The 72,089-nt window shown below is 38.2% G+C and overlaps 3 protein-coding genes and 1 non-coding gene across 4 annotated transcripts in view; all 4 read left to right on the forward strand.

Moving 5' to 3' along the window:
* The first annotated feature begins 2,811 nt into the window (after positions 1-2,811).
* On the forward strand, positions 2,812-35,765 carry LOC143848119 (uncharacterized). Its single transcript, XM_077356946.1, has 24 exons — positions 2,812-2,996; positions 3,671-4,314; positions 4,407-4,531; positions 4,644-4,738; positions 5,172-5,408; positions 6,342-6,435; positions 8,039-8,090; positions 9,381-9,535; positions 20,698-20,768; positions 20,945-21,139; positions 21,365-21,403; positions 24,916-25,023; positions 28,032-28,121; positions 28,303-28,378; positions 29,844-29,940; positions 30,020-30,089; positions 30,180-30,356; positions 30,566-30,688; positions 32,795-32,878; positions 33,033-33,217; positions 33,486-33,624; positions 33,689-33,748; positions 33,929-34,000; positions 35,438-35,765. Exons 2-24 carry the CDS (start codon positions 3,740-3,742, stop codon positions 35,549-35,551), a joined length of 3,033 nt encoding a protein of 1,010 aa, XP_077213061.1. The 5' UTR covers positions 2,812-2,996; positions 3,671-3,739; the 3' UTR covers positions 35,552-35,765.
* LOC143849216 (U6 spliceosomal RNA) lies at positions 32,414-32,517 on the forward strand. The gene has a single exon (XR_013235594.1). It is a non-coding gene; the product is annotated as a U6 spliceosomal RNA (small nuclear RNA).
* A 3,339-nt stretch (positions 35,766-39,104) lies between the features above and the next one.
* On the forward strand, positions 39,105-42,860 carry LOC143849050 (uncharacterized). The gene is made up of 3 exons (XM_077358099.1): positions 39,105-39,262; positions 40,374-40,592; positions 42,706-42,860. The coding sequence occupies exons 1-3, from the start codon at positions 39,245-39,247 to the stop codon at positions 42,751-42,753; spliced, it is 285 nt and encodes a 94-aa protein (XP_077214214.1). The 5' UTR covers positions 39,105-39,244; the 3' UTR covers positions 42,754-42,860.
* Positions 42,861-67,563: 24,703 nt separating this feature from the next.
* LOC143847833 (beta-xylosidase/alpha-L-arabinofuranosidase 2-like) overlaps positions 67,564-72,089 on the forward strand; it is a 9,681-nt gene continuing 5,155 nt past the window's right edge. Inside the window, exons 1-2 of the mRNA XM_077356620.1 lie at positions 67,564-68,167; positions 70,601-70,888. Of these exons, the coding sequence (XP_077212735.1) occupies positions 67,742-68,167; positions 70,601-70,888 (714 nt within the window). The 5' untranslated portion in view covers positions 67,564-67,741. The remainder of the gene's footprint in view (positions 68,168-70,600; positions 70,889-72,089) is intronic.

Below are 72,089 nucleotides of genomic sequence, written 5' to 3' on the forward strand. Positions count from 1 at the left end.
TTTTTAAACAAAGATTCACACATACGCATCACATGTCAATAGTCTTAAGAGATGGAGACTAAGTTCACATTCACATAATGCCACAGAGTCCTGCAGAACCTTGAGGTTCCCTTAGACGTGCTGCATTATTAGCCGGCGGTCGGCGGCTCCACAAGTTCTTGACGAAAAGGCCAACATATTAAACCCCATTGGCAGGATTCACACTATATAGTTTAGTCTCCGATTCAAGGTTTTGAAGTTCACATAGTCGAAAGCATGGAAGAATATGTACAAAAAATGGAGTTGGCAGGAACACATTCTAAGACTTTCACATGAAGAATTTCTTAGTCACACAGAGGACCAAAATCACAATCACTTAGGGTAATTCAACAATGTATGGAAGCATAGCTAGAGCAAAGTTTGAAGGACTAAGTTCAATCAAGTTTCCAAGATGCAAGAGTCAAACAATTTGCATGGCATGGTTCCACCATTAAAGTTTAGGAAACAATACAAATCTAGATCGAATCGAAGGAAATCCATTAATGCCATATTACTTTGTTCAAAAGTCTGAAATTTTCCCAACGTCTAAGCCGATTGGTTGTCGTCCAATCTCCTGATTTGTCAAAGGGTGACTCTGTACACAAAGGCTTAGGTCTTTTAGGGGGCATTGAAATTTGTTAGGTGATCCAGTTTTATACGAACCAAAGTTCATAAACACGTGCGCGCCGAGCCGTGGTCGATGGTCCGAGGTCCGAGCCCTAAAAAATATTTTTTGGGTCAAAATTGGTTTTTACTTTCCATATAAATTAGTGTATTTATATTGGTCAATCTGTGAACATTTTTTTTAATTGCTCCATTAATTTTGTTACCATTTTTTGAACCATTTCATCTTCTCCAAACAGCCACAAGAAGTGACTATTGGAGAGAGCCATTTTTCTATCCATGGGTTGTGTTCTGTCTATCAAAACAAATTGTTCTCCGCACAAAATACATAGAAGGTTACACAATGTTTTACAGATTTCTCTCCTTGAGTTTTTTGCTCCTTCGTCCTCTGTTCCGTTCCGTGTTTGAGCACAGTTTTAAGGTGATTCAAAAGTGGACCAGTAAGCAAGTGTACGTCTGTTGGAGCCTGCTAGGGCTATTTTATCTTGGAACGTCGGTTTGCGGATCTCGATGACCAAAGGGGGAAAATACGATTATTAAGTAGATTGATTGTTGCATGAGTCAGCGATCTTCCTTCCTCTTCAACAATTTGATTTGCAAAAGGGTTAGTCAAAACGATAAGTGCAATCTGCCTTAGCCTAATCTAAATATTAAAGCTATCCAATGATTTTATCATTTTTAAGCAAGTTTATTGAAAAAGGGAAAAATATAAGTTGCAATTGATTTGAAAGGAATCATTACATAGATCATGACTCATTAACATAGAGAAAGAGAATTGAAGTGATTTTTCTGACCTATAACTTCTGCAAGTAGTCTTCCTACTTGATGCCTTCGAAGATTCCTTAAGTAGACTCCAACTGGGAGAGGCGTCGCCGGAAATAGTCTGTTATAATTTCCGGTGGTCTGGCCAGGGCCGTATGGCGTGATGGTGGCAGTGAATGAAGGCGGCTCCGGAGCTGCTTCTAATAGTCTGGTGTCTGTCTTCTCGTCATAGATTGACAGTCGCTGGCAAGGATTGAGGCGAAGGGGATAATGTCCGTATAGAAGATAGTATAGATGGGGGATGTACCTCCATCGCGACTGTCGGTCACCGAAATATCAACCTTCCGCTTCTTTGTGAAGGGCTGAGATTAAAATACATGCCTTTTAGGAAGATTCATCTAATCCGGTTAGCCGGTACAATGTTTGGCAGCATATAGTTACCTTGTAGATTAGTGGTATAAGTAGTCAGATAGGAAGGAAACAAATATTTGATCTACCATGAATTTACCTCGTGTAAAATAGTGATAAGTGGTGTTTGGTTGCCAATCTCATAGAGTAGTGTGAGGGGCATTACCAATAAAAAGAGGAGAGGGTAGAGTGGTGGGACGGGGTGCCATTTCCATTACCAATATAAAAAGAGAAGAGAAAGGGACAAGGAGAAAGAGAAAAAGCGTCATTCTAGATTTGGCTTGGAAGGTACAGGGAGGGGATACGGATGCCACATCACCAAACATGTAATAATTACCTATAAAACTTGTCTGATTGTCTAAAGGGATTCCACAAGAGATTGTGTTGATGTGGCACCCGAATGCAAAGAAAAACCCAAACCACACTGGCTTTGTGCAACCAAACCCACCCAAAAATGGCAAAAGCTATTATTATGGGGCTTCCGACCCATTTTATCAAGACAATGAAATAAATCATATTTTACCCTAATAAACATGATTAATTCGTTTTTTTATGTGAATTATTATATGGGCCAAAAAGCAAAATTTGCCAAAAAGTGAGCCTATGTGGCTGTCCTTCCCTGAAAAAGTTAGCTGCAAAATGAAATGGCTTTCAGCTAAATTGCCTAGCAAGTAGCAACTCCCTGAGCCCCTGATATAGCAATCGCAATACAAGAACCCCCTGTACTACGCATGCGCTCCCTTACAACGTGATTTGGCGTGAACAGTGGGGCAACTTTAACGCTTTTTGACGTTTAAAAGGGGGGCGCATGCGTACAGCAGTGGGGGTGAAAATATCATCGCCCTACTAAAAATAGAAACCAACAGGCTTTTGTTACTATCCAATAAGCCACGTCAAATCTAACTAGATGAATGGTTCAGATCATTTGAATGTCGTGTAGGGCCCGTCACACAGCTTCCAAGTTCTAACTTCTAAGTACATCACATCTAAGCACCTTCTTACATTAGCATTCCCCTTATTTTGCCCTGAAAAAATTCGATGGGAGTTTAAGGGCTTCAGTTCCCACTATATAAATCACCGCCCCGGTCCGCGAAAGCCAGAACCAGGAGGGCGAAAACCATAACAAAGGCAAAACTTCAAATATCTCTCTGTCTTTCGATAGAACTGCTCCAAACCCTAGAAAGGTCAGTCCTTTACTTATACTCCTTCCTGTTCTTAATTTTTATTCTTCGTTTATGGCTAGGGTTACGTTTTCTTCTCTAGCTTTCCCATGCCTTTTAGATTATTCTCATCTTAGAAGTTTCAATTTTAATTGCTTTATTTCTTATGTCGATTTCGCAATGAATCCATATAGATTTTTGATGTCAGGATGTGTTCTTCAGTTTTTTTTTGGTTGTGCAAATCGGTATATTGTCTTTTTATTTTCTGATTTTGACGTTTAGGATTCGATCCTCAGTGTTCTGTAGCATGCAATGCTCCATTTTAACTATTCGTTTTTTTTTTCTGTCTGCTATGTTAGAATTTCATTGAAATTAGTTGTTTTTTCGTGCGATTTTGTATTTTACTTTGTGACGTGATATTTTGATTTGAATTGTGTTGAGCAGCTCTTTTCCATGATTGTTAATGTTGTCCGAAACTTTGATTGCGTTCTATGATTTTTCGGATTTGTCCATTTTAGATGTTCTTTGCATCGGTTTAGAAATTTCAATGCACTTTCAGATTGCAGTGTTAAGTTCACATAATGAAAATTTTGTTGAATTATTTATTTATTTTTTAATGCTCAGAATTATTCAAAATTCCCGTACTTAGTTATTTATAATCAATGTTACTAGTTAGTGTTACCAATCTGAAATTTCAGGTAATTTATGTCACTGGGAGCACGGCCAGTAATGCCCTAAAATTTTACAGTTCCGAGTAGGAAGTTGCAATGTATGCAAGGAGACTGAAGTGTAGAAGTCAGAAATGGGATACTGTGTTTCAACCTTCATACTGTTTGATTAGGTCTAATAGGAGGGAGTTTTCACATTCTCAATCTTATATCAGCAGCATTTTCTCTAGAGATCACCACTCACATTCGAATGTAATAAGAAATTTACAGTCAGATCGGCTTTTTTCACCTGGCATCGGAAATAGTTATATAAGGTCTGATGGTAGATACAGTCGCTGTGCACATGGTACATTAAGATTCTATAGCTCAGAAGGCGACGGGAGGAATGCAAGTGAGGATAAGCATGAACCAGTAAAAGATGCCACTGACTTCGATAAGGTAAAAACTCGGCGAGAGAAAGTTAGAGCAGATGTGAAGCATTGCGATGAGCATGCCTGGCTTGGGAAGCATGATCAGCAGGAGTGGATCAATAATGAGAAGTTGTCTTTTGAGAATAAAAAGAAGGAATCACCTTTTTTATCGAGACGGGAGATGTTCAAAAACGAGTTCTTGCGAAGGGTGGTTCCTTGGGATAAAATCACTGTTTCATGGGAAACATTTCCTTATTACATAAAGTAATTACTATTGTCTTACTGTTTCTTTCCACTTTTTTTCATCCATTATTTTATTGACTTCATTATGATTATAATTTTAATATTCCTTTTAGCGAACACTTGAAAAACCTTTTAGTAGAATGCGCTGCATCTCATTTGAAGCATACAAAGTTTGCTGCATCTTATGGTGATCGTTTGACCTCTTCGAGCGGGCGAATATTACTTCAGAGTGTTCCAGGTTCTATATTGGCTGCCACCTATCCTTTACACCCCTTTATTTTTTTTCCTATATTCTATTCAATTCCATTTCACACTAGTATTGATGGCATGTTCATGAATGTTCTTTACAGGAACCGAGCTTTACCGAGAAAGATTAGTGAGAGCACTTGCAGAGGATCTACGAGTCCCCTTACTGGTTCTAGACAGCAGTGTCCTTGCTCCACATGTAAGCTAGAAAGTCCACTTAGGGCGTGTTCGGCAACCATTTTTAAGTGGTTTCCCCTATTTTCTAGGCTCTGAGAATGAGATACACAACAAAATCAAAGAAAATCTCGTCTGGCAAACCGGCCCACCAAGCCCGTTTCTATCCTTCCCTATTTTTAGCCACTAAATGATGAGATTTTGGGGAGCCACGCGGAATCGCTTCCCTAGATTCTCATCTACCCGTTTCCACTCGATCTACGGGAGAAAATGAGAATGGTTGCCGAACATGCCCTTAGGAAATAGCCCTTGAGTTCATATTTATTGTCCAGAATATTGTTTTCAGTTGGTGAATGATTCGATTGAAAATTAATTAAACGAGCAGCTTCCGAAACTGTATCACCAACAACTCCGGGGGTGAAATATTAAGATTGATATCTAATGTTGTTCTGGTGCAGGATTTTGGTCGAGAATGTGCCTCAGAAAGTGAGACAGATGACGAGCGCACAGAGTCAGGGGAAGAATGTACATCCGAGTCGGAGGTGGATGATGACAATGATGCAAGCAATGAAGAAGAGGAGACAAGCAGCAGTGAAGTGAAATCAGATAGCAGTGACAAAGATGAGGTCGATCTACATGCATCTGTTGAAGCCCTAAAGAAGATTATTCCTTATAGCCTCGAAGACTTTGAGAATGTGAGGAATAACATGAAATTTTAGTTTAACCTTCAAATTATTTTTATTTTTATCGGAAGAACAGTCAGTAAACAATGCTTCATTAAAGAATGTTTTCTAGTAGCTATGAACGCGGAATATGCATGTTTCCGCTCGTTGCATATGATTTTATCAAGGTTCTTAGATTAGTTATGACTTATGACACTGTTCCAAACTTCTTTGCGGCTTAACACTTATTGTTTCTATGTATTCTCCACCTCCTTAACTAATCCTTCCTAGTTTCACGATCTATTTGAACGGTTTTTTTTTTGAATAAATAGAATCAAAGTTAGTACTAGCTGGTTTTGCCACCTATGAGTTTAGGCATTTCCACCTATTATTTCAGTTTGTCCTATGTGATGTACCTTTTCTCATATGGGAGGAATTGACATGGTAATGGTTGAGTGACTAATTTCATGGGTGCAATGCCATTCCATTAATAAAGTCTAGAAAATTAAAATTATATTTTCTATTAGCTTGTTTATTCTACATTCTCCATGCATTTGTATGTGAAATCTTTAGGTCTACGAGAAGATGAAAATTGAAAATGTACAATGAGGGGCAAGCAGTGAAGAATTCGATTACATTTACTTGAAGTAATCTTAGCCCACAATGTGGGAAGGAAGTCTTGGATGTGTCAGTCGAACCCGTAGCTTTAACCTCAGTTGTTTTTATCCTTTTTTGAAGCGACAAAAATAGTGGCATTGATGCACTTCTTATAACTTGCCTCGAGATGATCATTGCCACATGATGAATTAGAAATTTTATATTATCTATCACAATTAGGCGGGCTTCTAAAATTGAGTGATATTCTCTCTCTAATATGGTGGATCTTATAAAGCATGATTTCTCTATCACGATGTGTTGGCTTTTAAAGAATTCTATTTTCTCATGATGGAGTGGCATTTTATGTAGAGAGTTTCTGGAGAACCTGAAAGCACCTCGGAAACTGTGAAGTCTGATGCGGCTGCTGATTCTCCACAACAGTCCAAACGACCACTTAAAAAGGGTAACCTTCTCTGGTTCCCTGTTGCTTCCTTCTTTGACAATTTTAACACCGTGGCTTGCACTTTGCGCAACGCTTGTTGTTCCTTATTCTAGTTACTGTACTTGTCTGGAATCGATTGCTTTTTAAAATTTGGTAATATAACATTCCCATTAGGAAATATAAGTTTTTTAGTTTTGTTTATGTTCTTAAGGTTTTTTCTACTGTAAGCCATTTCATAGGAGCTGTTACTAATTGTGTATAAATATATAAGACATACACAATATATAAGACATACACAATATCTCCATCTCTGGTAGTTGCAATCATAGAAGTGGTTTTGATATAATTTTTTATTAAAAAAAAAAAAAGTCTAAAAAAAAACTAACCTCTCTTGAACTGTGATAAGGGGAAAACTTTGAGACTTTTTCATGCTATTGTTTTGTAAGTCAACTTGTCTTAAGTTCAAGATAAATTTATTTTAATCATTTTTTAAAACCTTCCCCTCTTAAATTGAGATTGAGATCATTATCCTAAAAAAGTCCATATTGTCTTTATTTGAGATCAAGAGAAGCTGATTTGACGGAGCAGATAGTTATTTACAGAGATTATAATTTTAGAAAATATCCTCACAAATTTAAACACCCTTTCTTCAAACTACTTTTAGCCGAAGAAAGGGACGAGAAGAGAATGAATTGGGAAGCTAATAAGGTGGTAGGCATCCGCCTAGTGGAAGAAATGATTGCTGAAAGAAAAAACCCTTGCCGCCTGGATCGGATTCTGGAGGAACTTCTCATCGAAATGCCGGATTTCCAAATTCAGCACATCTTAGCGGAGTTGGAGAAGTACTTGAGATAGGTGAGCCGTTTAAAGATGAGACGCTGTTGTAGTTTTTCTGTACAGAGGGAGGCCCCTATAGCTTTTGGGACATTGTTAGAAGTTTAGGTTTCGGGGGACTGAAATATAAATGTGGAGGTTTGGAGGAAGTTTTAGTGGTATTCAGGTTCATAGCATAGGGTAGCCTTTGTTCTAGATGCTTTTAATGGCCTAGGAATATAATCCTGGCCAGTCTCAATTGATTCTATGTAATGTAAGTCGGGACCTCTGGTCCCTAATGTATCTTTCGTAGTATCAATAAAATTGTCAACTTTAAAAAAGAAAGAAGAAGAAGCTGATTTGACTTTTTTTTCCCAGAAACCAACTCTTCGTCATCTGAGATTGAGACTCATTCGCTTAATTTAACAAAGGAAAAACCTTGGATGATTTAACTTTTTTTTTTCTTTTTACAGAAATCATCTCTTCTTGATCTGAGATTGAAACACATTAGCTTAATTTAATGAAAGAAATCATTGTAATAGTAGGTCAAACCATCATTTGCCCATCAGTAAATGTCAGCTGCCTTTGTAGAACATGGTCGTGGGCCAATCATATAAATAGTTTAAAGTGGGAGATATCCATATAGTTTTCATGAACCATTGTGTGGAAATCCCTATTTGAAATTGGGTTCTTGCGCCTTTTCTTTTGGTAGGAGCTTTCCATTTAGTTTTCAGGTTCTACATATACTTGCTTGCTTTTACCCATTTTTTTGAATGGTTTTTTACCCATTTATTTTGTTTTGCCATTTTAGGGGACCGGGTAAAATATGTTGGGGCTTCTGTACAGATTGAAGTTGAAAACAGGTATTTCAATTTCCTCTCTTAATTCTATGTGAAGTTGATATGAATGATGCTTATGTTGTTTATACTTAATAATTTATGGTGCCGAGGCTCTAAAAGACAAAAGCTTGCATCTTATATTTGTTGTTCAACTTGGTTCAACATTTGTTTTATTCCATCTATTGAAAGTTAATTCTCTATTTTGATCTACTTCATTTGTCTTGATGTATATGGAGGAGTATCGGTTATTCTTGGGATTCATTTTATGATGTGTGCCCATGTGTTTTTGGTTGATTTAGTTGCAAGAGTGAATCCCTAACGATTGAGGTATATTCTGTGTATTATTAGTTGTATTTGATCTAGTTCCAAATAAAGGATATTCAACTACTCCCTATCTTCTTTCCACATTTTCTCTTTTCTAAACCTCTCATTTCTTGCCTTTGCTACTTGCATCCTTTCCCACTCTGGCAACTACGGTTTTCAGCCCTTCGTAATCGTAAGTTGAAGAAGGAAAAAGCGAAAAACTAGGGTTTTGTTGTTAATGGAGGGTGAAAAAGAATTGAAGTAAATGGTAGGAATTCTAGATTTCTAGGCAAGGAAAATTCAAGGGAAGAATGGAAGGGAAAAGGAGTACCTTGATCGTGGTAAAGGTCCTTGGATCTTGGTCTTCAAGATCTTGATGCTTTGATACAATGTAAAAAATCTTTTAAAGATGATTACTCATTAAAATATGGAAAAGAGAAGAGGAGAAGAGAATGGAGTTGAAACGCAGTTCAATGCTTCATTAATTCAAAAATACTGGTTACAATGGTATTTATACAGCATGTGATCAAATGACCGAAATACCGATTTTCTCATAATTCAACCATCTTCAACATAACATGTCCAAGAACTTGAAGTGGTAGTTTCTGAAAACACTATATTGGCACAGGTAAAGGAAACACTCAAATTATTCTAAAATTTGTTTGAAATGTTCCTCAAAGACTGTTTTCGACTTATATGATTTCCATTCTTCTTATTTTTATAAATGCAAACCCTATTTTAGTTGAATTGGGATGTGTTTGTGTTGAGCAAAGTCTATAATGTTGTGGGCTTGACAATTATTTTCATTCTGTTCCCCTTATTTACTGCCCACGTTTCTCTAATGTGATTGGTTGAATTTCTTCACCTTGTTTCCATCTCTTTCATATGACCATTTTCTTTATAGATGATTGGTCTCACCCAGTTACACATGCTTGTGATATTACTTTAGGCGTGAAATTCCTGAACAGTTGGCTGTTACACATTTTCTTACCAACATTTGATAATTTACAGGTTCTTGTCAAGCGGTCAACGTGGGGAGGTATATGAGGTTAATGGGAATCAAGTAGCTGTCATTCTTGACAGAAATGATAATAAAACGAAGGATTTAGAGAAGGATGATAAAATTACAGAACAAGCTGCAAAGCCATCTATTTACTGGATAGACAGTATGCCTCTATCTCACGTTAGTGAAGATTACTTCATAGACAGTCTTGTTTTCTAGTCATTACGTCTTCTTGGGAGCTAATGTGGGAACTTATGTTTGAATATTCATAGATCTTTATAGTGCAATGAATACCTGTTTTTGGTACATTGATTTTATGGTAAATAATGCTGATATAACTCCCATGACATCTTTCATGCCAACAAACTGGATGCATTCTATTGTCACAAATATTGTTCTCAGGAATTTCTCAGCAAGGGAAAATCTCGGGATATATTAAATTTTTTAATTTTGGGGGGTTTATATCGGTAAAAAATGATAAAAATACAATAATTTAAAAAATATATAAATATATAAAATTTAATATATCGTAAAAATATCGGGTTTATATGATAAAAATGGAAATATCGTTATATTTTTAAAATCTCGTGATTATTTCGGGATTTTGTCGTTTCATCAAAATGTCGCGATAAAAACGCGATATTTTGAAAATATTGGAGATATTTGTGACATAGGATGTATTGGGTTTTTGACTTCTGGAATGCTAAATGAAACTGTGTTAATAGATTGTCTAAACTGGATCTCACTGGAAAACATATGCTTAGTACTTGATCTGATGAAGTACATTGCAAAGTTCATGATGGTCGGGACGTGTTGCGACTTCTGTAATTGTTATTTTATTTCAAAAGTAGTTGCTCCATAACTTTGGTAGGGCTTTTTTTTTTTGAGTAAAGGGTTTATGTGCTCGAGTGCAGATAAGCTTATCTGCGCTCGAGTGCAAAAACAGGGGTGGGCCCACACTGTTGGGGGGATCCAAAGCATTCATTTGATGGGCCCTTTCATGGATAGGGTGTCCACCAAAAATCAGCTCCATTGGATCATATTAGGGTGTCCATTTGTGGGGTGAACAAATGGGCAGATTAGTGAACAAACAGTCTCTGTCCGTTTTCACCCATTTGCCCCATCCATGATGGAGCCTTTCAAATGAATGCTTAGGATCACCCCAACAATGTGGCCCCACCCTTGTTTCCTGCACTCGAGCGCATATAAGCTATCTGCGCTCGAGCACAGGAACCCTTTTCTCTTTTTTTTGTTATATTTTTTTGAAAAATAACTACAATTTATTGAAGAAATAAGACAAAAATGGCAGGGGACAAGATGATCCCACAACAATCTAAAAAATAGAAAGGAAGGCAAAGCAACAAAATACACAAAATTGCAATAAATAAAACAAAGCAAGGCCAGGAGGATGGTAAAATTACAGAACAAGCTGCAAAGCCATCTATTTACTTGATGCCTCTTCCACATTAGTAAAGATTAGTTCATTAGATCAAAATCAGCTGAAAATTACCACTTTTGTTTTGATTTATTCTTGTTTCCTATGAAGATTACTTTATTAGATTAAAATCAGGTCAACATTGCTATGATTGTTTTGATTTATTCTTGTTTTCTATTCATGATGTCTTCTTGGGAGCTAACCTGGAAGCTAATTTTGCAGTGATTTTTTTAATTTATTCTTGTTTCCTATTCATAATATCTTATTGGGAGCTGACGTGGATGCTAATGCAATCAATAGCCTTTTTTAGTGCAGTGATTGATTTTTCTACTGCAATGATTTTATGTTAACTCATATTGGTAAAACTCCCAGTTGTAGCTTCTTTTCCGGAATGGAACAACGGAATCGCCAAAAGACTATTACGTTCTGTTACAGTGAGTGAAATGAAATGCCCCCTGGAATAAACTTAATAACTATGCTTGTGGGTGATAGGCCATATCTACTTAATATAATAACTACTAAGTCCCGTGATAGGGCCACTGATAATACAAATAACTAATGAACATAATGAAATAACTATTGAAGCCCTCGATAGGGCCCATGATAATACTCCCCCTGATCGGCTCTTGAACTCTAATGTTTTTTTTTTGAATGGTACTCTTGAACTCTAATGTTCATACAACAAACATATACCCACAAAAGCTCGCACACCTCTTGTGCCACAGACCTCTACTCTGCCTCTGCACTCAATCTGGAAATTACTGGCCACTTCTTACTCCTTCAGTTGACCAAATTACCCCAAACTAATGAACATTATCCATAAATAGACGTGTGATCTGTGACTAAACTTGCCCAATCTGTATCAATATATGCCTCAACCTTTTTGTGACGATGGTTGCCAAATTGTACCCCCTTACTAGGGGAGGCATTCAGGTACTTGAGAATCCTATATGCAGCTTCTAAATGAGTAATCTGAGGAGAATGCTTGAATTGAATGATTAGATTGAATGCATATGCAATGTTTCTCCTATTGAGAGAGGTAAATCAGCGCTCCAACCAGTCCCTGAAAAATATTTCAAGGGACTCAGATTCTTCACCTCAAATTTGTTGCCAGATACTTCAAGTGATGTACTTCCTCAATATCGTTACACAAAACTACTATATCATACACATATACAATGATAGCATTTATTTTGTCTAGCTCTCACTTGATAAACTGTGTGGTCAGCTTGCCTCTGGATGTACCCAACTGAGGGCTCCACGAAATCTCTAAAACCAAGCTTGTCGAGACTATTTCAACCTTTAAAGAGCCTTTTTAGCTTATATACTTCCCTTCACTATCGGAAAAGCTGATTCTAGGTGACATCACCATATTGGCCTCCTCATGTAAGTCTCCATGAACGAAAGCATTCTTTACATCCAGTTGGTGCAACAACCACGATTGATTGGTTGAAGGAGAGAGAACTCAAATTAACTTTATTTTTGAAACTGGTACAAATGTCTTATGCTATTCAATCCGATGTGTTTTCATAAAGCCTTTGGAAACCAGACAAATGAAGCCGTCTGCCTTGCTTCAATGTAGACTGGAGACCCATTTACACCGTACACGCCTCTTTCCTCTTGGCAATATCACAAGATCATATGTACCATTCTTGTCTAGGGCTTTCATTTCTTCACATAGCTTCCCTCCTATGTGGTTGAGTAAGAGCATCTGTAACACTAGAGGACGAAGAAACTGTGGATCAAGAGGTTGCAAATGCACGATGAGATGAAGACAACAAATAATGTGAAACGAGGTTAGAGATCGGATTTTGAGTACAAAATTCGATACCCTTATGAACAACAATATAAAAGTAGAGATCATCAACAACTGGTCTAAATATCATAAGAAACAATAGGAGTAATAAGAAGGTCATCATTACCTGAACCTGGGGAGACTATTTGATGTTCGGTCGCAACAGTGTTGGATTTCTTTCTTATGGTATACACTTTCATCTCCTTTCCCCGTGTGACTACACTATCATCTTGTAATGTAGAAGCAGTGTCAGAGTCAAATGCAAAAAGAGGTTCACTTTTAGAAACAAGAATAGGTTGAGGAATTGAAGGGGACCCTCCAAGATTCAAAGAGAAAAGGGTCATTCCGGGCACCTTCGAAGTTGAGTGAGGCCCATGCCAACACTAGAACGCCACTTGCGCAAATGGAGATAACCCATTATTATGGTTTATGAAGATGAAATGGGCCCCCACTTAGTATGGTCAAAGGTTTTTAAAGAGTGGAGTTTTATTTGGGAATATCTTTTGAAGTCCATCTAAAAAGGGTGATTGAAGGCTGTTTCCTTTTTTCAATCACTCAAGTTGTGAGTCCTTATGTTATGAGTTTCTATTTTAATTGTTATGAGTCAAGTCTTAGTATTAGTTTCCTCTTTATAAGTGTTATGTTTAGCTAGTTACTTTTTTATTTCTTTGTCCATGTAGGCTTCGAGGTATGAATGGCAACACCTAGTCATGAGAGTGCTTTTGTTTCCCAACTGGTAGGGAAACTTCACGCAGGGGTGGAACCTTCTATAAAACATGTAGCCCTATGACCGTATTTCATAATTAATGAATGAAATAAACGAACCCCCTTTGCCTATGAACTGGATTGAGTGAGTCTCCAAGCTTCGATCATTGGTTTGATGCATTTGATCAACCCCTTAGTATGATGCCTTGTGCCTGCTAGTGGTGTGATTACCTCACGAGTTTTCTATCTGTATCCATTTACTTTCTTATTTGATCTTCATTTTCTTCTCTCCAACCATTATTTTCTATCTTCGTTCTCAAACTTTTCTTTCTACTATTTTATTTTTAATGGATTCGATTTAATCTAGACCATAGGATTTTATCAAGATCCAAACCCTATATTTTGATCATCGAATTGTTTTCTCATCCCAATAAAATTCCTCTCGATTAGATCTCCCCCTCACCCCCCACTGCCACCTCCACGCCACTCCACTCATGGCATGCAAAAAAAAAATAAAAAATTGTATGTAGCCTACTTATGGCAATGGGGCTGGGCGTGCCCAGATGTTGCATTCTTTGTCATCTTCCCCGCCCCCTCCTCAAGGAAAATTCCCTGTCCATGCCCCGTCCCCACTTTGTAGATGGTGGGGAATCCCCATCCCCGCCCCACATGGAAAATCTAATCCCTGTCCCCGCTCCGTCCCTCCCTGTAAGGATGGTAATTAAACCTGCAAAAACGGGGATCCACCCCGCGAGGCGGGGATTCCCCAATTTAAGCGAGGACGAGTACGGGGGTTAAAAAAATTCCATGAAGCGTGGATGTGGCGGGGATGGGGATTGCTCTGGCCCAGCCCCGTCCTCGAAGCAGGGACATTGCGCCCCTCTCACGTAAGTTGACCTTGGAAGCTGGTTCGGGTCCTCCCAATATTACATCCGAACCCGATGATATACCTCATGATGTGCCTCCACCTCCTAATGAAGCTCTTGGGAGGCATACATCAGTTGTATGGCAACACTTCAAGAAAGTAAAAGTTGATGGGAATGATAAAGCGAAGTGTAACTATTGTGATAAAAAGCTTGTTGGTGGGGTGCTAAGAATGGGACAAGGCATTTGCATAATCAGTATAAAATTTGTCCAAGGCGAAAGTATCATGATATAGGGCAAAAGCTATTTGCTGAAACCCAGAAGAATGATGATAGCAAAATGACATTGACTACTTACCATTTTGATCAAGAGGTGGGGAGGAAGGATCTTGCAACTGTGATTATTTGGATTAATATCCTCTTATCATGGTTGATCATTATGAGTTTTGAAGATTTTACAATTCCCTTCAATCTTTGCTCAAGGTTGTTTCTAGAAACACTGTTAAGGACATTTTGGAGATTTATGACATTGAGAAGGAGAAGAAAATGAAAAAAAAAATGAAACTGTTAAACAATAATTGGGGTAGAATTGCCTTCACTTGTGATACGTGGACTGCAAATAATCAAAACAAATGATATATGACTATTACAACACACTTCATCGATAACTTTTGGGTGTTCCAAAGTCAAATCATAAGGTATTATTTTATTAAAAATTCTTACTTTTTATAATTATTATTTCTCTAATTATTTATCTTTTAGTTATATTATGCTATATATTATTAGATATTACTCGTTGTTACTCATAAGGTATTATATTAGATGTATTATTTGTTAGATATTTTTCTATTTATAATGATATAATTCTTACTACTCATAATATAACATTATTTATAATGTTATATTTTAGGGTTGCATATGTGCCTTTGCCCACATACTAAGGAAGTGCTTTCTGCGGTGTTAGTGGATTGTTTTATGAGTAGAATATTGATAGAAAATTATCAACTGTTACTGTTGATAACTGTAGTACTAATGATGTAATCATTGATGATCTCTTGGTCAAGTTTCCAAGGAGTAGGATTATATTACAATGTACATTGTTTCATATGTGTTGTTGTGCCTATATTTTGAATTTAATTGTCCAAGATAATTTATCAATGATCGGAGAAACAATTGAGAAAATTCGTAAAAGTGTTAGTTATTAGAGTGCATCACCCAAAAGAGTGCAAAAATTTGAAGAAGCGGCGTGCCAATTTTGCATTTCAAGTACTAAGAAGTTGGCTCTTAATTGTAAGACTTGCTGGAACTCAACTTATTAGATGTTTGAAATTACTTTGATTTATAAAGAAGTATTCTATCGTTTAAAGCATCATGAGGCACAATTTAAATGTTTGCCACAGGAGGAAGAATGGGAGTTGGCACAAGAAATTTGTGGAAAGTTAGAATTTTTTAATCTCCAACTCTTTTATTCTCCTGAGCAAATTATCCCACATCAAATATTTTTTTTCCAATAATTTGTAAGCTAAAAGTTGAGTTGTCTAAGTGGCTCATATGTAGAAATGATGTGATAGAGAAGATGTTAAAAAATGTCTGATAAATTCAATAAGTATTGGAGTGTGATTCATGGTGTTATGGGAGTGACAATCGTTTTAGATTCAAGATATAAGATGGGATTGTTAAATTTTTCTTTCCTAAGATCAATGGAGATGATGAAGATGAAATTAGGAGAATTTGAAAAATTTGTTATAATCTGTTCTGTAAGTATCAATCTACGGACATTATTAAGCGCATCCATCTTATAGTTCATCTTCTTCTTAGTCCAATGTTCACAACCCTTCGGATTATCTTGAGGAATATGCTATATTTATGGAACATGAAGTAATACTGAAGGAAAGTCAGAATTGGATCATTATTTAGAGAAAACAGTTTTGCATAGAACTCCTGATTTTCATGTGTTGGCTTGATGGAAATCAAATGGAACAAATTTCCTACTCTACAGATGATTGCTAGCGATATTCTTGCTATTCCTATATCTACAGTTGGTTCCGAGTCTACTTCAATTGCTTCTCCGATCACTGATAAACCATCTTGGACAATTAAATTCAAAATATGCGTACACCAACACATATGAAACAATGTAACCTGCAACATAAGCCAGCTCATTGGAAGCTTGACCAAGAGATCAGTAATGATTGAATTATTAGTACTCCAATTATCAACCGTTACAATTGATAACTTTCTATGAATATTTCACTCATAAAGTAATCCACCAACACCATAGAAAGCACTTAGTATGTGGACAAGGCACATTTGCAAACCTAAAATATAACATTATAAAAGAATTATAACATTATTTTTTTTGAAAATTGACAAATATATTCATACTAGCAAAAGTTACAATGGGGACCAGTAGTCCCACCAGATTTACATAGTATGAATTGCCCATGAGCATTCTCCTTGGCCCAAAGGAAACGCCCATTACCCCTTACATTACCTAATAACCTCAATTGTATCGAATCCAACTAAAAAGTGCCATATTTTGGAGCTCACCAAGTTAAGATCATGACCTGCCACGTCACACAGACTTCTCCACCAAATTCCGAATTCGATTTTCAAAAATCCCGCTCAATAAGTAGAGAGTTATCTGACAAATAATGCATCTAATATAATACCTTATGAGTAGCAAAGAGTTATATATGATAATATGTAACATAATATAACCTAAAAGATAAATAATTAGAGAAACAAGAATTATAAAAAGTAAATTTTTTTTAATAAGATATTACCTTATGATTCGACTTTGCAACACCTAAAAGTTATTAATGAAGTGTAATGTAATAATCATATATCCTTTGTTTTGATTCTTCGCAGTCTACGTATCACAAGTGATGTCAATTCTACCCTGATTTTCTTTTAATAGTTTCATTATCTTCTCCTTCTCAATGTCATAAATATTCAGTGTGTCATTCTTAATAGTGTTCCTACAAACAACCGTGAGTAAATGTTGTAGAGAACTGCAAAATCTTCTAAACCCATAATGATCAACCATGCTAAGAGGATATTCATGCAACATAGTCATAGTTGCAAGGTCCTTCCTCCTCACCTCTAGATCAAAATGGGAAGTAGTAGTCAGTTCGGTCGTTGCTTGTAGGCGAAACTCTCGTCCTAGTTTGACGACCTGGGACAAACACTTTTTGTTATCTAAAGGCGAAGACTCTGGGTGGGGCTCCTTGGTATTCTTATCTAGGCTGCTTTCTCCTCTAACCAGAAACTATTAACCCCTCACGAGCAAAGGTTAGAATTGGTGAATCTCAAACTACTTAGTGATTTGTTCCCAATCTCATTTCATTATATCTCTTCTAAGATCGTTCTATTAAACTGATACCTCATAGAGATAAATGATAGGGATACAATAACAGTATAGAATAAATTCCTTTCTTCTGTACTAACAAAGCTATTAAAAGAGAAGTAGCCAATGGCATTTTACTATCATCATTCTTCTAGGTTCCAGCAAGTCGCTTTTGCCCTACATCCTTATACTTTATACTTTCGCCTTGTACAAATTTTATAATGATCATGCAATTGCCTTGTCCCATTCTTAACACCACCGACATGCTTTGTACCACAATAGTTACACATCGCTTTATCCTTCCCATCAACTTTTACTTTCTTAAAGTTCTACCATACAACTGATGTATGCCTCCCAAGAGCTTCAGTAAGAGGTGGAGCCACATCATGAGGTATATCACCGGGTCCGGGTGTAATATTGGAAGGACTTGAACAAGGGGTATCATCATCTCTACCGCTCCGTCTCCGTGACCATCCCCATCCCCGTCCCATCTCCACTTCAGGGAATTTTTTTAATCCCCGTCCCCGCTTAAATATGGGAATCCCCACCCCTTGTGGGGCAGCGCAGGGCGGATTCCTGTTTTCGTGGGTTTAATTGCCATCCCTACAATGTAGCCTACCCATATGCACTAGTTTTATCCGTCCTAATATTAAGTTTTTCCCGTGGGCTTAAAACATTACATTTGTCCCGACCTACCCATATGCACTAGTTTTATCCATCATAATACTAGTTTTACAATTGATTAAAACATGTTGCCGACTCCACTCATATTTGTTTTCAACTTTGGGTTTGTAGGGTTTGACACTCATACCCGTGTTGGATTTCGATCCTCAGTACTCGAACCCAAGCAACACATATTGTTTTGGTAATATTATTTGTTGGAAGAAGACTGTGTATCTTTGTAAATAGGATTTCATTTCCATAATAATTCAATTGGAATTGGAAAAGCATTAGTAGGCATCTATTGTGAATGCATTAGAAAGTCTGTGCAAAGGGACCTCTTTACAAATAATGTTGCATGTTACTCATCTTGATCTAAGTTGACAAGTAATAGTTACGATTCACATTGGGTGCAACACATGTCTGAATGTCCACGAGGTAATTACAATAATATCTGCCATTTTCAATGTTTAATCATAACAGAAAAATCATATATATATATATATATATATATATATATATATATAATAAAAGTCAGCAGGAAATATTGAATTAATCTAATCAGACATGAGTAATAGTTATAACAAAAGAAGTACTACAACATCCTATGATATTGATAAAAAGACAAATTATATGTCAAGTGAAATTAGTTTCTAATGTAGTTTTTTTAAAGGATAATGTTGCCTGCCTTGACCACTGGTCCACAACTAAAGTTGCAGCCCAACTGGTAAGGCTGATTTAGTCAAGGTTTCAAATTTCGGTTTCAGTCGGCACGGAAATGTAGACATTTCAGTTAGCGTGGGAATCTTGTAAAATCACGGAAACATATGGAAACATATGCAAATGGTGAAAATTTTATGATGAAACTTTGGGAATGCTAGAATACGCAAGGTTTCGAAAATCGGAATCGAATCGTAAATCGTAACAGGGTTCGAATTGTAAATCGGATCGTAAATCGTTAGATTTTTTTAGATTTATATATAAAAATAAGAAAATATTTTTTTGAATGGAAAAAATGAGAATATATTTTAAAAAATATAAAAGATAAAAAAAACAAGAATAAAATGAGTAATTATCTATTTTTCATTTAAAACCATTAAATTAAATTAAATATAAAATAAGGAGGAGAAGGGGTTTATAGGTTATGAGTTGGTACTAAGTAGGAAGAACAATGAGAAGAATGAAAGAAGAGGAGAAAAAGAAGAAAGGAGAAGAAGAATAGAGTTATGATTTTCTTTACTTGTTTTTAGCTTATAAGTTGGGGCGAGGGGTTTATATACGATTTATGTCTAATCGCAAGTGGTCCACTATAGAAAAACAATAAAAAAAGAATCGTAAAAATCGTAATTTTTTTTTCCAGAAAATGATTCTTCCGATTTGAAGCATTTTACCCATGATTGGATTTGAATCGATTTAAAGTGTACGATTTTAACTACATTGGGAATACACACAAATACGGGCTTGGAAACCAATCAAACCATCGCATAATCAAGAAAGCCATCCATAATGGCGTAATCACATCAAACACCTAGTGACACGTGTGGTTGCACATGTCTGGAATAGTAAAGTCAATAAAGAAGTACAATGTAATAAAGTATAAGAGAGTACAATGACCAGTCTCCTCTCCAAGGACCCCAACTCTATGTTAATACTATATAGAGTTACGAGGTATTATTGGTCCCATGCCGATCTGACATTCCATGCATAAGATACATTTACTTTGCTATGCAGTTCAATGATATTGCGGACAAAATATCATTCTCTTCATTAATGAAATGAAATGAAATGCAAAGCATAACGTTCCATTTTTTATCGGGAATTTCAGTCGAATTTCGAGAATTTTGGTCAAAATTTCAAGGAAATAATGGCATGGAAGGAATTCATTGAGATTTTTGTTTCGGTGGGGATGGAAACGGAAACATTTCGGTCCTTTTGGGGAAATTTAAAACCATTGATTTAGTCATTTGCTCATTGATGTAAGTCACTAGTGTAACATTTGTTGTCCTGGTAGGAACATTGCAACACAAAACCATATGAGAACTCAAAACCCAAATCTTTTTATTTTTCTTGAAAAGGAAGAAGTTCCTAATGCATAGTATCCTGAGCAAGAATAGAAGGATCTGGTATGGGTACTATGAACTGGGCCCTTCCAGAAAAAGTGAAAAATAGAGTATGACTTAGAAGTATCCATTGTGTACCCTTTACCTATATCTGAGTATATATATTTGGTACTAGGATAATCTATGCTTTTGAAGATTCCGAGTATCATGGGTTAGATGCTTTTGAACTGCTTAACATATATGGCACAACTGCTTTTACCATTAATATATCATGGCTGTTAGAATTGTACAATTCCTTTGAGCGCTTCCTTGTTTGTACGTGCTAGTGAAAATATTCTTTTTTTGAACATTAAATTGAATTTCATTCCATTTTTGTTATGGAATTGAACTTGCATTATACATGTTGTACGGGTTCTATGCCAGAAACATAGACTTATCCACTGTTGTTCATTTTTTAGTTGAGGACGTTGAGCATGATCTTGACACTCAGGGAGAAGATTGGTACGTTGCAATGGAGGCACTGTGTGAGGTGAAATGCTCACCTAACCTTATTAACGTGACTAGTTTACTGAAAATGGATTACATCTTACATCAAGTGTAGTGTCATATTTATATTCCTTTCAAACAGACGATAGATGGTTCCTGTTTCCATTATTCCTTTCTCATGTGTACTATACCGTGGACTTTGTTTTTCTTCATTTGTAGGTTTTGCCATCCTTGCAGCCAATTGTTGTCTACTTTCCAGATTCTTCTCAATGGTTATCAAGGGCAGTTCCTAAGTCAAACCGTAAAGAGTTTGTCTCTAAGGTGGAGGAAATGTTTGAACGACTGTCAGGGCCAGTTGTATTGATTTGTGGGCAGAATAAAGTGGAATCTGGTTCAAAGAAGAAAGAGAAATTTGTAAGCATCCAATGAGAAATGTTTAAAGTTTAGCATGTTGGTTTCTTTGTGTTTAAGTATAAAAGATTAAATAACACCTTCTCCAACAGCTTAAGCTTTTGGAGTAACTGGTCGTTTCACACTTTGATCTTGTAGTGTTTAATTGATACATTTTAAATATGGGTATGTTCTCTTGCCTATGCCTTGTTTTTTCTTTACTGATAGCAAATTTCTTTTGTATGGCAGACGATGTTACTACCTCATTTTGCACGTCTTGGTCGCTTGGTAATATTCTTTAATCATTTAGAAATATGCTTGTATTTGAGATTTTTTATCCTAATAACCAAATTTATTTGAGGAGATGGATGATCAATGTTATCGTTCAAAAAAAAAAAAGGATGATTAATGTTAGCAGAGTCTTTGGGTGTTGCGCACCCCTAGTGATAGAGGAATTGTTGCTTTTGACCATTCTTTGTCTTTTGGAGCTCGTCACCTCTCTTTTTGTGGGTTTGTGGTAGTTCTCTTACGGGTTTATGGATTGAAAGAAGAGGGATTTTTCTTTCCTTGTTTTCCTTTGGATTAGGTATTTTAAAACCATTTTAAATCGCTTAATCTAGATTTTAACTTCACTTTCATAGATTGACAAAGAGGGCGAGCCTTGGTGCAACGTTAAGGTTGCTTCATTGTGAGCTGGTGGTCACGGGTTCGACTCATGGAAACAGCCTCTCTGCAAAGCAGGGGTAAGGCGGCTGCGTACATCTAGACCTCCCCAGACCCCGCGATGGCGGGGGCCTCGTGCATTGGGCCTCTCTTTTTTTTTTCCATAGATTGACAAAAGGAATAAACATGGAAGAAGGAAAGGGTTACCAGTTAGCAAGGTTTTAAATTTAGGTTACGTATTCAATTTTGGTTGGCATGGAAACAAAAACGTTTCAGTTTCAGTTTGAAATTTTGTGGAAACCTTGTAAAAACCCGAAAACGTATGGAAACACATGCAAATAATGGACATTTAAGACGAGGCTTCAGGAAGTGCTAGAATAAGTACAAAATACACACACTAAATAACCATCACAGAAGCAAAAAAACCGCACATAATTTTTTTGTTGTTGTTTTGTTTTTTCTGTTTTTTGTTTTTGAATGGTAACCACTTATAATGGTTTAACAACATCAAACAGACAAGCATTGTCGGGCATGCCTGATAATTCAGTACATACCACATTTCACCTGTAATTTATATAAATATTTATACATAATACACACACCACATTTAACATCCAATTCATATAAATATAATTATGCTACACATGGGTTTTGAATACTACTAATACACTTACAGTTTTGATATATTTTCAATTTCGACATTGTTTCGGTGAGGATGGAAATTGAGACATTTTTGCCCTTTCGTGTCGCTTTTGGTGGAAATTTAAAAACTTGTCAGTTAGCAGCACAAAAGGGCACTGCCTCCTTCAATCCACTCCTTGCGCTGAGGTTTTTCCTTTGTTTTTTTTGAATGGTCTTGCACTGAGATTTTTCATTCTCCAAGGGATGCTCCGTGAAATTTACGGCTGGTGGCCTTTTTTAGTGTGGGCAGCCTCACATCACATATAGGCATAGGCATCCTAAGTTACAATTTTAGAGTGCGATCTTCTTAGGTTTCCAACTTTAAGGTGTGTAGTTTTTGAAGTCAAATCCAATTAATCTCTTTAAGCAACATGATTTGTATCACAAAAATCAATCCCTACAAATTAGCTCCCTTGTTGATAAAAGGTAGGACTGCACAATTTGAATTAAAGCCCACCACCATAATTATAAGAGGTATGCTAAACTCACAGGAGCCCTTGTAGAAGAGGACTACAAGGGCGGCACTATTGGAGCCACGTCATTGCTTATACGGTTATCAGTGCCGTTTTAAATGCACACAGGCTGATGTGGCTCCAATAGTGCCGCCCATATAGGCTTTTTCTACAAGGGCTCCTGTGAGTTTAGAATTCCTTTAATTATAATTAAATCCTTAGTTGAAAATTGAAAGTATGCCCCTTCCTGTAGAATTACCAGTCTCCCCATCCACCATCCAATATTCTCACGTGGAACATTGGGGCATGGGAATATATGTCGCTGTCTAGCCTTGGTTCACAAAATTAGTAAGGTCTCATCATCAATTGGATTCCCAAAACCATTTGTAAATCTCGTTCACAAAAGACACATAGGATCTAGAGTATATAGATTGACAATATCATTTTATAAAATAGTTCTTTTTATCAAATCAATGCTATTCTCAAATTTATGAGTCCAAAACTGATGTTGGGCCACCTTAAATAGTCTCCCCTACTATGGTAGTGGATTTTGTGTTAGTCATTCGCATTCTCCATGAGCTACACAATGGGCCCATAGGATAATATGGACCCTCAGGTCCAGGGCATATTTATATTCTGCAGCCAGAACAACTCCTGTAAAGGACAATGTGATCCACTGGGTATTCTATAAATATCAATCCTATGCGTGTTTAATCTCCGTTTACACATGTTTGCTTGGGTCTCCATCCTAGTGACTGAGATAGTTCAAAACTTACATGGTGGATGGATAACATATATCAGGTGTATCCGAACGAGGTGTCAAATTCCATTCCCACCTGAGAACAATTTTAGGTCATAAGGAATTAGAACACCAAATATCCTGCTTTGGATCTGATAATCGTCATCATGGTGACCACATATATGTGTGACCTGAATAAAGTAACCGTAATAATCAAGATAGTGTGTATCTATAGCTAATACAAGAAAGGATATAGGGTGAAAACCCAAATTTGGCTTCTGAAGGGATAAATTGACAACTCCCAATTTGGAAAAAAAAAACATAAATAATGAGTTTCTCTTGCATAATTTGCAGGAATTATACTAGGGATTCCTGCAAACATGGATAACATGGATTTGCAGGAAAAAAACATTTTTAGTAAACCACGTTAACCGATTGAAGCAATTGCTTACAGATATCGTCCCAAGTGCCATGGATGTTATACTTGGTTTCATTGCTCATGTAATGCTACTTCTTTGACCTTTGCCTTGGTGTTATTGTCCTTCATTGATGTCTCCTTGTTACAAGACTTAATTGCTATGATTTGGCCGACACCTTGAATTTATTGCCGACGCACGTGTCGTGACGTGTCCGACACGACACCCGTGTCCACACGTGTCGACACTCCTTTAGACACTTTTAAGTGTACTGCTAGAAGTGTCAATAACTTTATATGTATGCATGTGTATGAGTGTGACACTATTTCTAGATTTTTAGGGGTTGCCATGTTAGATACCTCATATCCACGTCGAAACTGGGCAAACGAATTCGTGTTTACAAATAATGATTATATGTACTTTCTATTTTAGGCGTGTCCCCGTTTCTAAATTTTGGGAGTTCGCCGTGTCCGACACTCCGTGTCCGTGTCGACATGCGACACTCGTGTCCGTGTCCACAAATCATAGCTTAATTGATATGTACGGTGTGCCAGCAAAGACGTAATTTTAATGTATACATATACATACTGATAATGTGCTTCACCTTTGCATCCTTTTTTCATTTCTAGTTCTTTGATATTTATGTTTAATGGTACTGATTACACTTTATTTTTATGTTTTTTTGTAGTATTTACTGCCTTATTTTTGTAGTAATTGTCGTCTGTGGTTTACCTTGACCCTTACTGTTGTTTAAGTGCGAGGATGTGGAATCAAATTAGTATGCTTTATTTTAATTAATGTTTGATTATTTCTTTCATTTCTCCAAAATCCTTATTTTTGTTTTTGCAGCCTGTTTCATTGAAACAGTTTACAGAAGGCTTTAAAGCAACTAAGGCATCGAAAGATGATGAGTTATATAAACTATTCACCAATGTTCTTTGCATTCATCTCCCAAAGGTATTACAAGTTTCTACCATATTTCTTGGAACAAAATACTACCTTTTTTTTAGAGTTTAAACCCATGTCCCTCGGTTTGACATGATAAATTCTTTCAGTTAGGTTAATTTCTGATATGGAGATTTATTTGTCATCTGGTAAAGCTTGAGTTTAGAAGCCACAGTTTCCACTGGCCGAATCCTTTTGGGTCATTGTGGCATTGCATTTTTTTAAGGAATCTTCTTAGTTTGTGCAGTTCCCATGGTTTCCATGCCATCTTGATGCCTGACTCATGATAAGTGATTACTTAAGATGTTTATTTCTTCTGTTATTATGACATATTTCACACTTTATTTCTTCTGTTATTATGATTTATGACATATTTCACACTATGGAGTTCACTTTTAGATTGCCGACCCCTTGGGTTGAGGATAAGTATAGGAAGCAGACTGTTGGTGACTGACATATTATGGTAGTCCAATACTCAATCCACCCTTCTTGGCATTGGCACGAATTGATTTTTCTTGTATTTGTGGTGTTATTTGGAACCATTTGGTAGTTGTGGAGTTCTCCGGTTTCACTAGGCATACTCTATTTCTTTGTCCAACAGAATATGATGTTCATATTCTGAAATTTCAGAGGATTGGGGTCTGAGGCGCAGGCGGTGGTCAAAGACTTAGTACAATACAAGAAATTAGATATTATAGCCATAATGGAGTCCAAGGCACCGAGGGAACCAGATATTATAGCCATAATGGATTCCAAGGCACCAAGAGTCGATGAAAATTTAATCAACAAAGTATGAGGGAGAATGAACAGAAGCTGGGCAGCATTAGAGACAAGAGGAAATGCGGGAGGAATCATAATTACAAAGCCTCAAGGCCCTCAACCATTGAGCTACAGGCGCAACCCCTGAATTTAAAGAAGTAATAGCTATGGCAGCTGGGTTTTACCCAGTTCCAAAAAAAAAGAAGTTATGGCAGCTGAGTAAAAGCACTCGAGGTCCAAATAATAAGTTGCTCTACTAGGAAAACAAGGTCATATGCACATTGCCATGAGAAAACAAGGCCATATATACATTGTCATGTTTGGATCATCATCATGTACAACTGTCAAACAATAGGATTATATGGGAAAAGAGTGTATCGACCCCGTTCTGTGAACTTATATATAAATGACATTGACTTATAAATATTATATTCCAAAATAGCCATAAAAATGTTCTACAATGCCAGTTACATATATCTTCACAAAATTTTTATAGCATCCTTGATGACTCCTGCTTCTGACACCACTTAAAGTTGGTGCATGAATTAAGGCATCAGCAATGACATGCTTTGTATTGGACAGTCTCTAGCTCTTTTGCAGTTCTTTTCCCCTTAAATAGTCCCTTTTTATAAAAGAATAAAAATTATTATTTTTTGAATTGGAATAAAGCATCTCAAAAAATAAGAATTTAGGGAAAATTACATATACACCCCCTGTGGTTGCACCATTTTCTGCTTTAAACCCTGTAGTTTGGAAGTTAACAACGACACCCCTTTAACTTTCTGTGGCTTTTTTTTAACGTGATGAGTGGACGGAAAGGGGAAAATGACTGTTATGCCCTCGTCTTCCCCAATTGAAATTAGGGTTTTCATACTTTAAAACTGAAAATTAGAGTTTGATTCAAACCCTTGTTTATTTATCACCATAAACCCTCGATTTAGGAGTTTAATTTGTCTTCATTCACATCATTATCATGATTTGCACGTAAACCCTAATATTTTAGGGATTTTTTTTTGTTTTTATCAATGTTTTTTTCTTCTTGAAATGTGGTTTGATGTAGCCATGGGGTGGGGTTTCATTGTATGTGGTGGAGGTGACGGCGGTGGCCAGAGACGGCGACGGTGGCGGCGGCCGGACGTGGCTGCGGGAAATGGCGTAACCCTAATCCCTTTGCAAATGGCTTAAAACCAGTGATAAAAGATATTTCTGTCCTCAAAATATTAACCACGGTTAGTTTTAGTCATTCCGTCAGGTTAAACTAACGGACCGTCAACGGAGGGGGTCTACTTAAAAATGTCAGCAAGTTGAGGGGGTGTCTTTGGTAACTTCCAAACCACAGGGTTTAAAGCGGAAAATGGCCAAACCACAAGGGGTCTATCTGTAATTTTCCCTAAAATTTATTAAGAAGTCCTTTTTAGCTGGCTGGAGATATCATGCCAGGTTGTCCAGCTGACTAGATCATGACATGTGTAAAATACACGACGTGTCTTTGTTGCCAAGGAGAACAATTATTCATTGACTAGATTGCATAGTTTCAAAACAACCCCCGTGCCATCACCGACTCGCACGAGTCAACTCCCTACAAAGTCAATCAAAACTCCTTTGAATCTCCTGAGTCATGATGGCATCAACCGAGTCGACCAGGATTTACGTTGGCCACATTTTGGCCTGCATTTGCATTTTAAAACACTGCTAGATTGTAGACACTCATCGCCTAAGAGGACACCATTTAAATGAGTAGAAGTCATGACCTAGCTTTGTTGCTGTAGGAATTGTGCTGTTGACTTTGTGGTGATGCTCACCTAAATAATGAGTGTACACTGTAGATTTGTTCGCAGACATAACTGACAACTTAATTTCTAGAATCCCACAAACCGGTACAAGCATGTTTTTATTCCTAGCCACCGAGAATACCTACAGAGACACATATGTGGTTTATTCTTAATCTATTTCTGGAATCAATTTTCCAAATAGATTGGTAAAGCATACATGAAATCAAATAATAACTATGCTCATACAGTTCCTCATAACTCTAAAGATATGTTAGAATTTTCACCTCTAGACTATATTTATGGACCCTGCCAATGTGGGAGGTATTCAGGTATCCCTGTCTTTCTATCCAACCCATGTAACCATCATGTATCACTAATAAGTGATTTCCACCATGTTTAAACTTAAGACATTTTGTCCCCTTGCAGTTGTTCTAGATGCTGATATGTTTTACATTTGAAATATGATGTAAGTGGTCCCTTTATTTGCAGGAAGAGGAGGTACTTAGAACATTCAATAAACAAATTGAAGAAGATAGAAAAATTGTGATTTCACGCAGTAATCTAAGTGAACTACATAAGGTAAGGAGGTAGTTTATTTGTCATCATCGTTAGTAATAGGTAGTTTTACTTTCAAATAACCAACTGCTTTTTGTAGAATCTTCCCAAGTCATGTCTGATGAAGAAATTTGTTGTTCTAATCTTTCTGTAACTGAACCTTTTTCACTCTTTGGATTTACTTTCTCCCAAATTTGTATCGTAGGTGCTAGAGGAGAATGACCTATCATGTATGGAGCTTTTGCATGTAAAAACTGATGATGTGATCTTGACAAAGCAGAGTAAGAAATTAAACTGCCCTTAGGTTTTGCACATTTCACTTTGAAATGTCCTTGCTTTCATGTTGAAGTAGGGTATGGAAACCCTTATGCCGTTTCTTCTTGAACATCATACTTTAGAAGTCTTATCTTTTGTGTTCAGAGCTTTACTTATTATCTTTATCAAACATATTTGGGTTACCACTTACCATTGAAAAAAAAACATATTTGTGTTAATTTCTTATTTTCTATCAAGCTAAAACAGAACTTTGATCGTAAATATGATCCACATCAACTTTGATCACTTTCCCATTGACATCCTGGAGATGTATCTAGTTATGGATTGTGATGTCTTCAAGTTGCAATTGGATTTTTATGTAACCCACCCACTCCAAATGAAATATACTTGCTTTCATGTTGAACTCGGGTATGAACAACGTTGTTTCTTAATGAACATAATACTTTCGAAGTCTATCTTTTGTGTTCAGAGCTTTTCCTTATTAACTAACCCTATCAAACATATTTGGGTTAATTTCTTAGTTTCTAGCAAAGCTAAAACAAAGCTTCGATCGTAAAGGGATATGATCCGCATCAACTTTGATCAGTTTCCCATTGTCTTCATGGGGTGTATTTGTTATGGATTGTGATGTCTTCAAGTTGCATTCAGAATTTTAGTAACCCCCCCCCCCCCCCCCCCCCCCCCCCCCCCCACCCCCAACACACACACACACACACACACACTCACCACCACCACAAACGCCCTCACACACACACACACACACACACACACACACTCACACTCACCACCACCACAAACGCCCTCACACACACACACAGAGAGAGAGAGAGAGAGAGAGAGAGAGAGAGAGAGAGAGAGAGAGAGAGAGAGAGAGAGAGGGAGGGAGGGAGGGAGGGAGGGACTTGCTTTCATATTGAACTCGGGTATGAACAACCTTATGGAATTTACTCTATCTTTTGTGTTCTGAGCTTTCTTTTGTGTTCTGAGCTTTCTTTTTTAACTGTATTGAACATATTTGGGTTATTGTATTAACCCCATCAAACATATTTCGGTTAATTTCTTACTTTCTAGCATGCCTTTGATCGTAAGGGGATATGATTCGCAGATTCGCATCAACATTGATCGCTTTCCCATTGACATCATGGGGTGTATTTAGTTATGGATTGTGACGTCTTCAAGTTTCAATTGGATTTTTAATGACCACCCCCACAAAATTATCTTAGTCATTGGATTTTTTTTAATACCCCCTGCATCATATTTTTCAGTACTCATTGTTTTTTTTAAAATACCCGCCTGCTTCGGATTTTTTATTACTCACCGAGAATTGGTGAGTTTGGTAGATGCAAGGTTAAAAAATCTGACTTTTCTATTGTGTGTTTCCAAATTATCTGAAAATCTGAAGGGGTTGGGTTGAATATATCTAATGTTAACTGTGTTACGTATCTTTTATCCTGTCACTTTTGGATGCAGAAGCTGAGAAAGTTGTTGGTTGGGCCAGAAATCATTATTTATCAGGCTGCATTCTTCCTTCTATAAAGGGTGAAAGGCTAACTGTGCCCCGTGAAAGGTAGTTTTGATACTGACATACTACTGCCACAGTTTTGCTCTATCTTGGGATGTTGACCTCTGCTCTATTTCATGTGAAGCCTGGAAATTGCATTATTGAGGCTAAGAGAACAGGAGATGATATCCAAAAATTCCTCGCAAACTTTGAAGGTACATACTTCCGTTTATTTAGAGGGTTAAAATGGGATGAGAGGTTGCATTTTTTGTAGTTTTTTAATAACATCATGTAAGTTATAGCAGATCCATGCCAAGGATGAGTATGAGAGCAACTTTGTTTCAGCAGTAGTCACTCCAGATGAAATTGGTGTGAAGTTTGAGGATATCGGTGCTCTTGAGGATGTGAAGAGGACATTAAATGAACTTGTCACTCTTCCAATGAGGAGGCCAGAGCTCTTCTCTCATGGAAATCTATTGCGGGTAAGTTTTCAGTCTGATTTTGCTTTAAGGTTTCAAATTATTTATTTATTGTATTTATTTTTATTTTTTTGAATGGTAGGTTTCAAATTATTTATTGCCTTTTCTGTTTTTTTTCTTTTTTTTTTCTGACTATTAGGCGTTCTTTTTTGCGATATTCCTATGTGATTAGCATTTTCATTTGACTTATAATTGTGTGAAACTGCCTCCAGCCTTGCAAAGGTATATTGCTTTTTGGCCCCCCAGGAACTGGAAAAACCCTTCTTGCTAAAGCACTTGCAACAGAAGCGGGAGCGAATTTTATCAGCATAACTGGTTCTACTTTGACATCTAAGGTACTTGACTAGATTTGGCATCTCCTGTTGACTTTAATTTTGAAGTCCTCCCATTTTATAGGCGGCAAGATTGAATTTGAAACCTTAAATAGGCAGGGATAAATATTATAGCCATGTAACCTCATTTGCAAAGTCTTCTTGTTTGCTCTTGAAGATTGTTCTTGCATTTGGTATTCATGGTTCATTTGTATTTGCACCCTAATTTTTAGTCATTTGATGTTTCTGGGGGAAAGTCCTAAGCAACTGAAAATGGAAATCTTTCGTTGTGGTTGAGGGCAAAATCCCAAGCCAATAAAGAATGGAAATCTGTCCGAGCAGTTATGTTTTCGTTATATTTGTTCTTAATTTAGGGCGATGATATTTTCACCCCCACTGCAGTACGCATTCACCCCCTTTATAACGTGAACAGGGGCAACTTTAACGCTTTTTGACGTCAAATCATGTTGAAAGGGGGGCGAATGTGTACTGCAAGGGTGGGGGGCGTGGGGTTGGGGGGGGGAGATATCATCGCTCTTAATTTATTATCAGTTACTAACTTGGTATCTGCATTTGGGACTTCGAAGTGTTCTTATATGCATAATTACTCATGATAACAACAACATATTTGTTTTTTCTTTCACATTAATTGCAACAATCTTTTGCACAAAAAATGAGTGTGGCGGTGATGATTGGGTGCACTTTTTTTGCATTGATATATGCATGTGTCACATACGAGCACACCACATTAGGCTTTCGAAGAGATAGAAGAAGAGAATAGAGATGTTTGAAGTTTATTGATACCATGGTTTTAAATTTCGACCGAAATCCGAAATTTCAGGTTTCGGTGGATACCGAAATCGAAATCAGTAAAATTCGGTGAAAATTTCATTTATCCCTACATTTCGTCCGAAATTTAAGGGATTTCACCCAAAAATCTCGATTTATGATAATTATTTAATATTATCCCGAATGAAAATTTCGGTAATTTCAGTCGAAATTCTGTACGATAGAAAATAGCTGTTATTTGATTTCGTCTGAAATTTCGAAATTCTGGTTTCAGTGAGGACCGAAACGTATTCTGAAACTGAAATTTGAAACCATGATTGATACATGGAAATATCTCTTCTTTATCGAGAGAAGAACTCCACTTGAATATTTGATCACCTTGGCTGTGTTTATGTTAAATTCACTGTTTCAGAAATAATGAATTGGTCCTAAATGTATCAACGTTTGTGCTCTCTTCTATCTCTGTGAGTGTTTTTGGGGATTTGGTCTGTCGAATTGTTTGACAACGCGTGATTCCATCAGAGCTATCTTCTGTAGATAATTTATGATTCGGCCGACTCTACCATTGTGGTACACTCCATTGTGTGGGTTTGCTTCAAACGAAACCTCTTTTGATTGTCACGAAACCTAACCCATTGGTTGGTCTTACTAGGTGTTATTACATTAATAAGTATTCGAGTAATTCCAAATAGCGATTTTGAGTACTAGAAATGGGTCCGAAATAGGATGACTCTTTCAAGACTTTTAACTCGATTTAAATAACTCGATTGTTTCTCATAAACTCTTGTGTAAGACTCATGTGGTTTGTATTTCACTGTTATAGTGATTACAACCCTAATCACTCACTTGTATAGTGCAGAAAATAAACTAATTACCGAGCTTCCAGAGAAGCTTGATTACAACCCTAATCACTCACTATTACTCACTTGTATAGTGCAGAAAATAAACTCATGTGGTTTGTATTTCACCGTTATTTTTTTTTTTTAAATTTTGTGTCCAGAGAAGATTAGCATGGTCCCTGCACACGGATGAAATGCACAAATCGAGAAATGGTTCAAATATTTGTCTTCAACAATATAAATTTTGTTCGGAAAAAAATGAACGTACCATAATAAAAAGCACCTATATACCATAACAACACATGCAACTTATGGGTTATTTCCAGTGTCTACGTCATGAAAATCTTAACGATTCCCTTGATTCAAAGATTATCTGGTCATTTTGATTAGTTATTCTGGTCATTTTGACTACCTTAGAGTTTACGTCTTTAAATGACAGTTATTATGGTCATTTTGATTTCTTTACTGTATTTAAGTTTTTTGTTCCTGTGTTTTGGATCAGTGGTTTGGAGACGCCGAAAAGCTTACAAAGGCCCTTTTCTCCTTTGCTACTAGGCTAGCCCCTGTAATTATATTTGTTGATGAGGTAAGCATTTCCCGGTTCATAACTGGACTATGATATACTTGGGAATGACGCATTCTTGATACTACGCTACTTGAACATAAGTGATACCTTGTATGCTTAAATATAAGGTTTTACGGTGATCTGTTATCTGGGAATCTGAATTTGTTTTGTTTAGGTTGACAGTCTACTTGGTGCCCGTGGTGGTTCTTTCGAGCATGAGGCAACTAGAAGAATGAGGAATGAGTTTATGGCAGCTTGGGATGGATTGAGGTCTAAAGATAGCCAAAGAATCCTCATTCTTGGTGCTACTAATCGGCCCTTTGACCTAGATGATGCCGTCATACGCCGCTTGCCAAGAAGGTATGATTGTAAAAAAAAAAAGTTTTATTCTATTCAGAATATACATGAAACTTTGGTAATGAGTATAGTGAGTTATAGTTTTATACTTAAAATTAGGGTCTTAGCCTGTTGGACTGAAAACCCGAAAGGGCGGTTCAGGCAAAAATTAGGGCAAAGAGTGCCATTTTTGCTTTAGATTCTCACAATTCTTAGATGTTTTTGGTCATAAAATAAACTTATTTTCTAATTTTTAACGTATTTTCTATTTTTGTTTTTGTTCCTGTTGTAGGATATACATTGATCTACCGGATGCTCGGAATCGGATGAAGATTCTAAACATTTTTCTGGCTCAAGAAAACCTAGACTCCGGTTTCCGGTTCGAGGAACTGGCCAATGCAACCGAAGGATATTCAGGGAGTGATTTGAAGGTACAGTGCCAATAATTAGTGCTTTGGAATCTATGCTTCCATTTATAACTTATTTCTTTTGCAGAACCTTTGTATTGCGGCAGCATATAGGCCTGTACAAGAACTTCTTGAAGAAGAACAGAAGGTATGGCCCTTTTACTTATGTGCTCCACTATTATTGTCTTTTTTTTCTCAAACACGTTTTGGAACTCTTACCCAATTTGTAGAATAGATAGATAGTTGTTCTGTCCTGCATTAAATTTACTTGATACTTATTTTATTTCAGTTCTTTACCATGGTAAGAAGAGATTTCTTTGTTGTTCAGGGAGTTACAAATGGCATCCCACCGGTCTTAAGGCCACTCAATTTGGACGATTTTATTCAGGCAAAAGCTAAGGTACGGGAAGTCTCTCCTTCGCTTCCTTTGGTACTGTTAAGAGTAATTGATGAAGTACTGATGGAAATAGCATGTTAGTCTTAAAGCGTGACAGCACTGTCTAATAATGTGATCCCATGTAATCTGACTCTGAACATATTCAGACTAGAAAGAATATCAGAACTGATAGAGCATATGAATCGACACTGTCTAACGAGGAGGAATACTAGAGTTGGGTGTGGCCTCATTGTAATAAAATGAGGCCCACCCACTGGTACAGTAGGTCATGCCTTCAGTCCATCCGGAACCGCCACCTAGTAGGCCCAACATTATCACCAACAGTTGAATAATCCGAAAGTATTTTGCTGCTGAATTTAACTTTTATAGTCTTATGATTGTACTGTTAGGGTCATCCAATCAGTTTTTTTTTTTGATCCATTGGAGATCTACGGTAGGACCCACCAATTCAACAGTCCAGATTGACAAAGGATAAGGCCCACTTTGTAACAGAGAGAGCCCACTAGTCAATTTGCACCTCATACTATATTGTAGTGCCAAAACTGAAACCTTTAATTATTTGCAAATTTTATGATTTATTAAGAACATTGTTTTTAGAAATTTCTAACCCATTTATGCAACTCTGCATATAGCTTTTCTATCATGTGCTGCTTCTCTTCTGCCATTTACTAGTAATCCAGTTAAAGATTGAGAAAGAACATTAGATCATTGTAGACTATCGTGCAATTTTTTTTTTTTGGAAAGATGATTTAATAATAGAAAGAAGCAGTGAAAGGACAAGTCGTTCCCAAGCACTGCAGTTACAACATCCCCCCAGATGACAACAAAAACAATGTGGATCGGTGAATAATACTCTTCAATGGATCGACTATTTAGGTGCTACATAGAGCTACCGGGGTTTCCAATTGAGCTACCATCAAAATTCAGCTTGTACCATCCTTCCAGTGGTGGTTTCCACTTCCGGGTTGCCTTATCCTTTACCTTCCTTTCCCATATAATAGCATTCCAGTTTCTTAATATCTGACCCGTGTCATATTGAATCTTCATCCTCTTCTGCCGAGTTTGAATGGTATGCAACCCTCTTGCATTGCATTTTGGGTCTAATTTGTGTGCAAAATGCAATCCAAGAAGCCTAAAACGTGAGCGGTTTGCAGGCCCTAACCTACCCTTCCCACACCGTATTTTACAACCCTGCATTTGTGACTGGTCATTGTTCACATTTTAAGGTTCAAAACAATCCAACAAAAGATTGCTGTAAAATTTCACCACAGGCAAATAACTCATCGAAAACACCAGAATAAACTCTGTAACATGAAAATCTGTTTTTTTTTTTATAAATAAAATTTAAGGTGCCGTCCCGGGTTCCTAGATAAATTCCGGGTTAAAAAAAAAAAAACTCTGAAACATGAATTCCAATTTCTGTCCTGTTTGTTTTGTTAGGTTGGAGCATCGGTAGCCTATGACGCTACTAGCATGAATGAACTGCGGAAATGGAACGAACAATATGGAGAAGGTGGAAGTAGAAGACGGTCGCCATTTGGGTTCGGCAACTAACATCACATGTTGATTATTCTTGGTAAAGCCCATGTAACTTTAATTGTTCTTTTCTCTCCCCTCAATATTATATGTGAGAATTCCCTGTAACATATGGACTAAAGGCCATTCCTAGTTTCAAAAATTTTTGCTGGTATTAAATATACTATATAATTCCAGCTAACTATGCTTAATTAAGCATCCATTTTAATATATATATTCAGCATTTTAATTACCATAGAAGTTTGCATCAACGCCTGGGCTTTGTTGGAATTTTAGTCAGTCAGACTTCTTCAGTAATTACAATAGGGTTTTTTACACACAGCTCCTTCCAATGTACCTAAACCACAGTTTACTCTTTAATATGATTAACACCTAAATCCCTCCCTTATTTGGTTACATTTCACTCTAATTTTTCCCCACAGCTTACCAATATTGGGTTCAGTGTATTCTTAAAATACCCACGGACTCTACCATCTGGTTGAGCTTTCTTAGTATTAGTTTTGTGGTTAATGAGAGCATGAACTTTGGGTGTTGGTCATTTGAAGCGGCGGATGACGAGTTTAGTTGATGTGGTATTATTTGAAAATTTAACCCTTAACCAAAGGTATTCTGGTCATTTTCTATGGTAGTTTTTATTACCAACATAGACCGTTTTAGAATTGTTTTATCAGAAGCTATTAAAGCCATTAGGATTGTCTGGTGGGCTCACTCAGTCATGGTGGGGCCCACAATTTTGGACAGTACCAATTGCACATGGCTTCATAGTCACAACTAAAAACTCAGTGGCATGGGAATTGAAACAACCCTGTGACAACTAACAGGAAAAGTTTAGATGTTTGATTAAAGAGAGAGAGAGATGCCATTATTTAAACACTATCATTTTCAAACATATAATTTGTATGAAATTTTACTTATTTTTATACATGATTATTATTTTACTTTTATCATTAGATTCCTGTCTCTGTTATTAAATAATGTCCGATTGAAATTAGTTGGCTCTTAGAAGGCCAGCTGCTCTGTTCCGCTTGAAAGTACAGGTAATTAGTGGGCCCCATGGCAGCTACTATGCTCCTTGAAATACTCCTAATATTCAGAGATCATCCAATCACCAGCGACTATCGCTGGTGATTGGATGGTCTCTGATTATGGACGGTGATGGATGAAGATGTTCATGTTGAATGTGGGCCATCCCTGTTGTTTCTTCAACTGTTCATTCAATGTCCACTTATTGGAGGGTTGGGATCATCCCATCCAAATTGGATACCAATAAATGAGTGGTTTGGATCATTGAATAAGTTTTCCTCCATAAACAGAGTGGAAAAATTAAAATAAATAAACTAATTCAAAAAATTGCAATAAAAAAATGCGTACTAAGAGTAATATTGGCACCACCATGTTTTGATAATGGCCTGGACGCACCTTGTCTATTATTAGTTAGCAAGCTTGTAAAAAGCTTTTACAATACCCAAAAAGCTTTCAGCAGCCAATTAAAACAGAAAGGACAATGTGAGTTAGGCTTCTTATCAAAAGATGGTAGTTCAAATATCAGTAGCACAAAATTTTAGGGAAATGTTGTCAACATAACCATGTTTTAATAACTGCACAAACCTAAGTTGTCTTTTCATTTTTAATTGACTTGTAACTTTTAAGTGCTTTTCGAACTGTACTTTGAGAGCTCTTTAATAAATGATATAAGGCAAGATGAGTTGGTGCAAGGAAAACACTTATCGGGATCTCGTATTGAAGATAAAGACGGGAGTGAAAATGACCGCTGCTGTGGCCATGTTAACATGTTATTTTTGCTTTTCTGTGGACACGCACTATTACCTTTTTGTGTTTTTGTGCTTGTCACGAAAGAGGCCCCGTTTTGCTAGCAACCCTCTAGTGAAAATATAAAATATGGTTGTGCTAATATCATTTCTCAAATTTTATTATAAACAAGGTGTTGGAAAAAATGCACAAAACATAATAAGATGTTACCCAAAACAAAGCAAGAAAGAACCAAGAATTAGAGGTGCGTAAACGATTCTTAAAGATGGTTGAAGCCTCTCCCACATGCAAACAGAAGACAATTATGGCAGCACTATCTCTGCAATGGATCGTGTATCCACCTCCGATCGATCAAACAAGTGAAACAATTGTTTGTTCAAATGAAATAAACTCTATGAAAAAGGATTGTCTTTTTCATACCATTTTCAAAACCATTTTATCTCTTGAAAAGATATATGTTAATTGAAGAAACTTAATCCAAGAGTCATGCATTAATCCCCATATTCATTGAAACTTCTAAAACCTAAGAGTCACCATTAATGGAACATTAAGAGTCTCACAGAGAATCAAAGCTTATCATGAATCTATTAATGTAACCAATTAAATAATGTAACCAATTAAATAGATTCATTAGTCTAACTCTTCACTTATCCAAGTAATGGCCTTTAGAATTTCAAGGAATATGAAAAGCCACAAATTTAATTTTCAAGAATACAATTTGAAACACAGTTCTAACAAAATTAATTTCAAAATTACATTTGTAAAATATAATTTGAAACACTTTTCCAATAGAAGGCAGAAATAGAATACCACCTCTTGGGGCGCAAAATAGATCCTAATATTTTTCTTAAATGGGTTTTGCTTAGTAACATATTTTTACACGAATTTTGATATTTTTGCAACGCATTTGCTAGCGTCCATTGTAGAAGGCATTTCGTGGATGATCTGTTGCATTTGACAACATCCACCTTGTTAATGAAGACAAAATTTGCTAAAAACTGAGCCAGTGTGGATGCTGTCAGATGCAACAGACCATCTGCAGTGATGGATGCTAGGACATCCCTTTTTACAAATGTTTTAAGACTTTCTCAATTGGGAACATATGCGAAATTATATCTGTTAAATTGCCTTAGTAAGGGCAGTTTCATTAATTATAGTTAAAACTTAAAACCAAGGATAATTTGCATGATCATCTCCCGACTCGAAAATAATCTGGGTCGGGTTTAGAAATCACGGGTCCTGGATTTGGTCTAGCTCAATCTTAGTAGGGCTAGGTTTAAAAAAAAAACCCGAAACTTGACTCATTCAAGTGTAGTGTACATTTTAAGGTGCTACTGGATCAAATATCAAGGATGGTACATCTGTCGTACCGCCTACACCGATCTACATGAATATTTACCATATAATTTCTCCTCTTGAACAACGTAGCAGGTGCATTAAAAATGTAAATTTACATGGCTTTTGAGTCCTATGGGAAAATAGTTTTCTTCTTATATTTATACATGACATAATTTTAGAGGTTTTTTGGTGTGAAAATTTGTTGTTTTCTTTAATCTTTGAAATAAACACGGAGTCCAATCTGAGAAACTATCTCGGGAAAGGTCAGGTCTTCGAAAATAGTAAGTTTTTGAAACATTTAAATGTGGCACCTGCTACGAAGCAGCTTGCCTTTGAAACATTTAAATGTGGCACCTGCTACGAAGCAGCTTGCCGAGATCAGGTAAGGGGCATTTTATGTTATTACTGAAATCGGTAAGTGCATTTCTGTAGTATTTTGTCACGCGTCGAGTGCGTGGGGAGTGCTAGATTAAAGGCCATACGAATCAAATCCGTGCTGTCATCAGCTGTCTATCTTTTTCACTCTCTCTTTCTTTCTCTATAAAATAAAAATTTCCCTCCAAACCAAACAAATTTTAATCCCAAACTCGAAGATCTGAATCCATGGACGATCGCAAGGAGGTGAAAAAAAAAAAACTTCAAAATCTCATTTCCTTTTCTTTTTTCCTCTGTTTTTGCTCAGCATGTTTCTGTTATTATCAATTTCTTGTTACAGATCTGTTTCTTTATCGGTAGATGGTGTTTTAGGGTTTAAGTATGTTGCGATCTTGTTCTTGTTTTCATCTTTCATTTTCTTTTTCTTTTTTTGATATGATTATGCTCTAAGTCGTTTTTCCACTATGAAAGTCGGAGTTTTTAGGGTTTTGGAAGGTTTTTATCTTGTTTTTGGTTGCTCTAGTTTGTTTTTTTAGCATTTTTTAGTGAATTTTGTGGCTTGAAGAACGGTTGAACTCTTCTTATTTTCTGATTTCCGGCTTTGGAGTTTGTACTTGAGTTTCCTTAACTTTTTTTTTTCGGTCAGATTTATAGTACTAATTTTTCTTTAAACGGCAAGTTTCCACTAAGTTCGATTTGTTCTTTTTTTTTTTAGGGTTTGAGATTGTGGTCTTTTTTTTTTCTTCCTTTTCAGAATTTAGAGTTTCAATTCAGTCCTTTCTGAGAGACAGAGATTCGATGAATAATGTTTGAATTTTTTTTTCCGGATGAAAGGTCTGTAATTTAGGGTTTTATTGAGATTATTATGCCGTTGTTTCATTTTCCCTGCGCTGTCATTTTCTTCAAGATCTTTGAACCTCTAAATTTCAAGATCCTTTGTCAAGCTTTGACAGATTCATAGTGATAATAACAAAGAAAATTTCCATCCATTGTTGTACCAATCATTTTCTTTTAAATAAATAAAAATTCTTTCCTTCACTTTTCAGTAGTTATATATTTCTTTCATTTGAATTAGACAAAGAAAAAATGAAAAGCTTTGGTCTCTGGTTATGACTGGGTCTGAGTGCCAAGTCTTACTGTGTGAATTTGCAATATTTGCGCTCATTTGAATTAGTCAGAGACATAAAGGAAAAGCTCTTGGAAGTCTGGTATCCGGTTATGACTGGGTTTGAGTTCAAAATCTTTTAGTGTGAATTTGCATATTTTCTTTCAATCGAATTAGACGTAAGAAGAAAAAGTAAAGCTTTTAAAATTCTTGTATCTGGGTGTGATTTTTTTTTTTTTTTAATATTTTCAGAAAAACTCATGGATGTCTGTCCCCCAATTCGGCGATTGGGATCAGAAGCATGACATGCCGGATTACTCCATGGATTTTTCAAAGATAAGGGAGATGAGGAAGCAGAACAAGAAGGATTTCTCAAGGGCAAGCCTTGGAAATGAAGAAGAGTTCACCCAGCAGCATCAGCTTCAACAGAACGACCATCACCACCAACCTCTCGGCGACCATTCTCCCACTGTAACTAACCTTCTCCTCCTTTTCCTGTTTTCTTTTTTTCCTGTTTTACTAGTAGTTTACTGTTGCCATTTTAATGAGAAGATTAAGTAAGCATACAACTATCAGATGCGCAATTTCTTAAAAAACTTACTGTTGAGTTGGGTGTCTTCAATTCAAACCCGTTTAGGGTCCGAAATATTGTGCGCGAGCCGAATTAGGCCCGTTTATTATTTTGCCCCGGCAGCTTGGCCCTGCCCGTTTTATGTGTTTTCAGTCTGATAAGACTAACTTATGGCCCGCCTTATATAAAGTGGGTTTTAGGGTTATTTTCATATTCTTGTCTTGCAAGATGGTTTGAGAGCTCAAAAAAAGGGAAAAAGGGTGTGCTAGGTTTCTTGTGGGTTGTTGGTGAAAGACACTGATCTTCTCTTGTAATCTCTGAATCTTATAGTGGATTTTCTCGTCGCCTATGTTGTGGAGTAGGCTTTTACCGAACCACGTAAATCTTTGTGTGATTGCTTCTGTTTATTCTTTGGTTTTAATTTGCCATTGAAATCGTATATTGATATTCGTGGTTTTTCACAACACTTACATTACAAAAATAAAATAAAAATGCTAAAAGGACTACTCATCCTGTAGTCCACTCCCATCTCCACCAACATGACCACCTTGGTTTGATACTAGCACCCTTCTCTTTATTTCTAGCTTCTCTTTTCTCCATCCACATGACTCCCTTGTTTTGATATTTGCTAGCGTCCATCGTAGAAGGCATTTTGCCGATGGTCTGTTGCATGTCAGAGCAGCCACCTCATGAATGAAGACAATCTGCTGAAAAGCGAGCCTTGGTGGCTGCTCTGACATGCAACAGACCATGCGAAATGCCTTTCGCAATGGATGCTAGCAAATCCCTTATTTTAAACTTCTAAGATATACTTGATTAGGCTCTCCTAGCAGACGACGGCACTCTAGAAGTCACTCCAAATTGGAGTGATTTCGAACAACGTTTCCTAATAAGGTACTTTCTTATATCTTATATCACTGGTTTTTGTATTTAGTATTAGAGACAAGAGAGTATAGATTATCCACATTGGACCAATGCTCGAAACTAATTTGAGCAGTAAGACATATAAAGGGATTAAGGGATTAAATATTAGAGCCCCAACTGTACCTGAATTATTTGGAATATTTTCGAATATGCATACATATTTTAAAATATTATGATATACCTATATACCTGTATCTTAGAAGGGGCGAATATGTTTTAGGATTAATTTGATATAGAGTTTTCGTGTTTTCTTGGCTGGGAGGAAAAAATATAAAAGAGTGTACTCTTAATAACCAAGATGTGAAACTGTCTTCTCATGTGGACAGAGGCACACTGCCTAACAATGGAAATCCTCGTTTTTCCCTATTGTATGTTTATTTCTTGAGTTTCATCTTATCATCGGTTGCACATAGAGTTTGATCCCGTTTTTTGAGAGATTGAGATCTCTCAGTTTACAATAAACACAGGTTGGTGGGTGCAACGATTATTCAATTTTCACAATAAATTTGTATGTCTTTTATCTTTTTTCTCTCCTCCCTTTCCCAAAGAAGCCATGAAAGTTCTGTTTCAATTTTCCTTCATTAGATTAAATCTTTTGGACAAGCACCTTACACCTGGCAAATGATTGACCTGCTGATCTGGTTCTTGCTGCCAATCCTGCTATGATCGAATTTCTTTTAAGGTCCGGAGGTTGGGCACAACTGTAGGAAAGCGTTGAATCATTAAATAAAGCTAGAAGGTTACTTGTTATGATGCATTATGAATTAATTTAACTAGTATAATGCATTTGAACGACTTCCACTGCATGAATATAAAAAATAGCATGTAGATTATGTTTCTACATGCTATGTTTTTTGTGGACATTCTATCTATGATGAGGCCCATCAAATGAATGCTTTAGATCACCACAAAATATGTGGGACTCATGTGTTTTTGGTGGTGGACTAGAGAATGATCTCTAGTCGGCCGGACTAGAAACACTTTCCTCTTATGTTAATTAGATTGTTCTTGGTTTGAGTATTTTTTTTCCAATGGCATTCTTGGCTTGAGTTTGACATTCGTATTCTTGTTTTCTATGTATGGTTGCAGACGAGGAAGAAGTTCCTGAGTTACTTCAATTGCTGTATAAAAGCATGACTTCAGCCAGCATTCTTAGTTATGTATGATCTTGATATTATTCTGTAGCAATGGGAGATCACTCTTCTTTTTTCTCCCTCTTATTTATCATCTTCTTGCTTTATTAATTTGTTATTCATTTATTCATTGCTTATGTTTTCCAAAACTAAACATATTTATTCTGTAAATCCAAGTGCAATCTTTAATGAGCACCTCCAATTGAACTAGAACTAGAAAAGAAACAGATCAATGGAAAACAGGGTGCTCAACCAAATATGGTAAAAGCTCAACCAAAATTCGACCCGAGTTGCACCTCTAGAAAACACACTGCCAAAACAATTTATCTATAAACATGGGAGATCATGGACAAACCCCAGGGTTAATAAAAACCTTATAAATGTAAGGTCCCCTCAGCTATTGAATACATTGAATGTGTCTATCTGTATATCTACTGAATATATGATTAAGACCATTGATGTGGTAGTTACCCCGAGGGGTTGTTAGGTACCTAACCATTCCACCAAAAACTCTAGGACTAATGGCATGCATTAGGCTAGGCCCTGTCTGATACCAAACTGGGTCCTACCTAGTGTGTACCTAGGCAAACCTCATTTAATACTGTAACATTTCACAACGCGCATCCACCATTCTTGTAGCCCACTCTTTGACTGCTCTTATTCTCGCCTTTCTTCTAAGGCTCCATTCCAAGTAGTTTTTCCACAGGTCACTCATTTCGTGACTCAAACACGTGGCTGCTCCGATATTAAATATTAGGCCTAACCAATGGAATGTGTTAGGCTATGCCTTAAATACCTTGGCAGGTCCCACGTAGGATCATAACAGGTGCCGACATGATTATGGTTTCGTCACTTCCAACAAAATTTAATGATTTTCTTTGGTGGACTATAAAGGCGCCTATTTGTTGGTAAAGTTTTTGAGCTAGACTTGTGATTGCCAACCAATTCAACGTATTTGATTATGTAGTGTGACATTCATGGTGCCTACAGCTACCTTTTGTTCTTTTCTTTTCTTTTTCTTTTTCTTTCTCAGTGAGAATGTAGGATGGTTAGGTTTTCAGTTTTGGAAAAATTGCCAATGGGTGACATCAAAATACAAGAATTGCTAACGGCAGACACACTTTTGAAAAATTGTGAGTCTTTAACAATTTTTCAAAAGTGCGCCCTCCGCGGCAATTCTCATATTTTGATGTCCCCCGTCGGCAATTTTTCGTTCAGTTTTCTTTCTTTCTATATAGCTAAGTTTTCTATTTGTGATTTGCTAGAGACCATCACAGAAGGCATTTCACTACTGGGCTGCTGTATGTGAGAGCAGCCACATCAGGTGAATTAAATGAATAGACAAAATATGTGCATGTGTGCCACCTCACATGCATTTCACAACTGGGCTGTTGTATGTGAGAGCAGCCACATCAGGTGAATTAAATGAATAGACAAAATATGTGCATGTGTGCCACCTCACATGCAAAAGGCCAACCGCAAAATGCCTTATGCTATGGTCCCAAGCAAATCTTTTGTTCCAATCGTTGTTATCAAATATCAAGGGTGGCATTAGGAGTGTAAACGGATCGAATTCGGAGCGGATATGGCTATATCCGAATTCGATTACAGTATACACTATCTGAATTCGGATTCAGATTCGACGGATATTTAATATTTATTACTGAATTCGTATCCGCCGGATATTGTTCGAATTCGGATATTATCCGTATCCGTTTATTCGGTAAATTCGAACATTTTATTGCGGCACTGTATCTTTTTTCTCCTTCTTACTCGAATGAATTTTCCAAACCCTAAAACTAGACCTCTACATTCTCTTCACAAAATTAACTCTCAAACCTTAAAATATATGAGATCCTCTTCTTCCTTTTAAAACAAAGGCAGAGAGAGAGAGGGAGGCAGTGGGGATGGATGATGGTGTTGGTAGTGGTTTTTGGGTTTTTCCCCTTTTTTTTTGTATATGATGGAATGGGTTTGGGCCATTTTGATGGAATGGGTTTAGGCCATTTTTATTTTTGTTTTTTTTTCTAAAAAGAAAATTCACTTTTCTTTTAGAAACAAAAGATAGTGTGTCATTACTAAAAATAAATATTAATAATAATAATAATAATAAATAAAAATGATTTACTTCTCGGATTCGGATGTTAAACGGATCGGATATACCATTTACCAGATTCGCATCCGCTAAGAGCCGGATATCTCATAAACGGATTCAGATAATATCCGCTTGAGACGGATTCGGATAATATTCGCTTTAAACGGATTCGGATGTGGACGGTAATCGAATTTCTGAATATCCATTTACACCCTAGGTGGCATACACCCAGCAACACGGGAACACCTTATAAAAAACTCAGGCTCGACTTAGTTTTTTAAAAGGAAGCATTTGACCATGTGGATGCCCGATAACAGTTTCTCCTTCATTGTGAAAGTCCGGAGGTTTTGTTCCTTTAGTTTCAAATGAGGGAAGCTAAAACTTTAAATAGAGACGACCAGCTTTGAGACAAGATATGATTGAATCCATTCTGTTTAAAATATCGGTCAGTGCTATCTTGGGCTGCATTCAACCCTCAGCTGCCCTCTGTGAAAGACATTCTATTGATTTTGAGGTGAAAGAATGAAAGAAACATGCATAGTCGTTTCTAAAGATTCTCATTCTTCCCTTTCCACCTGAATATACCCTTTATTTTATAAGATATATTAAGCAGTCTTTCAGCTATAATTTGTCTAATGTTATCTTATTTTCTAAGGTATATTAATGTTTATTTCAACCACATTTTCCTAGAGGAAATATCTGTTAGCACGAGCATCATGCACTGCATGGATCCACTGCCATAGCCATTGAAACTAAATATTGTTTTTTGGTAGATAATCTGGGATTGAACACATGACCTCATGGTTGAGATTCATAGCCCGGCCCCTTCTTACCCAAGCGCGCTTAACTTCGGTGTTCTAATGGGATCCAATGCATTTGTCCTAGTACGATCGCACCCTATGAGTCTAAATATTGTTGGCAATCATAAACCCTGCCTATTGCCCATGATCCCACCTTTATTTAATGATTCTAGACGTTTGATCAATCATGGGGAAAAAGACATACTAAAGATGTCTTTATGCCATTGATTTTTGCATGTCTAAGTCCTGTGAAAGCGGCGCGGCTGAAGCGTGTGGAAAAGGTGAAGATCACTATCTCAACCCGTTGAAGAAGAACACCGTCTTCTTTGATAAAAAGCCTTGAATCCACAAGGAGTAATCCTTGAATCCACGAGGAAAAGAAGCAAACTGAAACTGTATTATTTCATTGAAAGATCTGATTTTTACATACTACACAATCACATGTTTATAGAGATCAATCTCAAAATATACGTCTAAACTCTAATCCAAACTAATATAAATTCTAATTAGAGAGAGATTATGATAAACACCATCTCTAAACTCAATCTCATGCCAACTAACTAAAGTGATAAAAAAAAAACAAACAATACAATCGTCTTGCATTAGAATGAGATCTCCCTCCAACATCAGACCTGAACCCACCAGGCCATGGTGATGGTCCATTCGATCAATGGCCCTGAACATGGTCATTTTCATTCATCGAGATGAGATAGACTTGTTAGTCGATCTTTTCCCTACTTTTCAGTTCGGTGAGATGATAATATCAAGTATAAGATCCTTTATAGTCATGGGTGAGATGATAATATCAAGTATAAGATCCTTTATAGTCATTCCCACCAGGGTCCCATTCGTTTCGGATTTTGAGAATTGATTGAGTCCAAAGCAGATTATTGGACTCAGAATCATAATTTATGAGTCTAATAATCAGTTTTGGACTCAAAATCTGTAGTGAATTTAACTGGGTAGAACTCATCTGTAATAGCTAGCCGTTGGAGGGAGGGTTCCCATTCCCTTATAACCCATCCCCATCCATTTTACTTATCCGATGTGGGACTATTTGCTTTTGCATGGAAACCGAGCAATCTTCCCCTCCACGCGGAAGCAACGTGGACAATCTCACTCCTCCACCCTGTGGCAACGTGGGAACCATGAGATCCTACACTGGGGTTTCTGAGATCTCCCTCGATCTGATACCATTTGTAGGGAATTTAACCGGGCAACACTCACCCCTAAAGCTAGACGTTAGAGGGAGGGTGCCCATTCCCTTATAACCCATCCCCATCCATTTTATTTATCCGATGTGGGAATATTTGCTTTTGCAAATAGGGTAGAACTCACCCCTAAAAGCTAGCCATTAGAGGGAGGGTGTCCATTCCCTTATAACCCATCCCCATCCATTTTATTTATCCGATGTGGGACTATCTGCTTTTGCTTGGAACCCCAATAAAATCATCTCATTGTTATGGATTTTGAGAATTGATTTAGTCCAAAGCAGATTATTGGACTCAAAATCGTAATTTATGAGTCCAAAAATCAATTTTGGACTCAAAATCAATTCTCAAAATGCAAAATAAACAGGGCTTAAATATCACCTTATACTAGAGCTGTTACAGTAAAATGTGCATGCATTTGCTTAAGAAATACATCAGCAGGCAAAACTACAAGAGGGGGCAAACAGTGTTCGATGATCTAAATCATTCAATTATTGGGTGATTCGACAGATTGGCCAAAACAAAAATCATGTACATCAAATAATCCAAGATTTATACCTTTTCGAATGGAGAGTTAGAAAATACAAGTAAATGACTACATTCATTAAGAAAGCATCTCCACAAATCACAGGGTAAGGAGTGTCCTATGAAAGGAATTCCAAGGACATTATCACATTGCAAGGTTGGACGCTTAATTCCTATCTTTCTTTCATACACTGCTATTCAATTATATATAATGAATTAGGTAACTTACTTACTTACACAAGTGTGTAGGAAATGTTCTCTCTTATGAGATTACAAAGGGTTTTGTCAACGAGGGCACTCAATTTACGATAAATTTGCATAGGGAATAAGAGTTTTACATGGCTTTTGAGTATTTTTTCTCAAATAATGTGTAGATTTACATTTTCAATGCACCTTTACGAGTGCCCCTTTAACAAAACCCATAAACAAATAAAGAGAAAAAAAGGGCAGATTTTCCATTTCCTAGCATTGTTTGGTTAGCATTTACTATTCACATGGTGGTCTTGTAAACTTTTACAAATACAAGCCGTTTTTTACAGTTTGTCTTTCTTTTCAAATCTTGAGAAAAAGGAAAGTAAACAAATGAGAATCTATATTCTATTATGTGCATCCAAACGCACCCCTGGTGTTTTTTTATTTTTTCGTCTTTTTTTCCACTTTTCTGGGCTAACTAGTTATTGTCCACCTAACCGCAGCATTTTGTTTCTTCATGTTGTATCTTTCTCTATTATTAATATATCTGGTAGGGGTCCGCCTAACCCCAGCTTACCCATCCAAAAAAAAAAAAAAAAAAACTAGCTATTAGCGTCGAACAATACCGAGTTTTGTACTATGAGAGAAAGAAAGAGACAGTGCTCGATTCCCCACTGCTCGAAATTTGATCCCCTTGCTCCCATTTGTGCAAGCACGGCGACCCAAAAAACTAATTACACTATCCAAGGTTCTAAGTAGACCACCCGACATTTTCTTTGACCTAATTGAAAAAGCAGATGTGTTATAACTTATAACTAATTACGCTATGTCTACCGGAATTGTTTGCTTTAGATTGAAATGCATCTTAAAACCTTTCTACATTCTTATCTTTTGTTGAAAACGAAATCTCGAATACAAGTAGACTTGGCAAACGGGTAACCCGGGCGGGTATGGGTACAACCGGTGCGGGTACGGGTACTTGCTGGTACAGGTAAGAAATACCGGTGCGGGTACGGATAGCCTTTCATGAACCCGGAACCCACCCGGGCGGGTACGGGTATACCCGCGGGTAACTCGGCAAATTTAAAGAAGAAATTATATATATAGTTACGAAAAGAAATTATATGATGAATGGGTGTATGTACACGTAAAGGTGGTACGATGGATGTACAAGCCTTGATATTTAATCCAACATCAGCTTCTTAACAAGTCAGCTGCTGTTGGATCAAATATCAATGATGGGATGATGAGTACATGTTTATTAACAAATGTTTGTTTTGGTACAACCAAAGATACCAGTTACATGGTCTGATTGCTTTAATTTGTTTTGTTGGCCCACCCACATAGTCTATTTTTTAGTGTTTAGTGTTTACGCCTTAAGAATAAATACTTGAAAACCGAATGGCGGGTAACCTGCGGGCACCAACGCCCGACCCAGACCCACCCGCGGGTCACGGGTACGGATATTTTTTTTCACGGGTATTGACATTGGTACCCGTACCCCTGCGGGCTGGGTGTACCCGCGGGTATGGGTCCCATTTTGCCGCGTCTAAATACAAGTGCTTGTAATTGTTTGCTATCACAATCTTAAATGGGCCCCAATAATCATAAACCTTTATAAATCGAAGTAATCAATTTTAAACAAGTTAATGGCGTTTAGCTCAAGTTAAACAAATTAAATCTAAGTAATCAATTTTATTAATGAAAAAAATTAACCAACACATAGTGCTAGTTTAATTTTAAACTAATGATAAGACAGACTCATGAGCAACCCGCCAACCCACATAAAATCTATTTAGCTTCGCTGTGTAAAATGTCCGTGATGTTGATGATAAGGATGCGAATGACTATGACGGTGATGAGAATGACAACGGAACATGAAACAACGACATGGGTCCTTCCGTTTGGTGGCGAAGATATGCTATCAACTGCACAATCTCGAATTAGCAATCCTTAAAGCGTACTAATCTCGATCAATACAAAGAGCTCTGGCCTAATTATAAATTTACTTGAAGCCTCTTCATGGGATTCTAGAAAAAAGTGAATTGAACTATGAGTTAAGCTCATATAGGACATAAACTGTGTTAGGGACTATTTTCAGGCATGGGGAATTTATCTAATGGACAATCTCACCCCTCCATGCCGTGGCAACGTGGGAACCATGAGATCTTACACCGGATTTTTGAGATCTTCCCCGATATATATATGATAACATTTGTAGGGAATTTAACCGGGCAGAACTCACCCCTAAAAGCTAGCCGTGAGAGGGAGGGTGCCCATTCCCTTATAACCGATCCTCATCCATTTTATTTATCGAATGTGGGATTATTTGCTTTTGCAAATAGGTTATAACTCACCCCTAAAAGCTAGCCGTTAGAGGGAGGGTGCCCATTCCCTTATAAGCCTTCCCCATCCATTTTATTTATCCGATGTGTGACTATTTGCTTTTGCTTGGAACCCTAATAAAATCATCTCATTGTTATGGATTTTGAGAATTGATTTAGTACAAAGCAGATTATTGGACTCAAAATCGTAATTTATGAGTCCAACAATCAATTTTGGACTCAAAATCAATTCTCAAAATGCAAAATAAACAGGGCTTAAATATCATCTTATACTCGAGCTGTTACAGTAAAATGTGCATGCATTTGCTTAAGAAATACATCCAAAATCAATTCTCAAAATGCAAAATAAACAGGGCTTAAATATCATCTTATACTCGAGCTGTAACGGTAAAATGTGCATGCATTTGCTTAAGAAATACATCAGCAGGCAAAACTACAAGAGGGGGCGAACAATGTTCGATGATCTAAATCATTCAATTATTGGGTGATACGACAGATTGGCCAAAACAAAAATCCTACATCAAATAATCCAAGATTTATACCTTTTCGAATGGAGATTTAGAAAATACAAGTAAATGACTACATTCATTAAGAAAACATCTCCACAAATCAAAGGGTAAGGAGTGTCCTATGAAAGGAATTCCAAGGACATTATCACAATGCAAGGTTGAACCCTTAATTCTTGATTTTTCTTTCATACTCTGCTATTCAATCATATATAATGAATTATTGCTCCGAACTTAGATTCATAACAATAGAAATAAATTTTTGGGACTGAAATAAAATTTCTAGTCATAGTACGAACATAAACCATATATCTATTAATTCCCAAATAAACCAGCGTTCGGAATGACGCCGAGGGCATAGTTTATAACCAAATATCTGAATTTTAAGAAATTCCTTCATGACATTTGAAATGTGAACAGTAGTACCAACATCCATCCACAGGCATTAACTTAATATTTCCTAAAATAAAATTCAAGCATTTTTTGTTTCTTTCTTTTGCTTTTCTTCATTATTGTTTAGTACAATTCAAGGATACTTGCTCCATGTGATGGGATCTTTGTGACTCTAAAGGAGGTAGATGGTCTCGAAAGTCTATAGACCTGTATGGTATCTACAATCAACTAAGCACTCACTTCCTTGAGGGTTCATAATTCTTGTGTCACGATAAGGAGTTTAGATTGTTATACGTCACCCACTTCGTTGAGCAAAGTAGCTAGTACTGATTGAACTAAGGAGTGTATGATATTTTATTATTTTAGAGGCAAACAACTTGGATGGTTTTATGTAACCTTAATTTTTGCTTGATATTTTCTTTTAAGTCATTTTAATTGGTATGATATATGCATTAAATTTGATTAGATCTGTAGATAACGGTTTCAATTACCATGTTTACCCTTCACACTTCATTCTTCACTTTTGTTGGGGGCTATGTGCGAAAGCAAAGATCCCACATCAAAAAAGTGAATGGATGGGCTTATAAGGACTCGGGCTACCTCCCCTTAATGGCTAGCTTTCAAGGGCAAGTTCTACCTAGGTCCAAACAATTGGTATCAGAGCTGGGACATGGTAACTCTTGTAGTTCTGTTGGAAATCATCCATATCTTAAGAAGCTCAAATATTAAGGTTCTTAAGATTGTTGGATAAAATGGACGGATCAGATTTCTACAGATCTTATAAACAAATAATGAAGAAATGATATATGGCTTAGTCGAACCCAAAAGACAGAAATTCGAAGTCAAAACAAGTTTTTTGAACCCAAAACAGGTTATTTGAGTCGAAAACATGTTACTTGACCTCAAAATAGTGCAACTTGAAGTAAAAAATCTATGTACTGTAAATCAAACCATAATTGAAATAAAACATAGAAAAACAGATTGCACTTATCTCTTTTGATGAAAACCGTTTGGAAAAACCAGATTCGAAGAGACAAGGCTGAGTTGTGCCACATGGTCACTCTCCTTAAGAATCGTATCCGCCCCCTACCGGTGCAGCCGGGATCCGCGAATCGACACTCCACGATAAAAACAACCAAATATGGCTCCAGTCCACGTGCACTCGCTGACTGGTTCACCCAGAACCACCTTAGAACTGTGCTCAGACACCGAAGGAAGGAAAGGGGATGATGCAAAACCAGAAAACAAAACTTTTTTTCTGTTGGCAAAAGCCACCCCAAACGTATGTTCAGATTCCTTAGCACACCCCAAAACGTGTTCTCTTCTCCTTTTTATAGATACCAAAGTGTCTTTTGGAAAGAGCCACCATTTATGGGAACTGTGCTCAGACACGGAAGGAAGGAAAGAAGGAGATGAAGCAAAACCAGAAAACAGAACCCTTTTTTTGTTGGCAAAAGCCACCCCAAACGTGGAAATCAATATTTGTGGCAACTTCCTTCATCGTTGCTGCTCCTCGACGTTGCTCCGGCAGCAGCGAGACATCCCTCCCTCCCTCCTTCTCTCTCTCTCTCTTAAAGCATGTTGATGAAGATGATGGATGTATTTTGTATCCAAAACTTAAATCCAAATCAAAATACAAATGCATGGGGTATCCAAACGGACCCTTAGTCTATTTATGCCCTGTTCGTTTGGGATTATGACAACCGATTGCCATCCCCGAATCCGATTATTGGACCAAAAATTAATGTAATTTTGGGTCTAATAATCGGATTGGGGGTTTACAATATGTTGCCACAATCTCAAACGAACAGGGCCTTAAAGATAACTTCACAACTATTTTACCTACACAACACTAGACCACTGCTATACGGGGACAGAGGTAAAACAACCAAATGGACCCTTAGACTCTTGCAAATTGCTTTTAAAAGTTGTTATAATTCTCAAAATGTTCTCAACAGCCAATCAGGCAATTGGTTAATAAAGTGTTTAGTGCTATTATTAAAACAAGTATAGATATCATTTCCTTAATTTATTATCTATAAATTGATGATGCAGAGGGCCACTTTTATTTAAAAGGTAAATACATAATAGTGTAGTGAAAATAAAAAAAAAAAAAAAAAAAAAAATCGTACTCTAAAGAGAAAATCCAATTGAAAAGGATGATAAATTGCAATAAAATGACTAATCACATTGCTACATAGGATAAATAAGGAGACAAGATGAATTTCTTATCGTAATCACATCGAGATAATTAAAAGAGCCACGCTTATGTCATATACAAGTGGTCCTAAAATGGTCCCTCCCCTTTCCATTGGATCCTGGGTACGTCAGTTCATTGGATGGAGCACGCGGTAGTTATGACTTATGAGAGAGAGAGAGAGAGACGTTCTACAATGCGACGTCCCTATATAGTGAAATCCTCTTCTCTGTGGACATAGGCAGACTGTCAAACCACATAACTCTAGTCTTTCTTGCTATGCATATCTCTTTCTTGCTTTTCATCTCGTTGTTGGCTTCACATCTAAGTTTGATCTTGATTTTGAAGCCATTCGAGATCTCTGGGTTTTTTTTAGGGCCTGTTAGTTTGAGATTATGATAAAATGTGGTAAGCCCCCAAACAGATTATTGGACTCAAAATTAAGGTAATTTGAGTCCAATAATCGGTTTGGGGCTCACCAGTAGTTGTCATAATCTCAAACGAACAAAATGTGAGACATAGAATTATAATTATATTGTTACACATGTATAAAAGACGCATGATGTAATGGTAATTCATGTTACATGATGGGTCATAATCCACTAGTAGCTGCTTGGATGTACCAAAAAGTAGAAACATCAGAACAAAATGACACATTCATTTTTTTCTTGGCTAACTAGTTATTGTCCTCCTAACAGCAGGATTTTGTATCTTCATGTTGTATCTTTCTCTATTATTAATATCTCTGGTAGGGGTCCGCCTAACCCCAGCTTACCCATAAAAAAAAAAAGAAGAAAAAGAAACTTGTTATTGGAGTCGAACAATACCGAGTTTTGTACTGTGAGAGAAAGAAAGAGACAGTGCTCGATTCCCCACCGCTCGAAATTTGATCCCATTGCTCCCATTTGTGCAAGCACGGGGACCCAAAAAACTAATTACACTATCCAAGGTTCTAAGTAGACCACCTCACATTTTCTTTGACCTTAATGAAAGCACAGATGTGTTATAACTTATAACTAATTACACTATGTCTACTGGGATTGTTTGCTTCTCAGGTCTACAAAACCTTCGTTTTGTTCTTGAGATTAGATTGAAATGTGATGGGGTGTGAAAACACCAGCCTCTCACAGGCTGCCACCTGTCCCAGGGTAGGTGAGACCCAGCCTCTCACAGGCTGCCACCTGTCCCAGAGTAGGTGAGACCCAGCCTCTCACAGGCTGCCACCTGTTCAGAGTAGGTGAGATCCAGCCTCTCACAGGCTGCCACCTGTCCTGGACACCTGTCCAGGACACCTCAACAGATTTTCCTTATAAATAGGGGACTAAAGCTCAGACTAATGGGTAATGAAAAAAAAAAACCCTCTTCTCCCTAAACTCTCTGACATTTCCCTTCACTCTTGCTCATACTGACTTGAGTGTCGAAGGACCTGTCCGGAGTAAAATCCGGTCTGGTCTTCTGACCTCGTTTGCCTTGTGCAGGACTAAGCACTCAGGACTAAGCACTCAGGTCTCATACTCAATCTCCCTCATCACTCGCTCTCTGTTCTTACGCCACTGCTGTACCTGTTACCGATTTTAGGTCTAACAGATTGGCGCCATCCGTGGGACCCCAGAACTAAAAGCTGTTCTTACGCATCTCACAAAAAATGGCAGGGCGCAAGAGCGCGCGGATCCCTACTACACGGACTGATCAAGCCGTGCTACCTCGCAGAACCTGGAGCGAGCGAATTGCCTCTCTAGTAGTAGCAGCTTCTGCTACCGCCGAGCAGAGCCCTGCTCGCTCAGAACATCTTAACCCTCTGCCCACTCCGGAGCAAGTTCAAGCTCTATTTCAGCAGATGACAGCCCTCGTCGGGCAGTACCAGCAGCTACTGCAGGCGCCTCCCCAACCTCCTCCAGAAGCTCTACGATCTGGCCAGGAAAGGCCAGATGTCCACAGGGGAGAGTCATCACGCCATGGGGAGGGCCAAACTCACCACTCCGCCAGACAAGTTCATCACTCCGCAGCTAGGCACGCACAGACGGAGCCTCATCGCCGCCAAAGGTCGAGGTCCCGCTCTGCACAGAAGCCCCGAGCTCACGAAGAGCATGCACCAGAAGTAAAGTCCCGGCCTCGTCGTAGGAGTCCGGAGAGTCAGTCCGGCTCCGCGGCAAGCCGATCTGTGGGAAGAATCAGGTCCCGGGACCACAGAACGGATCCCCTGCTACAGAGAATGGAGGACATGGACCATAGAATAGAGGAACTGGCGAAGGACCAGAGCCGGCCCGCCTCCAGGGCGTTCTCAAGTAGAACGCCGTTCACTAATGATGTTCTGGGTGCCCCAGCACCCAGAGGGTTTAAAATGCCAGCCGTCCCCCAGTACGACGGCACCACAGACCCCGTGGATCACTTGGAGACATTCAGAACAATGATGCTCCTCCACGGAGCTTCTGATGTCTTCATCTGCAGAGCGTTTCCAACAACGTTAACTGGCGCGGCAAGAGACTGGTACTCCAGGATTAAACCAAACTCCATCAACAATTTTGACGATTTTGGAAAGGACCTCGTCCGCCACTTCATGAGCAGCCGCAGGCCAAAGAAAACAACAGCTTCCCTGATGGCCTTGCGACAGAAAGACAACGAGCCTCTGAAGGTGTTCGTCCGCCGATTCAACAGGGAGGCACTTCAAGTGCCAAATTTAGATCCCTCAGCAGCAATGAATGCGCTCCTCGCAGGCGCCCGGTCCAACGATTTCCGTCGAGCTGTGGCTCGACAAAATCCGCATTCACTGGCGGATCTCATGGCCGGGGCGGAGGAGTACATAACGGTGGAAGAAACACTAGCAGCTCTTAACTCAAATCGGAGGATAACCTCTGAAGAGAAGAATCTGCCTAAATAGCGCATGGAGGATAAACCTCCCAGAAAAGAGAAGTCTCCACCCCCTCAGAGAAGAGAAGAGAACTTCACGCCTCTCAATACCTCCAGAAAGCTCATACTGGCGGCAATCAGTGAGGAGGAGTTCGTGAAGTGGCCACCTAGAATGATCTCCAAAGGAAACAGGAGAGATCCTTCGAAGTACTGCCGGTCCCACAAAGACCACGGCCACGACACAGATGATTGTTGGCAACTCAAGGAGGAAATTGAGTAGCTCATCAGCCGGGGTTATTTGAAAAAGTATATCCGGACTGACAATCGCAACCAAGAGCGTAGAGGAAAGAGCCCCCAGGGCCGTAGCCCTCCGAAATCACAACAGCCCCCTGCTCGGGACAAAACCCCTCAGCTGCCCAATGCACAACCTGAGGCACCCCGATCTCAGCCAAGGGGGGTCATTGGTACAATTATGGGTGGGCCTGCCGCTGGGGGCACCTCCTCTACCGCTCGCAAAGCATATGCAAGGCGAGTTAACGCCGTGCACACTACCAGCAAAAAGTCGAGAACGGAGAATGAGATCTCCTTCTCGGATGCAGATCTGGACAACCTTATCCTCCCCCACGACGATGCACTGGTTCTAACCATGCTCGTTGCCAACTGGGAGGTGAAGAAAATCCTCGTGGACAACGGAAGCTCAGCAGACATTCTATACTACCACGCCTTTGAAAAAATGATGATAGGCGACGACCGTCTAAAGCCGGCGAACTCAGATTTATTTGGCTTCTCCGGAGAGGTCGTGAAAGTGGTGGGGCAGATTGAGCTCCCTGTCCTAGTCGGAGACTCACCTTGTCAAGCATTCGCCATGGTCAACTTTCTGGTAGTAAAGGCCACCTCGGTCTACAACGCTATCTTAGGACGGCCTGGCCAGAACTTGATCCGTGGAGTCGCCTCAGCCCACCACCAAAAAATGAAGTTCATAACCCCCAATGGTGTGGGTGAAGTTCGAGGAGATCAACCTCAGTCCAGGGAGTGCTATGCAATGGCACTCAAAAGCAAAAATGCAGTGGAATCACTGCTAATCGAACTACTCGATGTAAGGGACGAACTGGAAACCTGGTTCTTAAACTTGGGTACGCTCTGGAAACCCAGTTCACAAAACTTGGGTACTCACTAGAAACCCAGTTCACAAAACTTGGGTACTCACTGGAAACCCGGTTCTTAAACTTGGGTACGCACTGGAAACCCGGTTCTTAAACTTGGGTACGCACTGGAAACCCAGTTCACAAAACTTGGGTACTCACTGGAAACCCGGTTCTTAAACTTGGGTACGCACTGGAAACCCAGTTCACAAAACTTGGGTACTCACTGGAAACCCAGTTCACAAAACTTGGGTATTTATATCTGGAAACCCAGTTCTTAAACTTGGGTATTTATATATGGAAACCCAGTTCTTAAACTTGGGTATTTATATCTGGAAACCCAGTTCTTAAACTTGGGTATTTATATCTGGAAACCCAGTTCACAAAACTTGGGTATTTATATCTGGAAACCCAGTTCACAAAACTTGGGTATTTATATCTGGAAATCCAGTTCGCTAAAACTGGGTACTCGCTACTTGGTTCTCCACGGCTCGCCTCCACAAAGATCGGAAGCGCACTTCTAGTCAGAAACGGGCCCGGGCAGAAAACCAAACCCTTGCAAAAACCCAAGTTCAATAAACTTGGTCATCTCCGGCCAGACTGATATAACGCGTGGGTAAAACTCAACCTGAAGAAGGTTCATCCGTTCCCCAAGCCGGACAGGATATCGCGCGACAAAAATAAGACCGGCCCAAGCCGGACAGGATATCGCGCGACAAAAATAAGACCGGCCCAAGCCGGACAGGATATAGCGCAGCAAAATCCAGTTCATCTCAAGCCGAACTGGATATGGCGCAAAGCGCTACAGGACAAAATCCAGTTCATCTCAAGCCGAACTGGATATGGCGCAAAGCGCTACAGGACAAAATCCAGCTCATCTCAAGCCGAACTGGAGCTCCATACACCGGACTGGAGCTCCGTACTCCGAACTGGATATGGCGCAAAGCGCTACAGGACAAAATCCAGTTCATCTCAAGCCGAACTGGATATGACGCAAAGCGCTACAGGACAAAATCTAGTTCATTTCAGGCCGACCAGGACTCGGTGAGATTCGCTACAAGACAAAATTCAGTTCTTCTCAAGCCGAACTGGATATGGCGCAAAGCGCTACAGGACAAAATCCAGTTCATCTCAAGCCGAACTGGATATGGCGCAAAGCGCTACAGGACAAAATCCAGCTCATCTCAAGCCGAACTGGAGCTCCGTACTCCGGACTGGAGCTCCGTACTCCGGACTGGATATGACGCGTTCTACAAAACGACAAAAAGCAGTCCGGTCCGAGCCGGACTCCACTTCCAGCCGGACTCCACTTCCAGCCGAACTGGAACTCCGAACTGGAGCTCCGTACTCCGGACTGGATATGACGCGTTCTACAAAACTCCAGCTCATCTCAAGCCGAACTGGAGCTCCGTACTCCGGACTGGATATGACGCGTTCTACAAAACGACAAAAAGCAGTCCGGTCCGAACCGGACTCCACTTCCAGCCGGACTCCACTTCCAGCCGAACCGGACTCCACTTCCAGTCGGACTCCACTTCCAGCCGAACTGGAGCTCCGTACTCCGGACTGGATATGACGCGTTCTACAAAACGACAAAAAGCAGTCCGCTCCGAACTCCGGACTGGATATGGCGCATTCTGTAAAGCATCAGAACCCAGTCCGGTTGAAGCCGTACTCCGGACTCCGAACTCCGGACTGCGAACTCCGAAATTCGGACTGCGAACTCCGGACTCCGAACTCCGAACTCCGGACTCCGGATATTGAGCATTCTGTAAAGCATCAGAACCCAGTCCGGTTGAAGCCGTACTCCGGACTGCGAACTCCGGACTGCGAACTCCGGACTCCGAACTGCGAACTCCGGACTCCGGATATTGAGCATTCTGTAAAGCATCAGAACCCAGTCCGGTTGAAGCCGTACTCCGGACTGCGAACTCCGGACTGCGGACTGCGAACTCCGAAATCCGGACTGCGAACTCCGGACTCCGAACTGCGAACTCCGGACTCCGAACTCCGAACTCCGAACTCCGGACTCCGGATATTGAGCATTCTGTAAAGCATCAGAACCCAGTCCGGTTGAAGCCGTACTCCGGACTGCGAACTCCGGACTGCGGACTGCGAACTCCGGACTCCGAACTGCGAACTCCGGACTCCGGATATTGAGCATTCTGTAAAGCATCAGAACCCAGTCCGGTTGAAGCCGTACTCCGGACTGCGAACTCCGGACTGCGGACTGCGAACTCCGGACTCCGGATATTGAGCATTCTGTAAAGCATCAGAACCCAGTCCGGTTGAAGCCGTACTCCGGACTGCGAACTCCGGACTGCGGACTGCGAACTCCGAAATCCGGACTGCGAACTCCGGACTCCGAACTGCGAACTCCGGACTCCGAACTCCGAACTCCGGATATTGAGCATTCTGTAAAGCATCAGAACCCAGTCCGGTTGAAGCCGTACTCCGGACTGCGAACTCCGGACTGCGGACTGCGAACTCCGGACTCCGGATATTGAGCATTCTGTAAAGCATCAGAACCCAGTCCGGTTGAAGCCGTACTCCGGACTGCGGACTGCGAACTCCGAAATCCGGACTGCGAACTCCGGACTCCGAACTCCGAACTCCGAACTCCGGATATTGAGCATTCTGTAAAGCATCAGAACCCAGTCCGGTTGAAGCCGTACTCCGGACTGCGAACTCCGAACTCCGGACTGTGAAATCCGGACTGCGAACTCCGGACTCCGTGCTAAATTCTTCGATTCACCCCCGAACAACGTCTCCCCATCCAGAAAAACGAGTGATCACACTTTCCCAAGTCCTTCAATGACTTGGAAAACTGGGGGGCAACTGATGGGGTGTGAAAACACCAGCCTCTCACAGGCTGCCACCTGTCCCAGGGTAGGTGAGACCCAGCCTCTCACAGGCTGCCACCTGTCCCAGAGTAGGTGAGACCCAGCCTCTCACAGGCTGCCACCTGTTCAGAGTAGGTGAGATCCAGCCTCTCACAGGCTGCCACCTGTCCAGGACACCTCAACAGATTTTCCTTATAAATAGGGGACTAAAGCTCAGACTAATGGGTAATGAAAAAAAAAACCCTCTTCTCCCTAAACTCTCTGACATTTCCCTTCACTCTTGCTCATACTGACTTGAGTGTCGAAGGACCTGTCCGGAGTAAAATCCGGTCTGGTCTTCTGACCTCGTTTGCCTTGTGCAGGACTAAGCACTCAGGTCTCATACTCAATCTCCCTCATCACTCGCTCTCTGTTCTTACGCCACTGCTGTACCTGTTACCGATTTTAGGTCTAACAAAATGCATTTTAAAACCTTTCTACATGCTTATCTTTTGTTGAAAACGAAATCTCGAATACAAGTGCTTGTAATTTTTTGCTATCACATTCTTAAATGGGCCCCAATAATCATAAACCTTTATAAATCGAATTGAGGAGTATGCCAATGTTCGGTTATGCCGTGGCTAAAGACAACTTCCCAGCACATAAAGGGCAACCTATGGTCGGCTTGATTATAGTAAATAATTATCGTATGGCCACCTCACATTAACCACCCACAAGGGTTTTGTACATTCAAAACTCAATTAATGGGAATGTCGATTTGCCATTTCATCTAGAAGACGATTTCGGTGCAGCCATTGGCGTTTAGATCAAGTTAAACAAATTAATTCTAAGTAATCAATTTTATTAATGAAAAAAATTAACCAACACAGTGCTAGTTTAATTTTAAACTTATGATAAGACAGACTCATGAGCAACCCACATAAAATCTATTTAGCTTCGCTGTGTAGAATGTCCGTGATGTTAATGATAAGGATGCGAATGACTATGACGGTGATGAGAATGACAACGGAACATGAAACAACGACATGGGTCCTTCCGTTTGGTGGCGAAGATATGCTATCAACTGCACAATATTCTCGAATTAGCAATCCTTAAAGCGTACTAATCTCGATCAATACAAAGAGCTCTGGTCTAATTATAAATTTACTTGAAGCCTCTTCATGGGATTCTAGAAAAAAAGTGAATTGAACTATGAGTTAAGCTCATATAGGACATAAACTGTGTTAGGGACTATTTTCAGGCATGGGGAATTTATCTAATGGAAAATTTGCTTCATGGAAAATGGGTTTACCGGCTCGTCATTTTCCATGTAAAGTTTTTTTTCTTCCCAAAATTGAAATTTTTTTCTGTTTTCTTGGAAAATTGCAACACTGCTAGACCCTGAAATTTCTTTTTCCATGGACTTTCTTTTCCATAGTTTTCTATGCACTACATCCAAACACCCAAGGTTTGTGAAATGTACAAAAAAGGGTACTGGGTCCATGGTGAGTCAATCATAGAGTCTCTTCTACTTCTACACATGTGAAACTGTTGAGTGACATTCAATGAAAACAAAGCTGCGCCCATGCTCCCACTTGGGAGTTTCTTTTGGAAAGCTAGGTGATCTTTTCACATGTATATATTTACAGGCCTTCTATTAAGAATTCTTGAAATGTTTTTCTGTGAAGATGGGAAAGATGAGTATGTTTTGTATGATGACCATCCCTATTTGTTTCCTCAAAAATAAAAATCTACCTTTTAAAGCTTGGATGCCATTAAGAATCAATGACTTAGTAGAAAATTGATAACACCATATGATTCATTAATTGATTCCCTACCCACTCTGACAGCTCTATGCATGGGGCTGATGAATGATGGTGAATGATGGTGAATGAGCGTGTAACCCAAGCAACGTTGAAAGAATGGTCATGATCATCAACACAACTAACTTCCATGCATATATAATATACTTAACTTTTGCATGCATCTCTCCAATCATAGTTAGTTAGGATGGATGGTAGTGACTTAGAAAAAACATCTTGCTTTGATTGCTTTGTGGAAATTTGCTGGAAAATTGCTGGAAATGAAAGAGTTTTGCATGTTTTGGTTAACTCATTTATTATGGAATCTCAAAATCATTATCTCCTACCTCAGCAACCACTGATCATTATCTGGCCACTACAAACCATAGGGAACGGCTAAACTTTGTCTACTCATCCCCTACCGTATACGCACCTCTTAAGGACAAGGACAGCCAACTGTCTTATTATTCGATTTATGAACCAATGAAATGGTACATTATCAATTCCTAAGAAAAAAAATACATAATCCGTGCCAATCAAAAGCTAGTGTTCTTCCAGATAAGATAAGGAACCAACTCTTTGGCTTCCCAAATGAATTTGGTCCTTCCGATTGAAAATCGGATCGAAATTCTGAGTCCTTTTAGCCGTAGATACCATCTTCAACTCATAAAATGTGTCATTATCTTCATCCAAACTGCCCAATTTGTAGTGCAAACAGTGCATGTCCACACATTAATCAAACAAATAATAATTTCAAATTGATACTTGGGATATAAAATTGGTTTTGGTACAAAACGATCAACATCTTTCCCTCTTTTCTATATGTTCTTTGGTGTGGCCGTGGGGGCCACTGGGACGCTTGACTATTTTTCCTAAATCATTGGATTATCAATATGGTCATGTCGGCACAACCATTCGCCTTGGATTTTGAGAATTGATTTTCACTTCAAAGCTAATTATTTAGAACGAACTGTTCATTTAAGATTATGAAAACCGATTGTGAGTACCAAACCAATTATTGGACTCAAAATCACTTTTAAATTTGAGCCCAATAATCGGTTTAGCACTCACAATCAGTTGTCATAATCTTAAACAAACATGGCCTAAACACGATTTTGAGCTCAATAATCAATTCTCAAAATCCAATAGAAAAAAGAAGTCTTAATTAGCTTTTAACAGCTGTTAAGATACAGAAATGCTATCAATATCCAATCATAGAAGTGTGGAACAAAGTGAGTAGTGCCATTATCAAAATAGGGTAGTGCCGATGTCCCATGGCCACACAGGAAGGATTGGCGGTCCGTGGATGGGTCCCACCAGAGCCTTTATCCATTGTTTCTATGTTTTTTAGTAGATTGAGAATAATTTTTGGCGGGAAAAGCTGTGGAGCACGCTGTCAAGAAAGTAGTCGTTAGATGGGGCCCACTCCTTTGGGGCTGCGGTCACATGTTGGCGCGGAATTACAAACACAACAGCTGCCCGGCAACTCAATCACGGGCAGATTTGTGTATTTTTTTCTCATTTTCCGCCTCCACCGTAAATCCGTAATTCTCAAACTCCGGCTCGGCTTAGATGGCTCCATCCAGGCTCCAGCTAAAGCTTTAGGGCATCTTTGGATTGGGGTTCTTACTTCTTATGAGCTGAACTCTGACAGGGCCCACACGGGGTTCTTATGAGCTGAACTCTGATAGGGCCCACACGGGGTTCATATGAGCTGAACTCTGATAGGGCCCATAGGAATGTAAGATCTAAACCATTCATCTATCTATCGATCTCCGCTGGAGATAGGCTGTGCTCTACAAAAAGGACCCCACCTAGGATGATCCTAACCGTTGGATTTGTGGAGTTTCTACCCATGGTGGGGACCAAAATATGAACTGTTTAGATTATCCATTCCTATGGGCCCCTATTATACTATTTGTTATAAAAACTCCATATAGGACATGGGCAAGGATAAATAGGAAGGGGTAGGGTATAAGTGGGTCCCACTTGCTCAATTATGCAAATCATTTTATCTTTAAACAAAGGAAGTGTGACTATTAAAACAAAGGAATGTGGATGGCCTTAAAATTCTAATAAGATAAGCAAAAAGATAAGTGTCTAATGAGCACCTGTCGTGCTTATTGAAGCAAATGTAACACAATGATTTGCAAACATCCTTTCATAGGGAATAAGAAAGACGGCAAGTCGGCTATCATTTTGATAAATTATATGATGAAGGTTCTTATATAAAGGATCATGGATGCTCAAATTTTCCAGGCAAAAGTTCAAGTGGGGCCTACTTATTCGATGATCCAAACCATTCATCTGTAAACCCTTGTTATATCGGTCATGCGTCAAAATCCATTCTTGCCCTCTAATTTATGGCTATGACTATAGTACTAATGATGTTTTAGAAAATGTTGAAAGACTTATTTCTAATTCTAATGTAAAAATATACATATCCTATGAAACCAACATGGGCATTTCACTTTGCAACACACTATAAATTTTGATTTACAATTTTTAACAAAAAAAAAATCTTGGTCTTATTTGTTACATTGTAGCAGATTGTCTTTGCTCTCGAGTAAAATTGATGGTGTTTTTGGAAACTTGCTTCCATGATTTGTAGGGGGATACTGTTTTTCACGGGCGCACACACACGGGGAGAGAGAGAGAGAGAGAGAGATCTGTTGAAGTTCCTAGCATTCTGTGTAAAATAATGGACCCACCCTATCTGTTGAACTTCCTAGCATTCAGGGTCAAAAAATGAACCCACCCCATCAAAACATGTTCTGTAAAATAGTGCCCCACCAGATGCATGGCTTTGAGAGGAGTTGGTTCGACCCGCCGAATCAAATCATAGTATAAAATGGTGGGCTCCTCAATATGCATGGGTTTAGGTAGAGATGGTGGGTCCACTCAAGGGTGTAAAATGATGGGCCCCACCATATGCATGGGTTTGGGTAGAGACGGTCGGCTCTACCATATCAACACAAGAGGTGTAAAATGGTAGGCTTTGCCCATGCTATGCATGAGGTACAAAATAACCACCGTTGAAAAAATTCCAGTAAAATTTTTTTCATGAAAAATGAGTGACAAGGGCTACCTTGCATAAATGTAACTGATTTTACTTTCTCGACCGATTTAAAAAAAGTAACTGAAAATGATGTGGATTTCCTTTTCCGGCTTTCATGCAACGGTGCCCTTGCATCTATCATCCCTTAGGAAAGAAACATGTTGAGTATATATTTTTTTTTTGAAGAAATACATGTTGAGTATATATTATAGGTAGGGAGTTGCTAGCATCCATCACAGAAGGCATTTCACATATGGTCTATTGCATGTCGGTGTAGCCATCTCGTGAATGAAGACAAAATATGCTGAAAAGTCAGCCTAGGTGGTTGCTCTGACATGCGACAGACCATCTGCAAGATGCCTTTTACGATGGAAGCTAGCAAATCCCTTATAGAGGTACAAGGGATCTGACAGCAAAACTTAGCAGATTAGGGGCCCTTTGGATAGATTTTACGAACTAAAAGCTAGATTTCATAAGCTAAAACTTGGATTTTACAATCCTAAAAATGTACAATTCAGGTTTTAGCATGTAAATTCTTGGATTTTGCAATCCTGAATCATAAAATCCTTGTATCCGAACGTTAGTGACTTTTGTCAAGAATAAATGGCATAATTTAAATGATCGTTCCTATTAAGGAGGACCAGTTATGCCTATGCCTATGCCTATGCCTATGACTATGCCTATGCCTATGCCCTCCCTAATTGTCAAACTCAAAGAAAATACCCCACTTCCCCCCTTATTTTCAGCCTTCACTATGCTCTCCACCTGCCTCTGGTTGAAAGAGTGGCCACGCACATTTACAAAGCCTTGGCAAAAATACAACCCGAACGAGGGGTCACGAAAAAGGAGGTGGTAAATACAGCTAATTGTAAGAAAAAAACAAACCGGGGTGGCAATGAATGGAAAGTGGGTGGAAATATCATATTCCACTAGAGACGCTATCATTCCATTCCCATGTAGTGGACGAATGTGTCATGAGATTTTGGCAATGCTAGCGACTTTAACCCTGACATGAGGAAGGTAAGTGGTTCTACACTTCTACGCTTAATTTAGACTTCTCACTTATTTTTAGGTCCGACATGTGTTTTACATTTTGCTTTTTGAGGAATGATATTTCCACCCCTTATCCACCATTTTCACCCTCATTTATTTGTTTCTACCTGAAAAAGTGAAAATGACCGCATTTCTACTTTATCCTGGACAGGACTTCCCCTAAAAGTCATCTCCAAGGAAAGATCCTATCCATCCATATTGTTGGGTGTAAAAGGGAAGATTTTATATGGTTTAAGCCCTTATAGCCCCGTATTAGTACTGTACGGACCACATCATAGGATAATCTAAACCGTCCATGTGATGGAACACAACGTAAATAGGTTGTGCCCTAAAAATCATTACCATAAGTTGATCCTAGCCCTCTCATCTGTAGAGGTCTAGTAAAAGCATGCAGGGATATAATATGCGAATTATTTCAAGAAAAGACAAACAAAAGAGAAGAAATTTTGGAAAAGATGAATCATGTACCTTGTCTTTCAAAGCTAGGTATTCTTGGGAAAGTTGCCTTGTTTCCCACGCTTTTGTGGGAGACCAAAATAGGCAGAGGCTGTAATTAGGTTTCTAGAAAACCCAAGTAAAATTGACTCTTGGGGTGGGGTGAGAAGAGCAAGGCAGTAAAATAGACTATTGAGATCTCAGTGTTGGATAATCTTGTTTTTTTTCTCATAGTGGAAGATCGTGTTTCTCGCCCGTTGAGTAGGCTTGGCCAAACCACGTAAAATCTTGGTGTTCATCTTGTGGCTTGATTTATTATTTTACTTTTCCGTTAATTTGTGCATGATCGAATTATTTTGCCCGGCGAGTTTTCTCAACACCCTATTTTGATAATGACACTTCTCACCTTGTTTTACACTTATAAATGATTGGATGCTGATAGCATATTGAGTATTGTAACAGCCGTTAGAAGCTAATTAAAAAGGTATAAAACGAACTTAGTGGTGCAATTATCAAAATATGGTAGTGCGGATTTCAGTCCCCCCAAAAAAACCATGCCAATAATTTAGGGAAATGATAAATGACCCCCTTTTCATCACTTGGGACACCCAGCTACAGTGTATCTATGGCTGCAAAGTGACAGCCACTTCACATTTGAAGGAATGAAGTGACCTAGCTGGGTGTCCCAAGTGATGAAAAGGGTTGCATTTATCATTTCCCATGATTTATAAGCTAGACGAGTTTTTATATGGGGAAATGATTCTCAAATGGATAAAATCCCCCCCTTTAATGGTTTCTGTGAGAATGGTTCACTGCTTGAGGATAAATTCACGTCCTTTAACGTTTTTCCTTGCCTTTAAAACGTAACGAATAACATTGGTGGTGAGGGATTTTATCCCTCAGTGGGGGGAATATCATTTCCCTTTTATTAGGTATCCAAATTATCCATTTGATGGGCCACAATGTAAATAAGTTGTGCCCCAAAATTATTTCCGTAGGATGATCCCAGCCCTCCGATATATATAGTTTCTATAAATTGCAGTTCCTCTATAGATCGTAGGGCTAGGTTCATCCTATGGAACTAATTTTTTTGGGCACAACGGACTTATGTTGTGGCCCACTAAATGGACGGTTTGGATTATCCTACAGTGTAAGCCATACTGTACTTTTTGGAAAAAAATTCTGGACTATACGGGCTTACACCATATAAAATCTCGAAACTACAAAGCACCCTGCATATCACGCGCACACCTGCGTATTATAGCAATTAGGTCAAAATAGCCACGCCTAGCCATCAGATCTCCGTTATCGGCTCGGCTTCAGCTCAGCCGTCCATTCTTTCACGTGAGTTACAGCAAAATCCTACAGACGCCCAATTTGATTATTTCTCGAGTCCCAACAAAAAACAAATCTCTCTCCACTCAAAACCTCCGAGTTCTGCACATCTGTTAATGGAATCCAGGACACGGGCCAATCACGGGCTGCTAAAAAAACAGCATCTTTACAGTACTATAAATCTAAAATATCAATACTCACGTCCTCAATGAGACTTCTCTAATTCCAAAAACCATGGGTTTTAGAGAAAACTTCTCAAAATGCTCACTTCATTTACTACTCCTCAACTTATTTCTCATTTGTTCATTCTTAACATGTGTTTTAGCACAATCTCCTATTTTTGCTTGTGATGTTTCAAAGAATCCTGATTTGGGTTCTTTTGGGTTTTGTAATTCATCAATGGAGATTGGTGAGAGAGTTGATGATTTGGTGCAGAGACTGACATTACAAGAGAAAATCACTTTTTTGGTGAATAAAGCTGGTGCAGTGAGTCGACTCGGTATTCCGAGTTATCAATGGTGGTCTGAAGCTTTACATGGAGTTTCATATGTAGGACCTGGTACTCATTTCTCTAGTGTTGTTCCAGGTGCTACTAGTTTTCCTCAGGTTATTCTCACTGCAGCTTCCTTCAATGCTTCTCTGTTTGAAGCAATTGGGAAGGTATGTTTGCAAGAGTCCTTTTGAGAATTTTGTTCCTTTTAGGCCCTGTTTGGATTGCAAGAAATACATTTCTTGCAGAAAAAAAAATTTCCCAGTAAATTTTTTTTACTTCAAAGATTTAGATAGAAATGATGTAGTTAAAAATCATTTAGAGGGATATCATAATAAATTGAAGGCCCCTCTAAATAAAAACTTCAACTCTAGGAAATTCCTTCAATCCTTCTCTGTTTGAAGCAATTGGGAATGTAAGTTAAGATAATATCCCTCTAAATTAACCATAACCATATCATCTCATTTTAAATTGTGTAAAGAAAACTTTTTCTCAAGAATAAATTTCCTTAAATTCTTGCAATCCAAACAGGGTGTTGTTGTTTTCTGGGTGTTTTGGTAAATGGGTTTTGCTCAGATTTGTATCTCTGTATGGATTTGATTATATACAGAGCAATGGTGCTCAGATTGCGAATATGAGTGATGGGTTTGATTATTGAGTTCGACTGGGCAATTTTCTTTTGCTTTGTGTTGGTTTGATGTGTATTCATTGAATTGGTGCAAACTTGAATATTTGGGAAGAAATTCATTTTGTGCTCGTTTTTCATGAGTAGTGGTTGGTGGGTCTTATTCAGATTTATATTTTATAGATAGTTTTGTAAATGTGGTGAACTGGTGATGACTTTGAAATTGAAGTTTAACTGAATCAAAATTCAATGGCTCTGCTATACCTTTTTCTCATTCTTCTCATTGTTTTTCATCTTAGATTTTTGTTTTTTATTGTTATTAAATTTTTTTTTTCTGTTCTAGATGAATCAGAAATTTGTTCATTTAGTCTCACTTGTATTTTTTTTTTTTTTTTTCTGTTTACTTGTTGTCTGATGAGTGATGAGAGATAATTACACATAAAGTAGATGAAAAGGGTGTTTATAAATAACAAAAGAGAGCTTCACGCTGTGATGACAATGCTTTTGAAAACTCTCAAGTCTTTTGCAGCATTTCAGAATACTGACCTCAACTTTTTCTTTTATTGAATCAATGTTTTATAGATTTCAAATAATAATTTGCACTTTGGCTGCTAGATTTGGAAAATTTTGCTCTTAGTTCACTCATTAAAGTTCTGAGTAAAATAGAAAACCTGCTTTTACTTTATTAACATTGATACCTTTCACCTTTAGGTCCATCTTTCTAGATGTGAGTTTGCCGATTGAATTGCATGAAATGAGTTATTTATAGAAAGGTTTGGTAAATGGAATATTTGCTTCTTTATGCTTTTTTTTTTAAAGATTTGAGCTGAAGTTTTCAGAAACCGATGTGCTAATTGTATCATTTACAACACTGAATGAGTTATAAATTTTTCTAGTGCTGATTATATTTGAAGTTTCCTAATGCATCTAAGTATAAATGTTATGGATATATGTGTTATTATGTGTTTACGTGTGGCAATGGCTACTTATCTGTGTGTATTAGGTGAATGTACTTTTCTATGTTTATGTATCAAAGTTCAGCGAAACTATTTCCATGGGAAATGATATTTGCATTCCATTTCCCTGCATTTTCTGCCCCATTTTGTCTTTTTCCCCCCCCTGAAAATGACTTCATTTTAAAGGAATGACAAACAAAAGGGGGTGGGAATGCAGTCATTTTCAGGAAAAAGACAGAAGGGAGTGGAAATGCTGAAAAAGTTGCTTAGTATAGGATAAGTATATAGGTTGTTTGTACATAAGCCAGAGGATTGTTTAGTTTGTGGATTTTAGCCATGATAAAGTTGATGAGTCTGAAGATGCATACATGTGCAATTAATAGATGTATTTAGTGCCTCTTTGGATGCCACCAAAGTTGGTTCTTATTTGCATATAATATTGTTTTAAATTAATCTTATATGCAAATAGGACATGAAGGCCTCTTTGGAAGCCATTAACGATATCATTTCTCAAACTGTTATAACCATTATTTGCAAATTATCATATTTAACTTCAAAACCATTTGCATATAAGATCATATGCAAATAAATTTTAGAGGTATCAATATAGAGAAATGTTATTTCCATCTCCATTTGCTTGTCTTTTCCTGCAAATGACTTATTTTTAGAATACAAAAAGAACAAAATGGGGTGTAAATGCTGGAAAAGTTGGTGGAAATATAATTTTTCATCCAAATATATGCTTTTGTTGTATTTCTCTGTCTGGTATTTATGTGACTATGCATATGTGTACTGTGTTTGTTGTTTTATGTATCAAAATTTAGTGAAACTATTATCTGAATAATGGAATGAAGAGCTTATCTAAGCTGGATTTTAAAAACAAATTAAGTGTTGTATGTATATATTTACTGTTTTTGCTGTTTTATGTACCAAATTTCATTTAAATTATTATCTGAATAATGGAATGAGAGCTTATCTAAGTTGGATTTTAAAACCAAATTAAGTATAAGGAATGTTTACAGGCGGTTTCGACTGAAGCCAGAGCAATGTACAATGTTGGATTAGCTGGGCTAACATTCTGGAGTCCAAACATTAATATATTTAGAGACCCAAGGTGGGGAAGAGGCCAAGAGACTCCAGGGGAAGACCCTTTGCTTTCTAGCAAATATGCATCTGGTTATGTCAGAGGTTTGCAACAAGCCAACAATGGCGATCCAAATCGACTTAAGGTTGCTGCCTGTTGTAAACATTATACTGCTTACGATTTGGATAACTGGAAAGGCGTCGACCGTTATCACTTCAATGCTCAGGTAATTTGAATCTAAGCAAACATCTTTTGAGTTCTAGAGGTATTAGATCTGATATTTTGTAATGAACCTTTTAAATTATCTCTATTTAATCAGGTACACCTTCAATAGTAACATCATTAGAAACAAAAAGATGCATATAAATAGAGGAAAACAATATCAGCACTGTTTTCTGTATTTACGTTCTTTTAACTAGCCATTAATAGTTGCTACAATTCCCATAAATTTACTCACAGCCAATTAGAGTGTCAAAGTTAAACAAAGTTAATAATGCCATGGTAAAACTAAGGGACTACAGACATTTCCTTAGAACTATATCCATAATTTAGAGGTAAAGCAAAAGAAAACCAAGTTTTCTTAAATGCTACTCAATCATTTGCCTAACACTTTTATGACAGACAAATTTTTCAAAAACAGTAATTATTTTTTTTTTCTATTTTGGTTTTTTTAAGCTTGATACTTGGATTCGTGAAAAACTTGGAGCATCTTAGGCCCTGTTTGTTTTGGATTTTGAGTAATTGTGAGTCCAAAACTGATTGTTGGACTCAAAATTAAATGTAAATTTGAGTCCAATAATCAGTTTTGCACTCACAATCAGTTCTCAAACTCGTAAAAAAACAGGGCCTTAATATCAGAAGGATTCTCAGATAAAGTGGGATACACCATGCTCCTGATTTGTATCCCTTGTTGCTTTTTTTTTATGGGACAACTCAGGGCTTTTGTACTTGATATTTTTAATTTCTCATAGGATAAGACATGCCAAATTCTTTCACTTTTTTATTTTCTCCTCAGTACCTTGAGAATAATGTTTTTATTTATTCTTATGCTAGTTCTTAGCATACCATAGTACTACCAAATCATTAACGTTCTACCAGTGGCTTGAAACTAATAATCTATTGAATAAGTAGATCAACCCTGCCATTTGGGCTGCAACTTCATTTTCCATTTAAGTTAGGTACCTAATGTTAATAAAACACTAAATTAGAAATAATATGATATAAACTATACATTGATTTTTATTATCTCTTTATTTAGAATATTGAATGTCATAGTAGTTTTACTGATGCCTGCTTAGACTAAATTGCTCATTTGCCTTTGTAACTTCTGTGTCACTTCCTGTATCAATCTGATAGGTTTAACTTTGAAAATTAAACCAATAACAAGGGCCCTAATGTATTATATACCCAAATCTGTGCTCAGATAA

The sequence above is a fragment of the Tasmannia lanceolata genome, unplaced genomic scaffold (assembly GCF_043159265.1).
Source record: "Tasmannia lanceolata isolate RefF3 unplaced genomic scaffold, GAP_Taslan_0.1 ptg000016l, whole genome shotgun sequence".
Lineage (NCBI taxonomy): Eukaryota > Viridiplantae > Streptophyta > Magnoliopsida > Canellales > Winteraceae > Tasmannia > Tasmannia lanceolata.

Bases quoted from the DNA above. Each gene is read 5' to 3' on its own strand.
- LOC143849050 (XM_077358099.1), top strand. The intron at 40,593-42,705 runs GTAACTAACCTT...GTATGGTTGCAG, and splicing joins TCGGCGACCATTCTCCCACT to ACGAGGAAGAAGTTCCTGAG.
- LOC143848119 (XM_077356946.1), top strand. From the start codon at position 3,740: ATGTATGCAAGGAGACTGAAGTGTAGAAGTCAGAAATGGGATACTGTG. The intron at 8,091-9,380 runs GTATTTCAATTT...GATAATTTACAG, and splicing joins CAGATTGAAGTTGAAAACAG to GTTCTTGTCAAGCGGTCAAC. The intron at 20,769-20,944 runs GTGAAATGCTCA...CTTCATTTGTAG, and splicing joins CAATGGAGGCACTGTGTGAG to GTTTTGCCATCCTTGCAGCC.